Source organism: Aythya marila (genome assembly GCF_965140915.1).
Source record: "Aythya marila genome assembly, chromosome: 4".
In the NCBI taxonomy this organism is placed as follows: Eukaryota; Metazoa; Chordata; class Aves; order Anseriformes; family Anatidae; genus Aythya; species Aythya marila.
Window position 1 is genome coordinate 50,597,380 of NC_139045.1, and position 60,948 is coordinate 50,658,327.

At 35.4% G+C, this 60,948-nt stretch overlaps 1 protein-coding gene across 1 annotated transcript; it reads left to right on the plus strand.

The window, feature by feature from the left end:
• The first annotated feature begins 5,158 nt into the window (after positions 1 to 5,158).
• On the plus strand, positions 5,159 to 60,387 carry GABRA2 (gamma-aminobutyric acid type A receptor subunit alpha2). The gene is made up of 10 exons (XM_082758565.1): positions 5,159 to 5,263; positions 5,794 to 5,882; positions 8,473 to 8,588; positions 32,322 to 32,389; positions 42,666 to 42,886; positions 45,638 to 45,720; positions 48,535 to 48,678; positions 49,668 to 49,820; positions 59,160 to 59,362; positions 59,836 to 60,387. The coding sequence occupies exons 2-10, from the start codon at positions 5,812 to 5,814 to the stop codon at positions 60,142 to 60,144; spliced, it is 1,368 nt and encodes a 455-aa protein (XP_082614691.1). The 5' UTR covers positions 5,159 to 5,263; positions 5,794 to 5,811; the 3' UTR covers positions 60,145 to 60,387.
• The last annotated feature ends 561 nt before the right edge of the window (positions 60,388 to 60,948 follow it).

Consider the following 60,948-nt stretch of genomic DNA (forward strand, 5'->3'; position numbering starts at 1 on the left):
TCTTCTTTTAAGTGCATAAAAATACTATAATGGCAATTACTTAACCCAGATATGTTTATAAATAGCTCAATGTTTTTGCAAATTGTGAGCAAGCTGTCACAGGCTAGAGCTACATCCACAAGCAATTATGTGGTTTATATTTTTTTAACAAACATGGGACATAGCACAGCATTCATTTTTTCCTCTTGAATCTTACCATCTATACTCCATACGCTAAGAAGCTACATTTTTGTAGTATGGAGCAATGCTTTTGTTGTTGAATTTAGGCAAGACACTTCATGTTAGAACTGTCTTTGGATTGTTTGTGGTTAGTGATAGATGAAGACATTCACCTGTGTTTTAGCTAACACTAGTCAAAGATAGCAGGAAATTCTTTGAAGTTCCAGGAGGCAGAATCATTTTTAAAATGCAGATTTTTGCCACCCAAGATAAGATAATCTCAGTTCAAATGTTTTCCTGACTAGGAGCAGTTAGGAGCAATTATTGGGCTGTTAAATGGATTCTGGCCTTTCTTTTAAGCATTACTAAGCATTACTAAAATTAGGGTGAGGGCTGAATTTTTTATCAGGACTCCAGTGTAAAGACTCTTTACCCAGAGTAAAGGTTGTGTTTTTTGGCAAAATCACTTTCAGCCTTCTGTGATATGTGAGCTCCCCATAGATGTGAAAACAAGAATTTGTAGCTGAAGAAAGCTATCATTCTTTATAAAAGCAGATCTCCTCTTCCATTCACTCAGACCAAGAGTTATGAGCCAATTTTATTCATCTGAGCGTTCCTGTCCCAGTGGGTGCATGTGTTGCTTTGCCCTCCGCTGCTTGCCTTATGTTTGTCCTGTCAAGGAAGATCTACTCTAAAAAGATGATGCAGGTCTCGCTGCTCCTGATAGATGGCAAAGATTCTCTGGTCATTCCCTGTGTTGATCTCGGTGTATTTGGAGAAGACTGAAAATCCTGATATGTGTTTTAAGGTTCAAATATAGGGGATGTATAGTTCTGGAAAATAAAAAAAAGAAAAAAACATTCATCAACATGTAAAATGAGAATCTGGGAAAGCTCAGATTAGTTTCCTGATCTTCTGAACTTCCCAGTGTGCTTTGGCAAGTAACTTAAAGCCAGTTACAAATAGCTGAATTAAAGATGGCAATGGCCATTTACTTCTGCTCTTCATCCAGCACCCCTAGCTGAAGATTGTATGATAGTTAGGGCCTTTGAATAAGCACAGAAATTTTTCCCAGTCTTGGAGTTTCATAGATAAACAGAATATCCCAAAGATTAAAATTGGTTCAGGCACTTACAAGAGTGGGCACCACATAAAGCCGTAAGATTTGGCTTGCTGTCTTGCTTGTTATATGAGCATTTATTGCTGAATGGTGCATTTCAAAATGATATCACCTCTCTGAGGGGTTTGTGGAACTTTCTCGCAGAAAGTCAGTGACTGTAGGGGTGTTGGAGACCTGGGTCTTCTTTTCTTACAGATTTCTTATTTCATATTGTCAGTTCAATGTGGCATAACACAGAGATGATCCTGGAAGAAAGGGAAAGAAGCGACACCTTTCTGCTCCAATTAGCATTAATGTAGATATGTGACGAAGCAATCTAGGGACTGACTTGGTTGAAAACTAATTTCCCCCTTTGACTTTTTATTTTGTCATGATTCACACAAATAAAATTAATTAGCTTACATGTTTAAATTGCATAGCCAATTGTATCTTGATTACATATACAAATTTTAGATATGTAAAACAGTATTTCTAGTTATGAATACCATATTGATTGACAGATGTGTATTATGCCTTTTAACAGAGTAAAACATTTATAAAAAAGCATGCCTCATACTAAAATAAATAATAATAATAAAAATCTGCTGCTGTGTTACATCTAAATAATTCTGATATATTGCTTCAATTTACATTTATATGCATCACTTTTACTGAATCCCAATGATGATGATTATTTTTTTTTATCCTTACAGGTATGACTATACCTGACCCAGATATAAGGGTGAAGATTATTCTCAGGCAACACAAAGTATATGATGATTACCTTAATCTGCCAAAAATGTTGTCTGGAACTAGTGTACTCCTGAACATACCCCAGATCTTCATGCTGTGTAAATCACTTATTGGCCTTACTTGATTATGTCCACAACTGAAGATGTTTACTGCCAGCTCTCTAATGGCTAAAAGTGTGAGGTAGTGTTTTTCTGTAATTTATTCTGCCCAAAGGATGGAATAACTTTGTCATTTCATTTAAATGATCCTTACAAGCAAAGAAAGCAGTCAAGTTAGTGTTTTGCAATCCAGAAAATGACTAACCTGGGCTTCACCTCCCCTGTGCTTCTATTACCTCTAAGCTGGAAGAAGTACTTACAAAATGTCACACACCTGCACTGCTATTCAATTTGTCCTCACAGGGGAAGTCTTTCTAATCTCAGAGAGGTATTGTGAAACACCATTTATCAGTATGTGCAGAGCTTTGAGATCCTTGGTGAGTGGTTAATAGAATGTAAGGTCCTATTATAAGATACTTTATAAAATCAAAATAGGGATTGAATTCTAGTCATATGTACCAACAAATAAAGCAGAAAATATATAAAGCCATTTAAGTAAAATAGTTAACAATTTACAAGTAATTAAAATTTAAAATAAATGCTGGAAATAACTCTTTATGGGCCTACAGTTTCCAGCAGAGGCATTCAAATCTTCAGTTCAGTGGCATGACTCTTTACCTCCTAGGGTGCTTGCATCAGGGCTCAGGAGAGTCTCACCAACCCAGGTGATATGCTGGATGCTGCGTATGACTCATAGCTAACTAAAATTCAATAATGAGAAATAGCATTCAATACCACTCAGCAAATAATAAGGCAGAAAGGAAGAGAGAGTTCCCTGTTGACCGTGGATCTGAGAGGGCCCAAGTGCTCTGCTGCTAAGCAATGAGCCGTAACATATCTGGTGTTTGTGAAACCTGAGGCAGGCAAGCATGTTGCCCAACAAAACACTAAAAACACAGCAATATCACTCTTTTATCTTCCAATGCTTTCCAGTTCATCAACCTCGTGGGTTACAAGTGTGTGGGTCTATCATAAAGATCCTTCTCTCTGGTAGTAATGATATTGCCTCTGATATCTCATGTACTGCCTCAGTAACCTGCCCCCGCACTCAGCTTCACTGCAACTTGAGATGCCCCATAGCTCTGTCCAAATTGTCTGAGAATAGGAATAAGGAGCTATTTTCAAGTTTCTAATCCTTTTAAGGCAAGTGCTTTATCTGAAGTGTGACTTCAATTTATAAAACTATGGTTAAATCTCTAGGAATACCACCAGTAAATAAGTGTGATCAGAGCCTAAAACCCAGCACATATTTCTGGGGGAAGGCTTTGAGCACTAACTTGTTATAAATACATACCTTGCCCCATGTGGCTTCTGAAGAATGACAATATGCTATCATAGCAACAAGAAGCCACTGTGGCTGCTTTCCTTAATAAATATATTTTTCTATTTTTTGATGCAAATCACATACAAAAACCAGAATCCAATTTTGTATTATGGTTAATTGAAATGACTTTTGGGAAGGAATGCCATGAATATGTGTGGGGAAAAAAGATTCTGCTTTTATTATGTAACATATTTCAAATTAATCAGAAAGGGTCTTTACTTTTGATGATGTTTTCTTTCTGCCTATTGCTATTTGTGAAGTCACCCTGCCTTAGGATAAGTAATTCAAGCTACTTTTCTTTACTGCAAGGGTTGATGTTTCCTTCAGTATCAGCTCTTAATTCTGCAGAATCATTTACAGCCAGGTTTTTCTGTTCTTCCTCCTAAGATGTGAGGACTTACAGGCAGATCCAAAGAAAGCTTGAGATTGACTACAGAGGCGATCAGATACCTGATCAGATAATGAGGAACTGCAAGCAGAGGGCATTTTCACACCAGGGGAGAGGAGGCCGTGGGATCTTAGGCCCAGAGTGAGAAAGCTGCTGAATGAATGATCTTCAGATCACAGTTTTTGCATTTGTGTCCTTACCATTGTCATTTTACTGGTTATTTAATATCAAAGAAAAGCAGCGTGTTCCCTCTCTTGTCCCATTCTTGCTGCAGGTTATGAAAAAAGCTCAGAGCTGGAAGAAACAGAACAACCTGACAGCCCAAGCACTTTTCTTCCTTCTTTTGTCTCAGGCTCTGCTGTCGAGTCACTCAGCCAATAGAGGAGAAGGAAAACAGGAGGACCTCTGGTTGCAACCAGCAACAATTAGGAAGCAAGAAACTGAGGGAAAACAGCAGAGATAGGAGAAGGAATCCCCAGGTTTTTGCAGTTGATTCTACAGATAACTGAAAAAAGTAGCAATTCTTTCTTTTGCTCCTCCCCACACACACCATGTCTGTGCACGCAATTTCACATGTTCATTTGGGAACTGGTCATGATTCAGAAGCAAGCAAAAAGCCTTCACTCTAAGTGCAACAGACAGGTAGCCCAGCAATGTTAAGAAGATAAGTGAAAACTGTGTTTTCTGAAACTAATGGTTTGAAAGGAAAGGAGATAGACATTGGCTTAAAAGAAATAACACAATGTTATTGCTAGCGCTGCTTTCAAGTTAACAATGCAAAATGAGGGTACACTAAATATCTTTGTCAAGACTGTCCTCATCCACTTGCGCTAAAATTCACAGAAAGGGATCTTAATAGGGTCGGCTACTACTCTGAAGGAGGACCACACATTACCAAGGAGGCCAGCACGACTGAAAAGACAACACAACAGAAAGTAATGCAAAAAAAAAAAAAAAAAAAAAAAAAAAAAAAGGAAAGAAAAGAAAGAAAAAGCGAGGTTCGTTTCCTTTCGTTGTCTTGGCTGCCTGCACCCTCCGCTCACTTGCAATGACAGACTTTTCTTCTCTCCGCATCTCAATTAGGCTGTGCCAACGGGCGGGGAAGGGAATGGCGATGAGAGGGGGCCGGGGGGCGGCCACTTTCCCGCACCACACCGCAGGCCGTTCCCACGGCGCGCTCAACAAGCGGCGACCGAAAGGCCGAGGAGGGCCACCCAAAGCGCTGTTTGTCGTTTGTTTGTTTGTTTATTTATTTATTTATTTATTTAGGGGGGTGGCGTTCCGTTGCGGACGCGAGGCCACCGCAGCCCCCCTGTCAGGAGCGGCCGTTTCGGCAGGGTGACTTGCATCTTCCCTGCCCCCGCGCCAGCAACGGGGCCGGGGGGGCCCCGTTCCCTCTCTCTCCCCCGCCGAAGCCCACCCTCCCCGTCCCCTGCTCCCAGGTAGGGTTCCCGGGGATCGCCGCCGGCCGCGGGTAGCCCTATGGCCACTAACGGCCGCGGCGTGGCCACTAAACGGGGCTGCCCCCCCCGGCGGTGGGCGCTCGGCTGGGGGCGGCTCGACCGCGGTCCCCTCCATGAGCCCCGTGACACGCCGTGGCCCCCCTCCCTCGGCTGCGGTGTGCCATAGAGAGGCGAGGAATGGTTAAACCCCGGTCTTTTTATACATGCGTCTTTTTTTTTTTTTTTTTTCCTTCGTCTTGGGGCTTTCAGCTTACAGAAAAGGAAAGCATCTGATGCGTCTGCTCACATGCCACTTTTGGTCATACGTTGCTTCTTTGCACAGAGCAGGATCGCTGGGAAAGATGGAGATACAATAAGTTGCTAGTAGTGAAAAGTGCTGCAGAAATAACCTGGCGGTTTCCCTTCTCCACCGAAGTGACATATTTTTTTCCTCGGGTTAAGTTGAAACCGCTGCCTGGCGGAGCCTGACTGTAGCTGAGAGTGGGTTTGTGTTTTCCTTGCACCGTTAGGTTTTGCAAAGAGCGGCGATGAAGAGGAAGCTGGCACCCTCCAAGATGCAGTTGGTTCTTCTCGTTTTATTGGTGTGGCTACCAACAAGGTGAGGGGATGTTTAATTGTGTCATTCGGTGCAAACATATATGTTATGATCTTCTAAGGGTAAGCTTGTGTGAGACGTTATAGAAGCGGAGTGTATAGTAATGTAATAAAAATCTCTCTTAGCTGTTCGAATGCAGTATTACATAGTTTCCAGAGCAAATGCCGTGGGAGAAGGCAGTCCGGGGATCATAATAAACGCTAACGACTTGTCCTTAAACAGTTTGTGAATTAATGCTTTATTTCATTGTGTCAAAGAACTAAATTTTAAATGCCTTATTGTAAAATCTGATTCTCAAAGATATATTGGAGTTACCCTATCACAGTGATTCTGTACCATACAGAACAGTTAAGATGGAGAAATAGATTATTGTGCAATAGCAAATCATAGTCTAAAATAATGCTGGCTTTTTTTTCTTTTTTTTTTTTTTTTTGATACGGGCATGTCTTTTTTTTTGGTCTCTTTTTTGGTCAACATAACAGAATTCAGAATGATACTTAAGCTTTACACCTCTAGGTGGAGATAGCATACAACTTCACAATCTCATATAATAAAACAATAGCTTCATTTATTAATCAACTTTTTTATTTTGTTTGAAGTTCCTCATTTCTAATGTGACAACATAAGAGAAAGTAATTTTAATCATACAATTAGTTTTGTGTTTCCCATGGACCCTAAACATCCATAAATTGTAGTTTGTAACTTTGGTTTACTTGCTTTGGTTCTCACTGCAGTAGGTCTTGTCCTAATATGGTACTGGTCATAAGCTAAATAATGCAAGTTTCAGATGATTTAAAATGTCTATATTCATCTTTGTCTATTTCCTAGTGAACAAAATATTTCCTGAAACTATATTTCCTATTTCACTTTATACCTAACAGTGGTGCAGCATTAGTTGAGTCACAGTGGGCCAGATCCTGCAAACCCTACTCAAGTGAGTAATCGCACTGACGTCAAAGAGGCTACATGCGTAATTAAGGAGTTTATGCCTGAGTAAAGTTTGCAGGATTAAACCCTAATTTGATACAATTGTATGATCTAGTTTTTTTCATGGTATCCTGACTTCAAAAAAAACCAAAACTGTTATATCTGAAAAAGAAGCTTAAAAATGGCAGATACTTAGAGCACAGAAATACATTTAAAAAAAAAAAAAAAAAAAAAAAAAAAAGAAAGTGAATCATCTAGTAATTAAGAATAAACTTACATAACAGTAATATCACACATGATGTTTTGGTATTTGTTATAAGTTATCTGATTTGCGTTGATTATGTGGTTTGTGTAATGGAAAGCACAGATTGCAAAGATTTACATGTAAATACTTCCTCCATGCTGTTGAATTGGGGACCAACAAAAAGCCATGTCTTTAATCATTTTATATCTTGCTTGAAAGAAAATGTCACCTAAAGCCACTTCTGGTTTAGAGTAGGAAGAAAGCATGCTCATTTTTATGCTGTAATTAGTCATTCAGAATGGCTTGATCAGTAGCTTATTTAGGGACGATAACTACTCAAAATTTCAGATCAAACATGTAGATGGCTAAAAAAGCTATAAATTATAGTGCATGTAGCAAATGATGTTTTGCTTCCTTAATACTTAATGCTCTCCTATTAAGTAGGTACTTAATGAGCTTGTGCATTTCACATGCATGGTACCTAAAATTGTCGGTACAGCAACATTTGCATGTGTAAGGGTTTGTGCAAGGCAGAGTTTTCCTAGTATGCAAAACCTTTGGTTTGGGTGTCCAGGTCTGGGAGAACTGTTCCTAGCCACAGCTGTGGGCAGCAGGTTCGTGCTCCAGCCCCTGGTCTATTCCATAGTCTATGACCCATAAATACTGGAACATCTCTTTCTTTGTCGGGAAAGTTTGAAGCAATTGATGACCTATAGATTTTTCTTGACACTACATACATGTTTTTTTCTATCTAACTTTTATAAGGCTTGTCTGCATCTAGTGGAACCTCAGATAGTGCTTTTTATAACAAAACAGCATTTTAAAAACAGGAAAGCTATCTGCAGCTATCCTGCAGCTTACTAGTCAGCGTCGTTGTTCCCACCCACCAAGTACTGACATCAGAGGACTCCCAGAGCATGATTGCTGGAGTTTTCCCTCATGTTGGTTCTTCTGGTCATGTACTTAACATAACCATTGGGTGGAGGCATATCCACAGGATTTATCCAGAGAGAGAGAGTACACTTAGGTGCGGACTGATAGAGCAGGGCTGGAAGGAGACAGTTCTGTGTGTGGGAACTCAGGTTATCAGTCTGGAAGTGACATGCCACTGGGACCTGGGAAGCTCTTCCAGGCTTTTGTACCTGGACAGCCAAATGTGTTAGTGCAGCCTCACTGTGATGTAATATTGAATAGAAGTAGAGGCTACTGGAGAATCACTACCAGGAAATTTTAAGTGATATGCCATAGACTGTTATGTTTCTGACCATATTCTACATAAATTGTGTATTCATAGACTCTTAATTGCACTTTTTGTGTTAGAAGGCAAAAAGGTAAATATTCAAGGCCAGCCGGCAAAAACTGCATGTTGAGTGTATACTAAAACATATCTAGCATTTTCTAAAATGTAAAATATCCATTTAGATCAGTGCTGGCTGACTCCCTGGAAGACGAAGCTAAGAATAACATCACCATCTTTACAAGAATTCTAGACAGACTTCTGGATGGTTATGATAATCGTCTTAGACCTGGATTAGGAGGTAAAAAAAAAAATAAAAAAAAATTTAAAGATTGATTTTAAAAAGCCAGTTTTACTGTACAGATTTTATGTGGTGATATTCTTTTTTTTTTTTTTTTTTTTTTTCCCTAACAACTGATATGTATTTTTATAAATTATTTATAACTATATTCACACAGTTGAATCATTTGAAGTTTGAGGAAGATAACATCTATGAATGGAAAGGAGGCACTTTCACACATTTATCTTAAGTAAGAGAAAAAAATCTGAAGATTTAACATAGTAAAATGGAATGAGAACAAAAATAACATCTAAATTTGTTATTCCAGTCAGGATTTTTTTTTTTTTTTTGAGCTAGGAACACAGGCTTGATTCCCTGCAATATGACGAGTGCATGTTTTTAGAAATATGCACAAATGTTTTGTACGGTATGTAAAATTCACATTTTAGATTCATTCCTTGGCCTGGTAAATCCAATGGGAATGTTGTATTTTTTACTTCATTGAAAATTAGGGTTTGACTCATTAATAGAATTTGTTCCTGGGTACCTTTGGTCATTAAAAAAAAAAAGGGGGGGGGAGAGAGAATACTAGAGAACAGAAATCCCTGCATTTGTGCCACGGCTGTCATTTTTTTTTCCAAAATGTCAGTTCATATTATCATTTTCAAGCTCTATGCCAGTAAATGTAACTATGTAAGCAAGGAATTTAAATAATTCGGTATTGCAAGTATTGTGCAGAATAATCTGTATGGTATGGGGAGGGGCATGATGCCTTGTTTTTGACAATACTTTGCCTACTGTTATTATTTATGTGCTATTTATACTGAGTAACAAATATTTATGCATTGATAATAACACTATTATTATTACTATTCGTAACAGTTTTGGTAATGGTAGTTTTCAGCTTGGAGACTGTTTCAGCTTACTAAAGCTAATTCTAGTGCAAAATTCCTGGGAGCTGTTGCTACTCCTGTTGATTTCAGTAAGATCAGGATCAAAGCTAAAGATCTGCTCAGACCTCCATGGAATTTACCCCAAGAAACTCCATTTGATCAAATTAGGAGTTAGTTAAAGCTCACAGTTTTAACAAACACTCTTCCATCCTGACCTGTGGCTCTGCTGCTGTTCTAGTTCCGGAGAATCTTGACTTGCATCTGACGCAGCATAAAGTGGGAGCTAGCACTGGCTGGCAACAGCTTTCTCATTTTACGTTAGTTTTAATCTGAAATATCTTCATTTTTTTTTCAGTTCTGTCCTCTGATACACTTGAGATTTGTGAAATAGTTTATATGAAGGACTGTTGTATTTACATAATCCATAAAATGAGATTTTCAGCATTGTAGATGTGAGAATCCATATAATGATATTTTACATGGAGATTCAATTTTTCTGCAAAATACTTGATTTTAAGAACTTGGACATAATATGAACATACAGTGCTTTGCAAGAAACTTGCAGAAACATTTCATATCACAAACTTGAGTTTAATTTGCAGGGCTTGTAATCATGGTTTTTATTAGAAAAAAAAAAAAAAAAGTTCTTTTCCTGTTTACAAAAAAAGGATGTGCTATTTAATGAGAGCAGTCTGCAGTTCCTTTGCATATCATGTGCTCTTTTGAATATTAAATTTTATATTTTTTATAACATGAATTTTGAAAACAAATTTATATTTATTTTATATTTTCCATTAAATCTACTTCAAAATATCTTCCACTTTTTCTTTGCCAGGCCTTCTAGGTAATTAAAATATACTTTGGGAGCATAAAAATTAAAGAATTAACATCTGTTTGGTATTGGCATACATGGCAATCAACCCATGCAGAACATGTGTGAAATGAAACTATGTCATGCATATTAAACTGTGATGATTCATGATGCATTAATGGTAATCTGCAAGAGTCCTTCAGTTGTGGATGGACATATTCTGATAGTTTAAAACAATACTTGTAAAATTCAGTCATGATAATCTATGATACAAAATGCACCAAACAATGCTTTTTTATTTAATGCTTAATAATTATGGAGATTCCTATTTCAGAAATTTTGTAGCATTTTATTCCCTTTTCTTTGTTAACCTGTACTCTGAAAAGGAAAATGGATATTATTATTATTCTGTTTTCCTTTTTTAAAGACACTATGTGCTTAGTGAGTCCTGATAATTTCTAAAAGTGCTTTTGCATAAACTACAGTACTTTGACCATGCTGCATGTCATTAATTTAATATCCTTAGGTTCAATTCTGTTCCAGTTGCATTTCTATGATTCTGAAATAATTCAATTGAAACTAGTAGAGCATTTGCTTTGGTATAGCAGCTTGCATTATCCTCCTAGGCTGCTATGACTGCTATGACTGCTAGGCTGCTATGACTGCTGTCACAATCTGGCCTGACGTGTGGTACACCAGAACAGTCCAGGGTCTGAGATAGATTCTTTTAAAGTGTTTTCTGAAAGTAAGAGTTGTTCACCAGCTCACTTTCACCTGTTGTAAAAGACGTTTTTTAGAGATGTCTTATAGCAAAATTCAGTTCATTGTAAAGAATAACTCAGCTCACAAACGTTTTTAATAATGAAAAGTACTACCTTAACATTGGTTATTTTAGCTAATTATTGACCAGTAAAATGGAAATGTAAAGGCTTTTTCAGAGGCTGTATATAAATTCAACTAAGTAATTGCTTGAGAATTTGTCCTAGATTTTAGGGATAGATTTATAATGGATTTTACCGTGAGACTTTGTGTGAGTGTTTTCAGTGGGTAACTTGGTGCTTTACTGATAAAAAGATACACCGGAGAACTGAATTATTTTGTATGCACTGTTAGGGAAACTTTAATGTTTACTGTTGATGCAGTGCTCTCAGAAAACAGGTCTTGGCTATTGGAAAGTCTTCCTAGCATCTGGGATCTTTGAATGATGTATGATTACTATAGCAATGCAGAAGCTTGCAAAATGGATGTGACTAGGGAAAGGAAGACACTGTACTGTCCCCTGAAGTCAGAGACATCTCATAGCACTTAAATAATACTCAGACATACCACATTAAAATAGATATGCATAAGGATATTCAAGGGGATATAAAATTTTCTCTGCACTCATATTATGCTAAACACTGGATTGTAGTTGGAACTGTCTTGACTACCCTCACATTTTTGACATGAACTATTTTACCTGAACTTCACATGCAATTTCTGTTTAGTAATCAAAATAAATTCCAACTTCTGTTTCAAAACAGATTCCTATTCAAAACAAATATGACATTAGAACTATTTTGAAAGAAACACAGCCATGCAAATGACAAGCCATAAAGAGTTCCATTGTTTATGATATTCTTCAAAATCATGAAGGTATTTTCTTCTGTATTTGCTGCAATGTTTATAAGATGCTTAGATAGAACTTTTTCATGAATCCTTTGATTTTTATTATCATGTAGAAAAAGCAATCTACAAGCAATGGGCACTAAAAGTGAGCAAGGGAGCAAAAGAGACTTTAGATTTTTAAACAGTGAGACAACAAAATGTTGAAGCTAAGATACAGCTACATTCAAACCGGGAACTAATTAAATTATGTATGTTCTGTCTGCTTTCCTCTGCCCTATGGACAGCCATGATTAAAGGAAACTGAGCCATAGAATAAGGTAATCCCTTCTTGTAATATTTTGATACTTGTTTGTATTAGGTATCTTAGCAATAGCATACTTTTTTATTTAAATGGTAGCTTCTTTTTAAATACAGAAATGAGAAGTAAAGGAGAAGTGATGGAGATTGGGGCTGGGATTTTGATATTATGTTGGGTACTTCAATAGGCTTACTATCTCTATAAGCTAGTCAGCCTGCATTCCTTTCTCATGTTTGAAATTGCTTTTTTGCAGCATCTATAGAATTCCTGTTAATTTTACCCTCCAAAATTTATAAAATATGATTGAATACAAGAGTTAATTAGAAAATACAAAATTTAAATGTTGAAAATAAAGTAGTGGGAAGTAGGAAGAAAAGACAGAGGATTGGACTTCATAGCCTACATGCTAAATTTTCAATTAACGTGTTGACATTGAAAATAGCTACACAAATTTATACTGCTTGAGAATCTTTCTGCAAACTGCGATCAATCTCACCAACTTCAGGAATGGCATTGGATATAAATGTTGGTTATTCAAAAAACTGAAAAAGATCAGACAATAGGTAGGTGGAAACTACACACCATTGGAGGTCCCATTTAGAAAGATTCATCTCCACTGCAAGGTGACTTTCAGATGTTTTGATTGATTTAAACAAGAATCTCCATTGTGTTTAGTTAGAAACATATTTTTTTTCCACAACATTTTAGAAATAAATTGAACAGGAAAACTAAAGAGAACTGAGAATTATTGCTGATTATTGTTATCAGGGATATGGTGAACAGTGAGCACTTAAGGGCTTGATCATCCATCTTTGCAGTTGTGGATATATTGTTGCCTTGAATTGGTGTAGTAGTGTAGAGAATCAGACTGATTAAAAGTTGTTTGATGTGCTTGCTAATACGAGCTAAAAAGGAAGAATTTTTTTTTTTTTTCAGAGAACTTGATTTTCAATATCAGAAGAGTAATATGCATTCAGATATGTATGTATCAGAGATATGTATATCTTCGGTTGCCAGGAAGCAAGGCCATCATCATATGCTGATAATATGGAATATGCTAAGTTTAGGGCAGTGTATTTATATGTCACTGTGATTCAGAGAGTTTTTGATCAGCTTCAGAAACATCAGTAGCTGTTTTTGGTAGCCTCATTGTGCTTGATACACATACAGAGCACCTTAAAAGAAGGTCCTTGGACTCTTTTTGTTGCAGAACACTCCAGGGAAGCTGTCACTACTGATCTTAAAGGAAAGTTTCACTATTGTTTCTAAAGGAACATGTGCTCAGTCTGTTCCCTTGCTCAGTCTGGTTACTACTTTAGTGCTCCTTTGCTTCAGTTTCATCTTTTGGAGAAGGTAATGCCTCTGCCTGGATGTAGTGCACAGCAGTTCAGAGCAGCAGCTGCATTTTCTGAAAGCCCACTATGTATGTAGTTATTCTGGGTTGCAAAGGAATAAATACTGTATGCTTTTCCTTAAGGTTCACATGGAATCTGGTCATAGTGTTAGTTATTAACATAATGTTAATTAGGTCCTAATAGTTCATTCAGAGGAGTCAGTGAGACACTCAGATTAATTTACGTTAGACTTGCTAATAATAATAATAATAATAATAATAATAATAATAATAATAATAATAATAATAATCTAATAGTCTAGGGAATAAATCACTATGGGACTGGAAGGATAAAAAACCCTCAGAAACTCTTGTGCCACTGAAGAGCAAACCAGTGAAAATGTTACGGAATAGTATACTGGCTGAGGAGCTTTTTTTTTTCTCAAGGTGAAAGTCTGTGGATAAAACAACAGTGAAGATGTGAAAATAAAATCGTTACAACTGTGAAAAGTATTGCAATTATGGAAAGTGTTGCACAGCACAAAGTGACAAAATGTTATGCTTCACAACCTTTACCAAAAATCTGGCTACTTTGCTGTAAAGTTTATATGCCTATAAAAGAAACTTGTCTGAAAAGATCACCCAGTTCACTGAACATGTATATTCTATATCTTCTTTTTTTCACTTTTTCCTGGAAAAGTATCAGCATTTGCTTATAAATACTGCTGATGAAACCAAGACTTTATTAAGGATATTAATTTGTGGAAGAAGATACTGCATTATCTTCAAATTTCTGTGGGGTTCATTGTAGCTCATTGTAAATCAGATTGACAGGATTGTTTAGCTTTTCAGACAGTTTTGATGGGCTAAGACAAACGTTACATTTTTTTTTTTTCTTTCAATGATATTTAAGTAATACATACCTAGAATACTAGGTTATTGTGAAACTGTTGCAATCCAGTGGCCTTGCTGGTCTCTGAGGTGTTCTAGTGTTGGTTGCTTCCCTGTAAGACCTTTTACCATGTTATATAAATCTTGCAATCAGTTTGCTATCTGAAATACAGATTTATTTTTCACTCAGGTTGACTGGTTTTGATAGACAAGGACCAAAGGACTGCATTTCCTATTACTCTTATTACTCTTATGAAATGATACCACATATGTACTTATATTAGAAGTATAAGTATTGTGTAATTGACTCTCTCGGAAACATTTTCAGAAATACTTAAGTATATTAGAAATTCATCCAGGATATGTTTACTGGATTTTAATGAATTTCATGGATTTTATCAGTGGATTTTATCCAGGCATAGAGTGAATTTAAGATGTAGAAAGCAATGTGTATATTGCTCACAATTAAACAAACAAACAAACAAACAAAAAAACAAAACCCACATTAGTTATTCTGTAGCAATAAAGACCCATTTCATAATACAAAATTAATAGTATTCTGGCTTACACTAATGGGTGTACTTACAAACAGTATCAGGAAGTATCAGGAATGCTTATTGGTATGATGTAGCCTTGGAGTATTCCACTTTGTATATTCTTTGTATAGTAGGCATACCGAAAGTTACAGGTCAAATCTTTTCTTTAATAAGGTATACCAAAATAGAGTGCCAATTGAAGAATGTAAGAAGGAAGCTGTTGAGATCTCATATTCAACTATTCAACTGTATAAACACCTAAAGGTTTAAAAGTTTCGGTGAAGAACCAGCGGCTAATAAAAGCATTGATCTAAAATAAAAATTCACACAGCGTATGTAGGACACTGACAATATTTGGAGTAACTCTACCCTTCAGAGAGTTAGCAAAATGGACCTTATGAATATGCTGAATTTAAGAAAAAATGATAGTTACATCACGCAGTATGTGAGTCAACATCACTGTTTTGTTTATGTTTTTGGACATGCAACAGTGACCAATCTTTAAGCAAACAGTTGTGCGTAACTATTTATTTCAAGCCAGTTCATTAGCAAAAGTTGACATTTTATTTTCAATGGCAACTTAAATAGACATCAGAACTCTTTCAGCTTCTTTGCATATAAAAAGTTAATTTTTTTTTTTTTTAAAAACTTAGTTCTTGCAGCATCTAATGGCAAATATATATTTAATTATATTTCCTGTGTTTTAGCACCTCAGCTGCCATGAGCTTTTTACTACATGTTTATATTCTGCATAATGTAACAGGCTTCTTCTCCATACTAGGCCTGTTTGTGGTTGAAAACAAGGTAACAATATTATCTTTTTATGAGCCATAATAAAAGAGAGAAGAAATGTGATTTCTCTTTTGCTTTAGGTTATAACTATTAGGCCAATGATAGTGATTTTCTACATAGTCACAGAGAAGTGAGCAACACAGAGGTTGCTCAGAGAAGTGTTAGAATCTCCCATCTTTAGAGACACAGATTAAAAAAAAAAAAAAAAAAAGACAAAAAACGACCTGGACAACCTGATCTGTCTTCAGATTTGGGTCTGCCTTGGACCTTAGAGAGGTCCTTTCTAAACTGTATTATTCTAAGATTCAGTGACTTCAAGACAGCAAGACATTGAAATAATGTTTGAAGCTTTCCATCTTAATTGGCAACTGTGAAAAAATGAATTTTAGAACATCAGTTCTGGAAGACAGCTGAATAAAAGTATGTGTGTCGATCAAGCGCTGAAACTGCCTATGGACAGTAGGATGCACAGTGTTGTACGGCTTCTGCATTTATTATTCAGAGTAGAAGATTTGGATTAAACAGAAAAGGTCGGGAGAAATACAGAGGACATATCCTTCTTATGGTCTTTGTCTTGAATTACTCAACATTCAGCAGAAACTGAGACTTGACTAATAGTCTAAAAATGACTGTAGCCATCTTTTTCCCACCATCACCATAATCTAGATTCCTGAAGATTTTTAAATATGGGAAAAAGTATCTCTGAGGAGAGGTACTGTATTTCATCAGACATTCCCAGTATACTTTGTCATTATTAGATAGGCAGCGTATGGGGAACTGAAAAGTTTTACAGTGCTGTCTGTGCATTCTGAAGCCTGGCACTTCCTCACAGAACACCGAGGAACATGCTAAACTTTGCTCTTCTCAAATGTTTTCCTGGGGGAGATCTGCCTTTTTTCTTCCTTATCTCTCTCTCTCTATATATTTTTTCTTCATATTTGCCCCTCTATTCTTCTGAATATCAAACTGGGAATATATCTACCTCACAGTCCCAGGACTCCATTTCATGCATTCTTCTAGAAAATACCTCTCTTCTTTATCAAAATTCCATCAATTTATTTCAATCCATCTAAACACAGTTTTACCCAGATCCAGGCCTGATACGCTGTACAGAAGCAGTCGTCTAATTTTGGATTTTTTTGTGGTGTGAAACTCAGACTTGACTTAGCCTCCTCCCAGATATGGTTGCTTACATCCAGCTTCCTGAAAGATTTCATATCTAATGAAACCTGATTGAGGAGGTTGAGAATGAGGCAAAGGCAGCTTCCTTGCTAAATAGAAAATAAAGATCCTTCTCTACTCACAGATTGTGTGGCCCTCCTTTTGTGCTGGTACATTTTTGTTGGTGTTATTTAGTGGCCTGTGATAGATCTGTTGCTTCTGGCAATATTCCTATCCACCTATTATGCTTCTGTTTTCTTTTAGAGTCACAATTTCATGACCATTTTAAATAATCTTTTCAATGCACAAACTAGTGTATTCAATTTCTAGAATTAGTAGCATGTAAAAAGTTATGTCATCAACAAGGATCATGTAGGACATTTTAATTGCCTGTACATTAAGACTGCTTTGTTGTTGTTTTTTTTTTGTTTGTTTTGTTTTGTTTTGTTTTGTTTTTCAATATTTCTTGAATTAGAGAGATAAAATGGCAATTGGCTGCTTTTAAAAAAACTGGCAGATTAAGACAGCTGATTTTTTTTTTTTTTTTCCAAATACCCACTGTAAGCTTGGAAGTGGAATAAAAAAAATCAGTTTTACCATTAGAGGATGTGCATAATTTCCTATATAAATGTTTTTCAATTATGAGTCATCTATCTCAAAAACAGCTATAGAAGGTATATCAGACAAAGTTTTATGTTGCTGTATAATTAGACAGCTTGCTAAATTAAAATATTGGTAGAAGATTTTGAGTTAATATTGTCAAAAGTCTAATAAAGACTGATTATAAGAATTAAGGTACTTGAATATGTCAAGGGTAATCTTTAAACACATTTTAATGTCTGTTTTTTTTCAGGTTAATACATGAATTAAATTAATCACAAGCTGAAGGAATTTTTATTTACCACTGTCATCCTAATAGCAGTTTGCTTTTTAATTCAAAATACATGAGCACTATTTTTATGAAATTGTCTTTACTTTAGGATAGTATGATTCTGCTGGCCTTCTGAAAGTTTTTTTTTTTTCTATTTGGGAACCATTTATATGATTACTTTGTAGCAAATAATTATTGATTTAAATTCCTTGATTCCTTGCCATAGTTGAGAGCTATTTAATAATCAGAGCAGGTAACCCCATGAAAAAAAGTGTAAATCAATCTCTCTCTTGCTTGGGATTATTATGCACCTCAAAGGACACAAAACATTTTAGTAAAGTTGTGTAGCTGCCATCAGAGATTGAATTTACTTACATCTGACCAAATTACATTAATTTGCCTGTCAGTACATTCGTATGTGGTTCTGTGCATGCATTTCTTGTTGAACCAGTAGAAATCCTGCATCAAAAGTCATGATCTGCAACTTGTGCAGGAAAAGATGTGGATGCCCCATGTTCAGTCTGGTTACTCTATGTTTTGTCCAAACTTTGTTATGTATCTCATAATCTTGTAATGATAAGGCTATTAGAATTGATTGCAATACAAATTCAGTGCAGTGGACCACTGACTATAATTATGTTCTAAAATATAGTTCAATAATTATTGGTTAAAAACTGATGTATGCTATAAAATATACATGTCCATTATATGTTCATCATGGCTCTCAGAAATACAATGAAAGTGTGTTGGAGAACTTGTACTACTTTGCAAAAGAGGTAATCTTTCCATTTGAGTAAGTACTAAAGATACACTAGGGTGAAATAACTGGGAAGTATGATCCAACTTGATCATCCAGTGATGGAACAAATCCATGTCTTCAAGTCCAAATACTGTGCTGTTTTACAGGTCCTATAACTTCTAACACCGATTTGACTTGAATGGAGAGGTTTATGCAAAAAATGTATTTCAGCTGGATGAAAAGATGACTTCTAAATGCTCTTTTTATTTTTCTTTTTTTTTTTTTTTCTTTTTTTTTTTTTGACAAACTTTTTTATCGAAGTTTACAAAGGTTTCTTGCATTTGGGATCTTTCATGTGAATGTAGTTTTCTGGAGTTACTAATTTGTATTTATCATGGTTTTTGTTTTAATTTCAAAAATGACATCATCCTGATCCCTTAAATACCTGAATGGCAGAAAAACAATGAATGACTGAAAGATTGCTCTGTCATTAGGAATGCTTCATCTCTTTGTTGGTTTCCATTGCTCGGCACTAATTCTCTCATTCAGGAGAGGTAATTCTCTTCCTACACATTCCCTGATTTTTCTTTCTTGCATTCATTTTTAGTTGTCATGAAATAACAGATTCTTCAGACCACTTCTGTGAGATGATTGGGAGTGATTAGTGCCATCCCTTTCCATTCCCTCTAGTGTGCGAGACTTTCAGCACAACACCAGAGAGCAGGAGGAGAAAGGATTTTTGTCTTTGAGAATTTAGGTGTGGGCTGGAGGGACAATCCCTGCCCTGAATACATCTGCCTAATGTTATAGATTTCCTCACTGACGATCTAAGAGCTGCTGTGGATGCCTTTTCATTCTCATTATTTGAAGTCACTAATATTTTTCCGCAATGAATCGAAGAATAAGGAAAAAAAGTCCCTTTGCATGAGAAGTTGAGGAGCAACAGTAGTGTGGAGTATATAAATGAGAAAAAGCAGAAGTTTGAGCCTTACATTAAGTGCTGTGTTGATAAAAACCCTCTGTAGTCCTGAGGGTATGCCATGGTATTTCACTGGGTATCTTTGTCAGTGTCCCCAGTGTTACCTGAGTAACAAACCATTAACTTCTTTATACTCGATCTTTAAATGTGAACTTGGTACTGCATTGCCTCATGTAGTTTCTGAACAACAGTTTTCCTACTGGAAAATTTAATAATTAAATAAAGATGAGAGGGAGAAATATAAATGCCTGTTGTTTGAGATAAGGGAATGGTAATACCTTCCAGTCTGTGGGGTGTTAAAGAAGTTAGAGAATTCTATATTGTTGTTGCCAGGCATTTTGTCTTCAGTTAACCATAAGAAAAATGAACAGATAATCTTGTTTGCTACTCCATAACAGGCTAATTCTAAATTAAATAAATGTTTTAAGATAATATTCTGTGGAAAATGCTGTCTGCATTCTTAGAAAGCCAAAGTATCTGCTTAGGAGAATATGTACATTAAGAAATTGGGACTTCACTGATTCTAATTAAACTCATGTTGCCATCATTTAAAAAAAATAATTATGCTGTTTTATGTAGCCAATCATTTTGTATTTTCTGCCTGTACAAAACTGTTAATTTAATATTAAAGGAAAATCTTGTCCCGTATATATACACCTGTCCATATATAGAAGCTTGAACAGGTTCTGAAAGTCCCGTGGACAGCCAGACAGGAATTCTTTTGTCTGAGCAACCATAAAAGACAAATTGGAGCCTGCTTTATCCAAGTTCTGGGAGTACTCTGGGAGTATGCTTTAGAGGAGATTCTGGGAAACACTGCTATCTGTAAAGTACCTTGGAGACTCAGCCGTGGTACTTTTGAGTCCTTCAATACTCTTCTTGTAGGCACATTACACAGCCTTAATGTAAGACCATTTTTATTATTAACTGGATAACAGAATAGTAACTGACAAGTCTGTAACATGTTGAAGTGGGATTTAAAAAAAAAAAAAAAAGAAAGAAAAGATTGTCCCCATAACTGTCCATATTTTTAACTCATTTGGGGATTACTTGTTTGATTTAAGTATTAATATGAATCTCTGTTGGGTTAAACCAGGAACTCATTGTTTGTCCTGTTTAGCAAGAAGCTTATTATCTGTGGTCATCCCATGGGTTGTCCTGCTAAACAAAATATGTTAAGAATAAAAGAAGGCATCTCAGCAGCCAGTCTGATTAGTGTTGTGTCTCAAAGCCCATACCTCTGTTTCTCCTTTCCCTTCATATCAGCAATTGCAGGGATTAGGAAAGTGTAGAGAATGCTTGTCTGTTCTCATGCACTCTGGGTATTTTGGGGTATTAACATACAAGCTACATTCAGCTGATTTTAGTAAATCAACACTAACTTTTTTGATACATTAGAATAATGTAGGTAAACATGAATCTCCAGTACTTTATAGTTATTTCAGCTGGCTTAAAATAGGATCTGCTGACTGGTTGATAGATGGATCAGCATAGTGCCTATTTTTTTTAACTGTATCACAATCTTCTGGAACATGATTATAGTATTTTAGACAGTATTACCTATTAAAATATATATTTGAGGCTCCTGTTCCCAAAAAATAAAAATAAAAATAAAAAATCATTGAGTGCCTACTAATATACAGCTTTGTTAAATAAAGGCAGTACCTTTTACTATTATTGATTCCTCTCAAGCTTGGATGAAAAGTGCAGATCTAGCAAATGAAAAAAGAATTGTAGCTCCATTTTTAATGACTGTATAGTATATATGTTTAGTAACCCTGTAGTTACTGTAATTGGATGTGATAGAATCATAATTTTCAATTCTTCTTAACTCTTTTGATCCCCAGAGGAACTCCTTCAGCCTCTGGGACTTAAGAACATGTGAATTTCATACCTCGCTCTGATAGCAGCAAGCCTTGGGAAGATGCTGATAGCTGATGGCAATGAGTGTTTGCCACAGATTAGACAGGTTTTGTTTGCAGAGCTTCATCCCACTTTCTTTCAGCTTCAGGGTTCCAGCTCAGTGGAACTGAGTGGAACTGATCCAGATCAGTGATGTAGCTGATGACAGAGATACTCTCCAGAGGCTTCCTCTGAAGCCTGAAATCATCATGGAAGGCCTTTTTCACTGATGTTAGTGGCATGCCATTCAAATATTCATTATGTAATTAATAAGGATAATAAGCGCTTGGGGCAGTGTCTGTTTTAGTTTAGGAAAACGGTGTGTAGCCAAAGGGTGCAATTTTGTATGTATTATCAAAATTCTTTGGTCACTCCAGTGTGTCACTCGAGTTCTGTGGCTATCTCACATCTTGGTGCAGGGATCTCTCATGCTATTTCAGGAAATTATGAGAATTTGCTTTTGTTGAAAGGTTCTGAAGGAGAGCCACCTCTCAAAACTTGTACTTTCACTGTAAAATTGACATGCTGTTATCAGCATAAGACGAAGTGGTTCCTGAAATACAACCTTCAGAAAATCTAGGCTGAGTGATTTTGGTTAGAATAATGCCTGGGCCTGTATTACAGGAGATGAGAAACAGTAAAGGCATGTCTGAAAAATTTCAGACTCAGACACTTCATGACTGTAAAGAGAATGTAAAGATGCTGCTGTTTTAAAATTATATACTTTTATCGCGAGATGTGTTTTGGAGTACAGAGGGGGCTGGCAGTGCGAGTGCATCAAATGTGATGATTTGTAAATACTGTGACTTGGAATAAAGTACAGACATTAAACCTGAAATCAGCCTAGAAGAGTTTGACAGGATGTCCCATGACTGTAAATATAAAGCTCATCAAATTCAAACATTTTAAAAAAGAAAGAAAAGCTTTACAATGTTTCTAAAATCTAAGTTTCTAAAATGTTTTATTTTTCACTTAAATGCCACGTAGTTTTGATTTACTGTCAAATGTCTGGTGTGTCAGGCTGTTTCTTTTACTCCAGCTTTTCAAGTACCCATCTCAGTAAGACCACATTTATTCCAGCCAAGCTCCACTATATTTTCACTTTCATGTTTCTATTGAACTTTTATGTAACTCCAACTAAAAAAGTCTCTCTTTTTTTAAAAAATTATTATTATAATTTATTTTAGAGCTGGATTATTTTTCATTCTTTTTGCCTCCTTTAATTGTGGGTGAGGATGTAGTGAAAAGGAAACAAATTTAATTTTAGTGGATTTTGAAGTAGTCTGGATTTACAGGAACAGATTTCATATTATCCATGTGTTTAGATTGCCCTTTGCAATCTAAATTCTTTGTATTCCTGTTTTCAGCATTTTGTTTCTCACTTTCTCAATTGTTACATCGTCAAGACTACTGCTTATAAATGCTCATTGGCTGCAAATATTTATACAGCCAAAACATCCAGGTTATGATAATGTCTTTACATTGAACTTGGAAATTATAGGAATACTCTCTTTAAAGAATTGGGAAAAAATCCAGAAATATGTCTAGGTAATTAATTGCTATTTTAATCACTTGGCAGTTCATACCTCTGAGATTGTAAAAATGTTGCTTGAGGTGCCAAATGTCTGTGAAGTCCAACAATAGTGGCCAACAGTATCTAGTTTTTGCACTTCTGTTTTGCTTCAAGCCCTCTCTTGTGCTTAAGTAGCAGCAGGATTCAAGCTAGACACTTTCATTGGCTGGCCTGATGTGACATGGGTTGTGCCAGACAGTACAATAGCCTTCTCATTGGGAATGCAGTACATTCTCGCTTAAACATCTTATTTATTTTTTACCTGATTCGGAAAATTTATCTGAATCCACCTCTCCTACATTCCAACTGTGTTAACTAGACATAGGGCTTTTTGGTTGCTCTGGGAGAGTTGTCCCTTTCAGTGGGGACGTTTCATGTATCAGAGCACAGAGTGAGACCTATATTGTTTAGTGCTGGACTGTAAAGCCATTCACAGTCTTTGGCCAATTTGCCCCATATAGACTTAGATTTGGCAATGCCTAGCTTTTATGGACCACATGTACAGTGGAATTAATTACTTCATTCAGGTTTCCTTTGTGGAACATAGGTAAAGCTAGACATGTTGTCACACCTTGGAAATGATGTGGACATACCCTTAACTGTCTGTAAAAACAGCTTAAAAGCCAATAAACTCAGTGTGGATCTGTCAAGATAAGCAATTAAAAGTGCTGAAGAGAGGCATGCAGCCGAAGCTCTTTCTTGCCAACACAGGTGAAAAATCAAGGTTTGGGTTGGAAAATGCTACCAATCTCTACTTTTTTCTGTTCACATTGTTGTGCCTCCTCTAGAGCTCATGCTATTCCTCATCTCCTGAAAACAGAGCTGTGAGATGAGCTAATAGCTTGGGATGATGAAAACTGGGGAGAGAGAGCATCCTTTGTCATGTGCTTGTAGTGATGTAAAGCAGAGACATGAATTCAGTTACTGTCTATCAGGGTCTGTCTTGGCCATAAAGGTGAATTTTCTAACATAGGGCATGTTTCCTCAGTCTTTGAAAGGAATTGTTTTGCTTTGTATAGACAATTAGATATTGAGCAGACACTCAGTTTCTGTCTGCTACATCCCATGAGTACTGCTAGGCTGTGGAATCAGTCTCTTTCTTGTTTTCTTGCTTTCTTTCTAAGTGTCTTTCTGGCCCAGTAAATTTGTAATAATATATATGGTTTGAGGAACTCAATGGGACTTGGTTGAGAGCCAGTTCCTTAGGCTGCTTGGCAGCATCAGGATATTTTTGCCTCAAGGTGGAAATATAAACAGCCAGGGAATTTTAGATACTGACGATGTTGGACAGGAGTTTGGGACTATGGGGGTTTTGAACAAATATAAGTGCAAAATTTAGTCATTATGATCTGGACCACTGAGACATTCAGATTAACTTTTATTGATTTCAGTGGAAACTCAAAGTTTAAACAGCTTTGCGGAGCTTGTCCAATGTACTTAAAAGGATAATTGGGGACCAAGGTCTGTTGTTAGCCCTACCCTTCAGTGACTTTCTTAAACTTGAGTAGGAAGCCCACAATAAAGTTAAAGTTGTGTCTCAAATATCACTTGGATCTAAGCTTTTCATTTATAGATCCCTTTGGAAATATATTTAATTTTGCTTCTTGAAGCAATGAGATTTGTAAATTAAAGTTCTATTGGTAGAGACAGAAGAGAAATTAGTAAGGATAACATTTGTGTATGTGATCTATGTTCTTTTCTTCTTTTTGAGTGACAGTTAAAGCCCAAATCTCTCATATGCATGTGTGAGTTGTCTATGTAATGTGTAAATGTATCAGCTCAGAGAGAACTTCTAATTTTTATTTTTCTAGGTGGAAACAGTGCTTTTACAGTTTGCACCAGGAAACTTACATGCAGGACAAATCCCAGTAATTATCTGACTGTGGAGAAAATATCTCATTATGTGAATTGCAGATATGCCTACATTTCATTCTGTGCACATTTTGTGGGTAACCTACATGTATACCTAAAAAAGACGTCAGTTAAAAACATACCAGAAAAATGTTATACGAAGTCATACATTTTTCTTCAGAATAAAAGTATGCTGACATTTAAGTTAAATGGTTTTAGCCAGGGTAATGTATATATGTCTCTAAAGATACTCATCTCTAAAAATACACCTACTTTTAATTGAAGATCTGTATTACAGTAAGTCTCCCCTAGAGTTTATATTTTTCTTCTATGTCAGACCTGTTGTGTTCAATTTCAGAATCCTAAGTATTACTTTGTATAAGAAAAATTCCAAGTCAAAGATGGGCTCCCACTCAGGACCAGGAATTCAGTTAGTCTGAATGACACAATGGTATTTATTTCAAGGGTGCTGCATTGTTTTTATGGGTTGTCCAACTTTATGAGTTCTGTGTAGGCCATTGTAGGGTCTCTGAAAGTCTTTACATGTAGCTGTGTAGTTAGTGTATGATATAATGTCTGTTGATAAAAGCTCTTCAGTGGGAAGTCAGTGTCTGTTGGCTTACTGGCTGTCAGTTCCTGTCTCTTTCCAGTATGTCTTCAGTATATGTTTTTCTTTCTTCAGATTTCCCACTAATGTCCTACTAAGTGATTGAGAGGATGGAGTTCTTTAATCCATAACACAGGTGGATTATATATGAATAAAACTTCAACGATCTCTTGAAGAAAAGGCATCTCTTACTGGGTGTAGTAGATTTTTGCTCCCTCCCCACTGCCCAAAGCGTCTGTCTGGAGCATAAACCTCTGTCCTTTTCTAGGCTACCGTCAGATTATCCTTTATACTGTTAAACTGCTACAGATAGTGTTCAAACAAACCACTGTTTTGCCACAAAAGTAGCAGAGAGCATATTCTTGTTTTGGTTAACACCACAAGAAATAAAATACAGGGCCTGATTCTGTTTTCATTTATACCAAAGAGAACAAAGAGAGTAACTTAACAGTCACTCTTCCAGATATTGTTAAGTCGTACTGGTAAGCACTCTACATACACTTTGTTAAAGATGGAGATTTGAAAGAGGAGTTTCCATATATTAAGAAATTGTCTTGCCAGTAGATCAAGGATAGAGTAAAGCTATTGGAAGTGAAGTACTCATGTCAAGGAGAGAAGTGAAGTTGCTTCCTCTGCAAAGCCCACTTGAGTTTACAAATTGGAACTGTATTTGTATATGTCCATGAAGCTTTGAAACTGTTCTAAGTTAACAGTGGATAATGAATGGAGATGATAAGTAGTTGGCTAGATAAAACTGTCATATAAAGCGCCAGAACAAAATATAAACAAGAACTGGCAGAAGAGTATTCTGAAATATCTGCATTCCTATGGATTTTACTGCTCTCACGACTCCACATTGCTTGACCTTCTTTGACCCTTCATTCTATTCCAGCCAGAGAGTGACTTGAGCTGTCAACAGACACACTAAAGAGCTTGTCAGATAAGGGCGGCATGTTGAGTTCAAACAGTGTTTGATGGATTAAGACCCTGGCTGTTTCACCTGTGCAATTCCTGACTTGTATTACGAATGACAATTTCAAAGCCTTTGGGCAACACTGCCAAGCATGTCCTTGGAGACCATATAACAATGTCAGAACAATGTCAATTCCAGTTAAATAATTTTTAATAGCAAAATAATTAAACTAACATCAAGCTTTTGACAACATTTCCACAAAAACTCAGAAATCCTCCACTGAATCTCCCACAGCACTCCATCTCCTTTTTTTATTTTTTGTTGACATAATTAAAGAACAGTATTTCATTTTCACATTTTTATGCATGCTGTAGCAGCCCTTCAATTACAGTCTTGCAGTGTTCTCCTGGGTACTATTTACTCTACATTTAAAATAATGTTTTTAAGAGAAAGAGAAATTGTTTCATGCCATGCATTAGAACTGCATATATATATATATACTTTAAAAGCTCTGTCCCACCAAGAAGTATTTTTGATGTTTTTGTATTACTTCAAGCAGATTGGCTTTTATTTTAGCTGTCCAAACCCTGAACCTACAGTTTTAGTTCTATGACTAAAAGTTTGAATACATAAAAATTCCAACCCAATCCACTAGCCTGTTTTCATGTGAAGATAGTCCTTTCATACAAATGGATAATGTAGACATTTTTTTTTTTTTGCAACAGGACATCTAGAACTTTGCTGAAAGTTCACTCCAAACAATTCAAGATGAGCACACTTCTTTCTTCTTTGATTTTAGATGTACCTAGAACCAGCCATTCATGTTTTGGTTCTACTCTCTGTGAAGAAAGGCTTGTAGATTATCATGATGTAAGGAGAGAAGAATTGAGGAAAAAAAATATTCTCAAATTTGATAAACACTTAGAAAAATTGTTTTAAGAAAATTCTGCCTCAAAGTATGAGAAAGGACATTTGAAAGAAAGCAGAAAGGTTTTGAAAACTGCCTGGTAAGTGGTGTTCCAAAGGATCTCATTCAAAATTGAATTGACTGTGGAAATTTCTGCTTTTGACAACTAGTAAATGTTGATGAGGAACCTTTTCATATGACTTTTCTGACCATCTGCATTACTCAACTTGTGATTGATTTACATTTCAGACACTGCAAATACTCTACCAACTAGTTTACTTCAGCTGAGCCAGCTCTTCTGCTAAGGAACACATTGGTAGTATATCATACCACCAGAGAGGGCATCTCAAGAACAGGAGAGCTGGTGCAGTGAAGTGGACAAAGGTACTGATACCAACTCCAGCTAGGCTCTGAACTCCTTTTACAATTTATGACAAGTCAGTGCACATTTTTCAATGTGGATATTTAATGTTGGACAGCTAAATCCAGATTCGGCAAACACCTATATTTCGTGTTATTTATACTTTGCTTAATCCTTCTGCTTCAGCTTCCCTAGTATGGAAAAACGCAGATAGTAGAATTGTTGTCTTCAGAGAGAGGTTATTATAATCAATGTTTATAAAATCCTAAATGTCATTCAAACACACAATAAACCTTCCAGCTAAGGATACATATGATCTATAAGTCTTCTGCAGTTTGGTGTATTTAATGCTTTTTTAAATTTATTGATTATTTTTTTTCACTATTGATAGTATGACAGATCAAATAAGGAAAGGAAATCAGAAGAAACCAGTGTTTGAGAATCATCATCATCTGGAACATGATCTTAACAGTTCTTGCATTTACTGTGTGTGTTGGTTTTTTTTTTTTTTTTTTTGATTGTTTGTTTTTTTAGTATGGGTGTTTCTTCCTCTCTTTATTCTTAACTGTCCATTTCTTTTCAGCTACTTTTGGCTTCTGTCTTGAGAAATTAGCCTAAGCTAAGTCAGATAAGGCTGTGTATTATCTTCTAACAGCTATGACTGCTTTTATTAAAAAAAAATAAATAAAAAATAGTTATTTTAGCTGAGCTATATTTGCTGAATTTCAGGGCAGTCTATGTAATGGTGGCATCTATATATCATATTCGATACCTGAGATTTTTTTTCCCCTTAATGGGAGCATCAGAAGTGAAAACTACATTTTTACCCTTTCCCGTTCCTGGTTCATCATTCAACCTTCAAAGGAAATGATTCAGAACAACTTAAGAGATCATAAGTATAAATGTTAGCCACCACTCCTTCCAGTAAACAGTTCTTTAAAAACTGGACTTTTTCAAAAGCACTAGGCTTCCATTGATTTAAGCACTTTCAAAAATCAGGCCTTTCAGTGAGGTGTTGACATACCAATTTAAGAAACAAACTTTATAATGATACTGGAAAAACCTTGACCTTATTTTTTTCTCACAAAAATAAACTGTAGATATGTACACAAATGCATGTTGCATTGAACATTTATTAGCTGAGTACATTCCTTTGGCTTTTGCAGAAGTACTTATGATACAGAACTGTTTGAATCTCCAGTGATTTAAGAGGGACTGAGATAACTAGTGCTGTTCTTAACAGAATGTGAGTTATATAAAGCCTGTAGCTGTGGTGCCTGCTGGACGAATTCTCATCAGAAAGTCTGAAACTGTCCTTTTTTCTCTGAATTGTTTTCAGTAAGTTACTAGTGGGACAAAATGATATGCTCTAATTCAGATTTTATTTGAAAAACATGTAGTCTTTCAAAGTGAAAACTAGAATATTTGTTGCAAAAAAGGATCCTCTTTTCTTCTACATCGATAATGATTACGAAATACTGCATTCAAATTTGTAATTCAGATGAATCTTTGTTGTAACAGTAAGTAAACTAATAAATGAAGAGGCACAAGGCTCAGTCTGCTAATATTAACAGATTATAATGGGAATAATTCAAGATTTATTACATTTATGCTTCTTAAGGACCATTTTCTTTTTATGTAGGATATGAATTGAAATATAAAATATGCAGAATGTTGAGAGGAGACAGAAAAGAATCTGCCAGTTCCTCTTTTCTGTTCTTCAGTCTTTTTTTTTTTTTTGTATCTTCTTTTTCTCTGTTTTTGTTTATCCTTCCTTTTCCCTCAGTCTTCTCATATGTTGTAATTATCCAGGTTTTCTTGTTCTCTTCATACCCTGTTTCAAGATGTTCTGCTCACTCCCTTCATTCTCAGCTCCAATGTGACTTTCGCCTGAGGAGAAGCAGCCTTGTGGAGTGCCTGCAGTTAGGATGAGCCCTCACTTCAGGGAAAAGCAACTGGTTGCGTTAAAACTTATTGCCGTCGCCACTACCTAGAGCTATGATGGCTTACAGGCAGTTTTAGCAGACAGAAAATAATGGTTATGATTAATTTGTATTCATTCTCATTCCTGAGGCTATCAGGGATGAATTTGCCCCAGTACTTTTTATATGCATTGAAATACTTGTCTTAATTATGATGACCTAAAATGAAGCTCTTACAGCTGAGAATCTCTGGATAGCATGCCTCTTCTTTCCCCCATCCGTTCCTTCTCCTCTCCCTCAGTCTTGGTCCTTGACTCAAGGATAATTAGGATCCCTGATTTGAAGTGGTTAATGCACACCAACAGGAGGAATCTACAGACTGTTGTAATAACAATTCAACAATTTCAGTCAATTTGTCTTTAGCTCTTCTGCTCATTTCTGATGGCAGGATTGATCCAGAAGTATCCAGAAAGAGAAATAATGTGATTGGATATAGGATTTATTTTTTTTATTTATTTTAAATATAAAAACTTAAAATGCAAGGCAAACAGGAAGATTTTATGTCCTTCAAGTTTACTACATGTAAATTGTAAAGACAAATAGTATGTCAGATGCAAACAATGTTATCATTAGGGTAAAGAAACAAATGTTATCATTAGGGTAAAGTTACGAGAGAACCATGCTTCATCAATATTTTTTTATTTTTTTTTTTGGGGGGGGGAGGGAAGATGAGGGGAGGTTGAGGGAAAGGAAACAGATTCAGATTTGCCAAGTGATTTTCTTGCCTCAGACAGAGTTCACTCAGATTATACCTGTATAATTGAAATTAACCCTGGTTCTTTGTCATTGGGATACTTGATTGTCAGTCATATATTTGTAACAGCATGGGTTTTTGTAGAATTGTAATTAAGATTGTATGTTGTCATTACAGTACAGGCCAAATTTCACAGTTAGTCCCTGCAGCATTGTTTTACCCCCTGAAGAGTAGTCTGTCTTGTCACTTCTCCACCGCATCTCACCCTGTGCCAGGTAACCATTTGGAGAGAATAATTCTTTTTCTGGAGAGTCTCCCACAGGCACCGTGCAGTCACTAGTCTTCTGAACTGTACCTGTTGTTTCAGTGTTAAACTTCAGCCAGACACATACCTTATGTTTGTTGAATATTAATAATGGTGCAGACACAGCACTTTCTGTTGTCCATTGACTTAAAATTAGTTTGTAAACTCTTTGGAGCAGAAATCAACTCTGCTTTTTTTTTGTAGATGCTGCAGGATAAATTACTGAGATCTCTGTCACACAAATAAATGATTCTCAAGATGTGCAGGGAAAATGTGCTTACTGAACTTTCAGAGTGCCTGAACGACACATAGTAACAGTCAGCCTTTATTTATTTGCTTGAAAAGCAATCACAGTCCTGGAAAGAAGGTTCTCTTTTTGGAGGAAAGGCTTTACCAAGTCTTATATTGTAAAGAATATGTCTCTAGTGTTGGTCTAAGGAAGCAAATTCAAGTTTCTTTAAAAGTGAAAGTGGGGGAGTGTGCTCTCATCATGCTCCAGAAGTTCACTGAAAGCACTGTATCACCTCCATCTCTGCTTTGGGTGCGGCTACATCCCTTTGATAATACACTACTCTCTGTGCAGCCACACATAGAACAGCCTGGTGGCTGGTAGAGCTTCTCCAGTCGTGGGTGAGTACTGCTGATTTCTTCCAATAGAGGGCAGTGATTATTGGCCTCAGTACAATTACACATAAAATCTGTCTGTGCCACATATTTGTCAAAAGGTAGCTTTTAGCAATGTAAAAACTATTAACCATCCATTTTAAATGATGCTTAAATATAGAAATTATGATACAATACCAGGATCAGTCATGTCACAGGCATGTATTTTTTTTAGGAATGGAAAATTCTGGGTGCAGCTAGTTGTATTCAAATATTTCTTATCCAGCCAGCAACTGGCTTTAAGGCATTCCTCGTGTTGACTGTCTTGAGTACAGACAGCAGCTGGCAATGGCTGTGAGAAATTTCCTGCGTGTTCTATCCCTCTTAGCAAATATCATTCAGTTTTGAGTCTAATTGAAAACTGAAGACAGAAAACTCAGCAATTATTTTTCCCTGCAGTACAATATTTAATATTCTGACTTCGTGGCTGTCTGGCTCCAATGATTAGAAGCACTTTTTTTTTTTTTTTTTTTTTTTTAACAGTATTTATAGTATTGCAGCAGTATCTCAAGACCATCATGTATCAAGGGAAAGAACCATTATGTTAAAGCATGCCAGTTAAAAAATACCCAATTAAAATACAGAACACAGTCAAGTGTTACGTTTGGTGTAGTCTGTAATTGTTTTGTAACCTCTTTCTTGTCTTTGGCTTTGAAAAAAACTGTTCAGGATGAAGAAAACAGCCTTGAACTAGAAAAGCTTTAATAGGAATTATCTGCAAAAACAGAGATAATACCTCTGCAAAAAAGGCATTACATGTTTAGAACTGTACTACCTCATTCAGTCCAATACAGTGTGATTATATTTGCTGGTAGAGATATGGGAAATATGTATGTAGTTTCTGATAGCTGTATAGTCGTCTGATTGAAATGAACTACACAGTGGGACAAACTCTTGCCTGATCACCTCTTTGTAATCACAGCATAATTAAGTGGGGTAGAGACCCCAAGTATTTACAACAGGATTCTGGTTCAGTGGAATAAATAAGGGCATAAACTTGCTCAAAATGTTGCATAATTTTGTATAGAGAGCTTGAAATACTATAGATTTAAAGTGATTACTTTATTTATTTATTTTTTTATCAGATAGTATTACTGAAGTCTTCACTAACATCTATGTGACCAGTTTTGGACCTGTTTCAGACACAGATATGGTGAGTTTCTGAGTCCTTTGCATGTATGGTAAAAAATGTAAAGAGATATGCTATAAACTTGCTTTTAAACTTGCATTCTGCTTTCATTTGTTGTGGGAAGATTAAGAGCAATTTTCCTGAAGTCGGGAAGTACCAAATCTCAGAAGTTCCAAAGATGGAAATTGGTTTATAGACCCTAGATGACAAGTACATCTGTATTAACTGTTCAGTTTGTACCACTGAATCTCCTGTTTATAGTCCCCCTTGACTGTACGTATGGTTTATATTCTGGAGCAGTCTTGAGGTGGGTGAACTGGATTCATTTTGGACGAAACTAAACTGGAAAGTAAGAGCACTGTGGGACTTGACAGGAGTTAGTTTGCAAAAATACTCTTGAAATTTAGCTTGGAAGTTGGCTCATCAGCACCAATTGTGTGGTTTTACTAATCTGTCCTGCATCATTTGCACTGTTTAGTAAACTGACATTATGGAAAAAGGTTTATCAAAATTTCCACTATTTTGGTAAGTTTTTTTTTTTTTTTATGGATTTTTTTTTTTTAATGAAATTCATATAAATGTAGTCATCACCTTGTGAAATGAATTTTAGCAAAAATTTCTGCAATGATAATACATGAAAAAATATTTCAGGGAAGCAAGAGTTTCTGGCCTGATATTCTTATGAGCCCCAAACCAAGAGTTTATAATTTTTATTGAGTGCTTAGAATTTTTGCAGTCCCTGGGTCTACTAGTGTTAACAGGGACCATCTAAAGTCAGTGACATTACAAAGAAAGAAAATATCAAAATATTGCTCTGGATCACAATTTTTCATAAAAACACCAATGAAAAAAAACAACTCTGAGACAAGGGGTCCTTTGTAGGCTCACTGCAAATCAGATGCAGATTAGAGAGGAAAATCTTCATGGATAAAACACCTCTGATAGGAAAGAAGGGAAGGACGACATAATCAGAAAATTCATCTAGCTGCCCTTACCACTCCTTTACAATATGAGAGCCCTATGAGTATCTGGGTTATTATGTTTTTAAGACACATATACCAAATGAATGGACATAGGACTATGTGAGATACAGAAAGCAGGGTATGTGTAATTGTGGTGAAAAAGTAATAAAATTATTTATGAAGAATTTTAAACATAATTGATAATATATGAAATATAACACATTGTATTTGTATATGCATAAAAATAATATTTTTAAAACCAGTCTATATTTATTTATTTTTTCCTGTAAAAACTTTCACACTATGCATCATACAAAACAGGAAGCATTTTGATTCTACATGCTAGGTTGCAATGAAACTAAATATTATTTATAATACAGTATGTGTTTTTAAAGGTATTTGTTCACTGACTAGCAATCATAGCTTTTGAGATATATATATATATATTTTTTTTTTTTGTGGTTGTTTCATTTTTTTGAGCTTTGTTTCCACTGTGAAGAATAAATTACTGGTGCTTCACGTGAAAAGTTGTTTTCATAGAAAAAAGGTATATTTATTTTCTTTTGACACTGCATGTGCTACTGATTCTCTTGAGGTGTTTTTCCTAATGATGTTAAGTTTCTGAATTGATTCTTGTTTATTATGAATTATAAAAAATGGGTACCCACACTATATGCAAAGTGACTGTATGAACATCACTTGACCTTGTTGACCTTGTTACTCTAGTTTAGCGTGACTTCACTGTCCTCACATTTACAGCATTCCTGAAGAATTGGGAGATAAAGTTAAAACAATTTTAAATTGTGATATTTGTGGTACAGGGAGATTTATCAACGGCTGTGCAGGTCACTTGTGGTGAAATGGGGTGTTAATGAAAAGCTCCTTGACCAAGTTCCTGGAACACTTTTGACATCAGTGTGTAAATGTATGGAGAACTCTGGATATCTATTTACACAGGCAGATATGACAACACAGTAAGCTCTCAGGTCATTTGATATCACTACTGTAACTACTGTATTGAGGTATTATCGAAACAGACTGTGGTACATTAGAATGGCAGCTGTTACTGTAATGGGGAGGTTTATTTGCAAAAAAGTAGATAGATAAGAGCAGTTTAATACCTACTGCTACAAGTTTCAGGGTTAATTTAACTTAAGTAGCTAATTATTAAGTCATTTTGAAATGTATGAGCAGTAGATCAGAAAATTTCAACATATAAATTTTGAAATAATAACTTCCAAATTATCTCATATTCTGTCAGATGCAAAGGTAACATTAGAGTTTATACGAGTACTGTTTCATTTAGGTATTGCATTACTGAATTGATAATGTAAACTACTATACAGAGAGTTCAAGGATATTTTCTTCTGTAAATGTTGTCACCACTGGAATATTTTATTTTTTTTTAAACTTTTCTCCTGACAACTTTCACTTGGAAAATAAGTTTGGTCTCTGTCCATGTCATCCTAAGTCTTCAGGGGAGCCCAAACTGAATTGCAGGGCTTTTTAGTAATGTTGGGTTCCAGTGCCTGAGGAACTCTCTGTTTTCACAGTGTGAGTGAAGCCTTCAGTCCCATTAGGGTTTCAGACTGGGCACTGCTGTTGTCCAAAACTTTCAGAGTCGCTGCTGCCAGCAGAATTCCTTCCCCTGGGATTTTTCTTAACAAAGAAGGTCAGCAGACATATGACTGTACACCTTTGCATTATCTATTTGCCTGTTTTATTTATTCATTTACCTATCTATCTATCTATCTATCTATCTATCTATCTATCTTTCTATCTATTTATTTATTTATTTATTTTTGGCAGTTAGCATATTGTGAAAAGCAACAGTACTTAGGAAGAAAGCTTATCGAAAACAGGAAGGGAACTCACTATTGTTGGAGATGGTTGATATGTGATTATAGCATGGAACAGAGAGGTGACACAATAAAAATTACAGGTTGATTGGGTCTAAGGACGCTGTTGTTGCATATCCATGTTGATTCAAAAAGTTGATAAAATATCATCCTAACCTTAACTGGTTTGGGGTTTGTAGGAATTTGTGAGGTTTCTGTATTCCTCACTAGGTACAGTAGTTCACATTAATGATGATATGTTATTGTGTACAACTTGTGACTCAGTATGGTTGCTGGAGTGTAGGATTTCATACAAATTCTCTATATTTTTCCAGTAGCATGAAGTGATTGACATAAAGTATTTAAGTCCAGGCAAATTTGATCTCTGACCATTTTTAGACTAGCTGAAATAGTGGTTGATAAATTCAGGAGGTAAAATCTGAAGCTCAGATTATTCTGCAAACATGATTCGAGTCAAAGTTTTTAATCTTAATTCTGGATTAACATTTTGACTAAATAAATAATAATTAAAAAATGCTACTCTGTGTTCTGCCCCAAATAGTCATCTGCCAAATCTGTTTAATCTTTGCTAGAACTCTTTTGCAAACTGCAATTCAAGTGAACTGCTGTGAGTAAAATATGGCTGCACCCATATTAGCTGTGTGATAAAAATGCTGTTGTATACTACCCACAGTATGTAATGTCAAAGAAAATGCCAATATACAACAGTATTTATTTATTTTTTTGCAAATTAATGAGCATCAAAGAAGGCAAACAAAAATGGGATTAAACAGGTTTTGTTTTCACTGTTCTGTTTTTTTGAGATGCTATTTCTCCAAAATGTTTAAGTTCAGTATTATGATGCTATGCCTTATGGGCTTGCAGCCAGATCAGTGATACAAATTTACTTTGACAGTAGCCTGAGAGAAGAAAACCTGCATTACTTAAACCAAAACAAAACAGAACCCCCCCCCCCCCAAATTAACAGAACAATAGAAAAACAATGCATCTCTTAATTGTCTAAGGATAATTATAAGGTTAATTTATGATCAGAGTGGTTAATTAAAACATTTTTAATTAAATTATTTCATTCCTGAAAATTCTAAAGTGAAGGATAATTTTGGTTGGAATATGGTTCCCAGGATAACAAAATGGAAATGATTTAACTTAATAAATTAAAATTGATATATATATATTTTTTTTCAAAATTAGTAAATAATATTAATCCCAGTCTGATGATTGGCATAGCCATATAGATATGCCAATAGCTCTGGTTTTAGTACTGCAAACAAATTACTCTTACAGATTTTTCTCAGAATTATTTTCCTTCCAGGCTCACCTACCACTCTGGCTTCTAAAATTTCCCAGATAGCTATATAAGTGCTGATCTTCTTGAGAGGAAAAAATACATAAAAAAAATTGAAAGCTTATTTGCTCCTCCAACAGTTATTGTATATAAGACAGAGCATATAGCCACTGAGAACCTTTATATGAGGTCTGCTGAGAAGAAAACTCCAACAAGCTTTTGCAAAGTATTGCCTCACAGCAGCCTGTCTAATTATCACTGGGAACTGTCTTTCCTACTTCCCTACAATACAATAGTAGGTGGTAGGACCTAAATCAGTTTTCCTTAATATTAAAATTAACAGGCTTTCTTATAGTTTTATATTTGAACCTCTAATTTCTTATTGTATTTGGAGAGTTTTGTTTACTGTGGTTATGTCTTTATTTTCTCTTTATGTTTCTACATAACATTGTTCCTAATCTCTTGCCGATAGGCTTGTTTTTCACACTAGCATCGAGAAACATGAACATTTCTCTAGGTTATACATAGATCATATGAGTTCAATGCAACACAGCCTTTCATATCGTCAATTTGCAATTAAACTTTCAAGACACATTTCTGATTTTTCAAATGTAGTAAGTACAGAATTTTTAATGAAGACTGAATGTCAAACCAGAAATGACCACAAGGAGTATTATAACATCTCTTGCTGTAATTGAGGATTTTTCCTCACAGAAGAGGCTGAACACCAGATCACATTCATTTTTCTGTATCTGCTTTTCAGAATTCATAATTCCATTCTGTATTTCAGATTATTTTTTTTTCCTATAAAACTTAATGTTTTAGCTGTTTCAAGATCTGATTATTAGGTATGGTTTCATAACTGGGAAGAGGATCTAGAGGGGTTATGTTGTCCAGCTGGAATAAGGGGTTACTTGATAATGATTTTCTTTTCCCAAAGACTAAAAAGAAAAGTAAAGCAATTATTTTACTGTAGATTTTATTTTAGTTCAGTTACAGAAGTGTAGATTAAGACTAAAAGGCAAACAGAAATGGTAAATACAATTAGTTCTCTAGGGCATTGGGAAGCATCTAGGTCGTCTTTTTATCATGGATATATTTCTGAAAAGTCAGTGAATTGGTAGCTCTATTCCCTTTTATTATAGGCCAAGATCATTGCCTTTGCAAGGAAATCCATAGGCAGTTTTTAAGGAGGATACCGCATATGATGGTCTGCACAATTTCTGTCCTTTTATCCTCTTGGAAAGCATTGTTTTCCTGTGCAGTATCCTGTCAAGTGGATAAATATCAGAGTTTCATTTGTCAGAGACTGTGCCCAAGCACTGATATTAGCTCCCAATGTACTTTCTATTTGGATTCCTGTCCCTGGCACCAGGTATCCATTGTGTTTCAGGGTTGCTCTTTCTCCATGTCTGAACAAAAAAGGGTAATGAGAAATGTTTGTATTTTCAGTGACAGTACTGTGAATAATATTGTTTTATCTCTAAGTAAGCTCAATTTATATCTTTCCCGTTCCTCTCTTATCTCTCCTCAGTGCTTATTTTAGACTCAGAGTTCATTCTCCATCAGATCTATGGAAAGAGAGAGAGCCATTCAAAGAATCACCTTTTCATAAATGGATATGAATAAGACATTTTCTTCCCTTAGATGCTATCATTCAAACTGGTTAAACACATTTTTTCCAGACTTTTTTCAAATACTTAATTTAGATTAAATGCTTAGACAAAAATGACTGAAGTTGACAGAAGAAGCAGAAATAAAAGACTTGAAATAAATTCTTCAAATAGAGGAAAATTATGCTACAGTTCCCTAGAAATATACCACATTTTTTTTATAGTACTAAAAGTTGAAAATATCTAGCAGATGTTGATATATTTAAAAATGAATGAAAGTTTGTTTGAAATGTAGTGATTATTAAGAGAATATTTAAGATTTTAATAGGGCTGTTAAGTATTTTGTTAAAAAATAACCAACATTGCAGTTTAAATCTCAGCACTGCTCCATGAGGGTGTTTATTTGTAATACTTTCAAGATTTCTATTCACCAGTGTATAAGACCCGCCTCTCTCAAAAACCTGAAATGAGTATCTGTCTGTCTGCTATTTTCTTCTACGTTCTGTGTTTTTTACACATCAGAAGATAAATTTTGGAAAAGGCCAAATGGACTCCATTTATACATCCACGCAGCGAGTTTTACTCTTACACAGTTAATGTATTAATAGTACTTCTATAGAGCCCGAGTGTTTGTGCCTAGAGTGTTGAGGGATTTTGTGAGAGTGAATTGCATCCAGAAATCTTTCAGTCCCAATACTGTTAGGTGAGTGTGGAGGAGGTGATTTAATAAAATGTTCAGTCTGCTTCACAACAATGCAGCTTGCTAATGGACACTTGCAATCTCAAGATGTTTGGAACACTTCCATTTTTACTCCAGATGCAAACACTGCCAAAATCCCAAAACCGTTATCTGAGAGGGTGGGAATAGATTCTGTTTTTGTTTGATCTTTTCCCATACAAATTTAGCCTTAGGGGAAAAAAAAAAAAAAAAAAAAAAAAGATGACTGTCATACAAGGTGAAGAGATTGCTTATACTCAGTTAAAGCTTCTCTCAGAGATACTAATATTTATATATTTACTGTGCATACTGTTGCTCAAAACTACTATGCATTACAAGAAGAGGAGTGCCGCTCCTTCACCATTTTATTCTTTTGATCAGTGAACTAGCAGAGCCTCAGTGCTTCTTAGTACTATTACAGTACTATTACAGAATTTTATCCTCTCCTTAAAATTATGTGTAAGCTGGCATAATACATATTTGAATTGTTATGTTTAACTGTACTGTGTTAGAGTCCAGCTACATGTATAAAAGCACCATTTCAGACATAAATCAGTAGGAAGCATTTGCTTGTCTAGAAGAGATCACAGAACCCCTTTGTACTTCTGGAAGTATGCTGCTGTGATTTTGTAGAGATAGTGTACTGAGCACTGGACAAGAGTTTGGTACTGTCCAGAGACATAGTGGTCTTTTTGTCATATAGGAGAATATCTGCAGATTGTATTAAATGAATATCAGGTATTAATTTGAGTATTTTTTTTTTTCTATAATGCAGATTTGCATTTCTAAAAGAATGTTAGTTTTGATCGGAAAATAAACACCACACAGCATTTACCACAAAATATATATGTAGATGGAATAGGAAATCGTTACATAACATTTATGTAAAATCTCTTGGTAAATGTTGACTTTGTATCATACTGACTAGATTCAAAATATTTTATTAGCTTCCTGTTTTCGTTACATGGTAATCATCATAAGTAATCATCATGTGATCATAAGTAGAACAGATTTGGTTCAGGAGGGAACATGGATGAGTGAATACAGCACTGGGATTCAAGAGGCATGGATTGTACTTTGCTTTTTGTAACCATTCTGTAAATGGACTGAAACAACTTAAGGTCATCTCAATGCTTTAGTTTCCCTTTGTGTAAAACTGAGATCCTAATACTTCCTTTGCAAATGCATTGATGTCTAGAAGAAGAAAAGTTAAGAGCTATGTGGGATTTTATTACTTTGTGGTGAATGGAAGGAGGTGATATTCATGATCATTCACACCAGACCTCGGGTAAATCCCTCTTTCCATTTTCTAAATCAGATGTTCTGTCAAACAAAGTTTTCTGGCATGATTTGTTTGGAAATATGCCAATAGAGAGAACAGAATTACTTGTAGATAAAGGGGTATTTATCAGTGTAAACTTTCAAGTCCACAGATCAGGTTTTCTTCTATTTGTTTTGTGTCCTAAGCTGTGTCCAGACATCAGATGTGCTTTTTTTAAAGTGTTGCTGTTTTGATTTAGTGGCATTTCATGTCTGCTTTTTTATTTTATCTTTCATATCTCCAGTAATTCTTTTTATATGTGATGGACGACAGTGAAGAAGTGGGACCTTTGAAATTCTTTTTTGATGGACACATTACAAAAACTTTATATTCTAATCACTTGCGTCCAGGAGATATTTTTCAAAGGAACTTGTAGAACTTATCACTCATTTCTCTTGAATTTTAGAGGGATTTCAAAGACTTACTCCCTCAGGCTCTTCTTTTCACTTCTGTATACCTCAAACATCAATCTTCTCATGCATAGCAATGATGTATTGGCAAAGTCCCTCAGACAGATATTAAAAGAAAGCTTCTAGGGCAGTTGTTTTCCTTGAACTACCTGCTATTTCCAGACAAATGTCATATATTCCCCCTGTTGCTTCAAGCATGTAGTTTTTGCTGCTCTTGGTCATCCATTATTTTATGGTTTTGTGACTTTCCCTGATCCATAAGTGAACTGTTAGATAACTTGGAATTTGAAAATGGGATTTTAAGTTAGAGGATAGTTAGCAAACAACATATAAATTAGAAAATAAAGCAGAACTATTCAATGTAATCTGTTACAGAGAAATGGGCATATTATTTGTCATGAAACAGTGTCTATTTACAGATATGTTTACTAAAATATTATTATAGGTAGTAACAACTGATGTTAAAGAAATCCAAACAAATTAATTTTCAATGTATGGCAGTATTAGTTTTGTTTAATATTTGTGTGAGTAACTATAGTTTGAATTTAAAAAATTGCAAAATTGTGTTATGAAATGTAAAGTCTCTTGATATAGCTAAAAACTGTGCTTGTGTGTTTTGTCAGGTTAGTTTACAAGTACCTCATTATATCATTCCTAAAGGATTTTCCCAAGCACCTGTCACAGCTCTTAATTACAACTGCTTTCTCCCCTACGCCTGTCATGATCTTTCAGATAACAGAATTTTCTTTCCTTTATTCCACATAAAGATCTTATCTTCTGTCTCTATCTTGGAAATGACTCACTCAGCTCCTGGGCATGCAGAGTCATAGAGTCATAGAATCATAGAATATATCAAGTTGGATGGGAGCCACAAGGATCATCGAGTCCAACTCCCGGGTCCCAAAATGACCACCCAAAAAAATCAGACCAATAGGAAAAGGAGCTGAGAAGGGCTATCACTTCTTGCTGTCTGCTTAGCACACAAGGGAGACAGCAAGAAGTGGTGAGGACTGTTAAGTTCTTTCCAATCACTTCTGTCTGGAAATAACTGGAATATTTTATATTGGTAGAATTTTATTAGGATTTTTCCATTCAAAGATAGTATACTCAAATATGGTTTGCTGAAGTTGTATCATTTGCAGATTAATCGTAATAGTACAAGCTGTTGTAATATAGTCATGTTTTGAAATCATAGGCCCATTTTGCACCTGTCTGACAAAACTGAAGTTGCTCCAAGGTAACATTTGCTGCTGCACAGAATGCAGTTTATGTCCAACAAAGTTTTTATGGTCTTTGATTTCCAATTTATGTGTTGTGCTGACAATAACAAATCACTAATCCATTTACAGTTTCAATTTAAAGTTAGTTAATGAACTTATTATCAATGTTTAATCAGCTTTTTTTTTTTTTTTTTTTTTTTTTTTTTTTAGAAAAGCAACAAAAAATAGCAGATGGAATATCTAGCACTGTGTGACACAGGCATCTGGTCTAGGTCATCAGTTTGTTTTGCTTGCATCCTTTTCTCCTTCCTTCCCAATATTAGGTATCAAACCAGACAGTTCAGCATACAGTGTGTCACCTGTTATTCGTCAGCTTTGCTCCTTATCTAAGTATTTTTGCTAATAAAATCTATACTTCTATAGGTCCTTACTTTGCCTTTTCCAAAAATCTTCCTTATACCCATCGGCCTGCATATATTGTACAATTTATGGATAGGCTTGTTTTCTTCCTCTCAGCCATTCTCCATGCTATTGAAATGCTGGATTATTCTCCTACAGGTGCATCTGCTACATGAGTAATACTATATCTTTCTGTGTTTTTTTCTTACTTCTTAATGTAAAAAACTAAGTTTATTGAAATTACCTTTGTCACAGATACTATATGTATGAGGTACAGAAATCTAAATACTGGAAGGGTTTGACATACAAACATCATTTAGCAGTTGTGAAGGAGAATGTCATAGCAATAGTACTTTGAATTCCTGTTTATTATTCTCAGTATTATACAATTTCACATGATAGTTGAAACAATCTTGCCAAAGGAATATTGCAACCACACCTTTTCTGTTTTGGTCCTCAAAAAGCAGATACATTTTTCATTGTGTCAAAAAGCATATTTTTATTCCATTACAGGAGTACACAATAGATGTTTTCTTCCGTCAGAGATGGAAGGATGAGAGATTAAAGTTTAAGGGCCCAATGAACATTCTTAGATTGAACAACTTAATGGCCAGCAAAATCTGGACCCCAGATACATTTTTTCACAATGGGAAGAAGTCAGTGGCTCATAATATGACAATGCCAAACAAGCTTCTACGAATCCAAGATGATGGAACTCTCTTGTACACCATGAGGTATGTCTTTTCTTCTGTTCTTTACTCATACTATTTCTTGATATGACTTTTGCAGGTAACAATTAAATAAGATTCCAGGAAGACTCCCCTTTGTTCCATTTGTAGCCCAGCAGAAAAACACTAGGAAGATGTATGTTTCATTTCCAGTTCTGTTACAAGTCTGTTGGTTGACTTTGAGTAGATCGTTTTTCCTATGTGTTCCTCAATTTTTATACCTGTATAGCATGTTGAAAGATACCGACAACCTGCATTAAGTGCTTTGAGGCCCTCAGATGGGAATTACTATGCAAGAGTTTACAAGCTCCATCTTAGAAGGATTAAACAAGCATATGATTTCTGCCTGTTACTACACACATTGTATGTAATGGCCATGTGAGCCATTAGACAACTTTATTACTGAGATCAGTGTCAACAAGAATGTTAAGAAGAAGTGAAAGGGGTTAATACAGCCTCAAATTCTTTCTATCAAGAACTGTATGGAAAATATACCCTACTCGCTAATAACTATGTATTTTTATATAATTACAGTATTTTACTTACAGTTTTCATTTTTGCTTCCTGGCATGACTAGAAGTTAAGATGAACATTTAGCTGGTAAAATATATTAAATTTGGTTGGAAAATCATTTATTTAAAAAATATAAACATCATGTATGCGTAGGCATAAGCAGCATTTTTATAAAAATTGATTCTGAATCAGAAAACTGATTTCTTCTTTGATTGCTCTTTTTCTAATAATGCTATCTATATGGGATTTTTTGAAATATTTTATCCAAATTTCCAGAAACTCCTGACTTCATTTATTTCTTGTCCTTTTATTTAACAAATTGAATTGGTTGTGAAATGAGACTTAAAATCCCTGGCCTAAGTAAGATATAAAACGTGAGCTGTAAAAAAAATGTGTACTGTGCAATCTTTTCCATGCAGCCATACTGACATCACTTAAGCCTGATTTACTGTACAGCTCCCAAGCCCTTGTAGTACTGAGTGTGTACGTAGGTAGGCTGCTAATCATATTGAATTATGTGGTAGCTGGAGAGGTTCAGAAAAGTGTGCTGGAAATAGAGAACCCTACTTATGGTATTGGGCTCAAGTCAATATTTCTAATTGTTTCCCTATAAACTAAATGAAATTCTCTCCCTCCAAAAAGTTTTCTAATTATATACTATAAACAATAAAAAATACTGTTTGAAACTGTTTTTCAGCATGAAGAAGAAGAAGAGAAGGCTTCAGGGAGACCTCTTTGCAGCCTTTCAATACTTAAAGGGGGCTTATAAAAATGATGGAGAGCGACTTTTTACTTGGGCAGATAATGATAGGACAAGGGAGAATGGTTTTAAACTAAAAGAGGGAATATATAGATTAGATGTTAGGAGGACATTCTTCACTTAAGAGTGTGGTGACACATAGGAACAGGTTTCCCAGAGAAGTTGTGGTTGCCTCATCCCTGGAGGTGTTCAAGGCCAGGTTGGATGGGGCTTAGTCTAGTGGGTGGCAGGTGGGGGTGGAGTTAAGATGATCTTTATGATCCTTTCCAACACAAGACATTCTGTAATTCTATGATCTATGATTCTATGAAACTATTATGGTTTTTTTTTTTTGTTTGTTTGTTTTTTGTTTTTAGTAAAGTGGGTCGAGTCTATTAGGATTAACTAATTAGTTCATGACTTGTAAGTATGTTGTTTCTGAGGCTGTGAGATTCATGTGTAAACAGCCTTCATTGCATGGATTTTAAGCAACCATTTTTATCTCTTTCTATTTAACACAATATTGTGACTTCTTTCCTGTGCCTTCAGCTGTTTACTGACTTTTTTTCTGTCTTTCCCCCCTTGATTTCAGAAACTCTTTCTTGGGGAATGGGGAAATAGAAACATAGAATATTTTTGTGGATGGCAAAATATAGTGGGGTTCACAATGACTGTGAACCACTGGAAGTACAGGAAAATGAGCTGATATGTGAGGATGGATGAAGAGGAATGAAAAAGTCCAGAGAAAATCTTCACCCAAAGGGGACTTACAGAATAGAAAGGAGAAAAAGAACTTTAATTAATTAATTAATTGCGTTACAAATAGCGGGAAAGAAAAGTATGTCAAAACTCATTCAAACTTTTAAAAATTAGTTTTCATTGTACATGTACATGTATTATTCCACATATTTTATACTGTGATACTGCTGTGAATTTTTCACCAAATGCACAAAAGTGAATGCATTGATAACATATTGTCATGCTGATAAATAAACAAAAAAAGTAATCAAAAGTAACAGAGACAATGAATGGCAACAGTGTTTTTTTTAAAAAAAAAAAAAAGAAAAAACATTTTTTTTTCTACACCTTCCATTCAAACTCTACAAAATATCAGAATTCTATGGAGCATGGTCCTTTGACAAATTAACTGCATTTTATGTGCCTTTGTAATGAGCTTTTGAAAGCCATATAATCACACATGTACCTCAGAATATTATGAGAAGAAAATGACTGTTCTTAACAACCTGCAGTTACATAATTTATATTTTCATTTAAATGGCCGTTCCTTGTAGTTTTGAGGTCAGCTGTTTTAGTCTTCTGATGTGATAAGTCAATGCCTTCCAAAGGAATACATAAAAAGGAGGAAGCAAGAGCTGATTTAAATTTTAATTACTTTAATATAACATTTCGGTTTCATCTCCTAAATCAGCATTAACTGTTCATTTCTGTGGAATTGATTTTCTTGTCCTGCTGATTTAAATGCATAGTGCTCTTTTGCCTTTTAGGCTTACAGTCCAAGCTGAATGTCCAATGCACTTGGAGGACTTCCCTATGGATGCTCATTCATGCCCACTGAAATTTGGCAGCTGTGAGTATATCACCAGAAATATAGTTGTTGGCTTCTAACATTGCTCAAGCATCACTTTATTTCAAAAAGTAGTTACAAGAGAGGTTTAAAACAAAAAATTTTTTTTTGAATTGTAACCTCACATATGGAAATCAGTTTTCTCAATTCAATGTTTTGCCTTTTATTGTATTTTAAAGGTACCTGGGCGCCGTTTAACAATAAGTACTATGCATCTGTTTTATCACTATGGTGATCTGCTTTTATTCCAGAATGCAAACCATACTGATGAGTACAGACCTGGGTGCACACAGCCTGTGTATAATGTACATATTGTATTAATGATGAGCGCAGTAAAGGCTTTGAAGAAAGTTTGTTTTCATTTTATTGAAACCTTTTTTCTAATTATTTTTAATGATATTTATCTTTACATTTTTAGTCAGTGAAGGCAACAAATGGCTTTGTGTGATAAAAAATTGTACTCAGCACATCATCATGTTAGATAAGTGGACTTTGATCTCACTGGTATTATTTTAACAGCAGTATAACTTCATTCACCTATATAGCAGTCTCTTTTTCTTCTTTGTGAATTAGAATTTCATTGTATATGTATTTCCTGGATTTCATACACCAAAGAGTTTTTTGTTTTGTTTTGTTTTGTTTTGTTTTGTTTTCCTCTGGCTGTAGCCTACATTCTCTGCTATGTTGAACATATATATTTTTTTTAAACTAGATAATACCAACAAATTCTGTCTGTTTAATTCTAATACCAATAAATTCTGTCTGTTCTATTAACTGTAGCCACCACAGGTTGCAAAACAGGTGATCGGCTGCCAGTAACATAATTCACCCTATGAACACTGTCAGAGAACTGTGCACAGTCTTTCCATAACCCAAATGTAACCTCTTTCCCTGGAGGTTGGTGGGGTTGGCAGTAAAAACAGGAGCAAATTAAACCAAGTCTGTGTTTCTGATTATGCGATCACACTAAAGGGAATTCTTAGCTGTAGAGATAAAATATGGTTAGAATTAATGATATTTTTTTCATGAAACCTTTTTTTCCCCTAAATATTACATTATGTTACATAATGAAACATAACTAGATAACACCAGAGATCTTAGTTCAAACCAGCTACTGTCTAATAATGTTTATATATATACATATATATGTATGCACAGCAAGATACACTTGATTTATAAGATATGGGGGAGAAAAAGACTTATATGTAGCCTCAAAAAAAAAAAAAAAAAAAAAAAAAAGGAAAAAGAAAACAAACCCACAAATATAATCATGAAACTGATACTCAGGCCAAGCAGAGATTTCATGGCATGACTTGATTTTCATTTCTACATGTATGTTGGAAACCCTTCTGATGAGGTATACTGGACTTCTTGTGACTGTTTGTTTCCCCCCCCCCCCCCTTTTTTTTTTTGGTTAGTAATGTGTTCTTTGTTTTCTGCCCATGGTTTCTGCATTTCTATCAAACAGTAGAATTCAAACTGTGAGCAATGTGATGTTAGAAAAGCTGTCTTTCTTTTCTCAATGAAGTCACCTGTGCTACAGCCAGTTGGCACACAAAAAAAGACTTATTTCCGTTCATTTTGAATAGCTTCTCACTCATTTCTGTTTCTTTATCTAGAATTTATTTAGGCTACTATACATTTTTCAGCTTTTATTCTGGGGTAGAATTTGAATGATAGTTTTGAAAATAAGCCAGAATCCTGAGGATTTTGGTTTAGCTGAGGCAAGTCTGCCAGTGGCACAGCTCTCCATATTCTGCTAATCTTACTTTGCTAGGAGAATCATCAGCCTGCAAGATTGTCTCAGTTTCTTTGTCATACTCAAGAGCCAAGCTGAATGCACTGGAGAAGCTGTAGTTTAATAAATTGCCTTTCTTCATCCTCATAAAAAGTCTAGCTAACAGTGGAGAGGATAAGGGGTAAATTGGCAATTGGCAAAAGTATTGATTTTCATTAAAGTAGAGGTCTTCTTGTGGAAATCTGAGTAGTTTGAAGCAAAGTGTTAAAAATTTCTGCATGCTACCAGCCTGCTATATTTTTTTAGTCATACAATTTATGGCTAGTTGCATGAAGAAGCTTCTTTCAGGGCCTCCAGAGATTTCTCGAGTGAAAATGTTTGCAGCCCAGCAGAAACGATGTTTTTCTTTTTCAGTTCAGTACAGATATGGATAAGATTTAAAATGTTCTTGTCTCAGTTAATCGAAATGATCACATAATTTCTTCCATCAGTGGTTTACCCTTTTCCTTCATTCTGCATTTAGTTAGTAGGGTATTAGACTGGAAAAACTTGCAGGACATATACTTTTTTTTTTTCCTTTTTTACTTTCTGGAGAGGCATTAGTGCTTTCTAAAATTTGGTGTTGATTTGCTTCCATTTTAGTTTATTTTGATATACCCTAAACTAAATATATGTTTGAGTATGTCCCAAATACTCCTCCTTGAGTATTACATCACAAATAGATGTAATGATAGGGAGTGAAATTAAAGAGGATACACAGACCGATGCACAGAGCTCCTAAAATCTTTTAAGGGCATTGTCAGAGAACCCATCTTGCCACATTTAGGTATGAATTTCAGTTAGCAGTAAAATGTGTGTGTATATATATATCTACAAATTATATATTTTACCATGTTATATTATATTATTTACTACATTTACAATATAATATAATATAATATTTTTTTTAGCTTTTTTTTTTTTTTGGTTTGGGAGTTTATTTTTGAAAGGTAACTAAGTAGTTTTTCTAATGTGATGAGTTTTGATGGAAGCTGTTTGGTTTAAATTACTGACAAAATATTTTATCTTATTTCCCACAGATGCATACACAACTTCAGAAGTGACATATATTTGGACTTACAATGCTTCAGATTCAGTACAGGTGGCACCAGATGGTTCAAGATTGAATCAGTATGATCTTTTAGGCCAAACAATTGGAAAAGAGACAGTTAAATCGAGTACAGGTTAGTAAAAAAATATTTGAGGAAAAAAGCACTCACTTGGCTAAATAGAACACAGGCATTGCTGATGATGGTAGAAGGCTACTCAAAAAACACTAAATGTGAGATATCAGCCAGATCTTATTAAAGTATGGTACATAGAGCTCATAGCAGCACATCGTTTCTGCTGATTCTCTGTAAGTTAATAAGTAGCAAATGATATTGGAAGCAAGCTCCCCAGTGATTTTTTTATACAAAATGGAGCTCAGTCTTGAATCCGAATGTTTTTAATGCAAGCTTTGGATAATGGTAAATGACAATTTTAGTCTACTAGATGGTAAAATATGCTGGTTTCAACCATTTTTTTTTCCTTTCATCATTCTTTTAATATTAAACACTGGATTATTCTGCCTGGTTCTAAACTATGTTCCTACACATGCCAGGTTGTGATGGACCACCATGACTGTCTTCTGATTGTAGACTTTGTGTGTTCTTAGCTTGCCTACCATCCTCAGAGGGTGGTGAGGCACTGGAACAGGTTGCCCAGAGAATCTGTGGATGCCACGTCCCTGAAGATGGCCAGGTTGGATGGGGCCCTGAACAATTTAATCTAGCAGGTGGCATCCCTGCCCATGGCAAAAAGATTGGAACTAGATGATCTTTAAGGTCCCTTCCAATATAAACTATTCTATGGCTCTATGAGTCTTTCTGTGAATACAGAGGGTTGCTTTTGTGCAGAAGACTGCAGGACTGAAATTCTCCTCAGGGCATACAACAGTTCCCGTTAAGTCCCTGAACACTGATCTTTCCTGGATATCAGTGGGAGTAAGATGTAGTTGTACCCAAAGTTAAAAACATTTTTATATATCGTACTACAAAGTAAATTTTGTGCAATTTAAGTCCAGTGCACTTAGTTCACATAAATATAACAAACTTTCTTTTACCAGTGATGTGGACTTTCTTAGGATGATAACCCTTTTTTTCATTGTATTTGTTTGTTTGTGGCACCTTAGGTGAATATACAGTAATGACGGCTCATTTTCACTTGAAGAGAAAAATTGGTTATTTTGTCATTCAGACTTACCTCCCCTGTATCATGACTGTCATTCTCTCCCAAGTGTCATTCTGGCTGAACAGAGAATCTGTACCTGCCAGGACAGTCTTTGGTGAGTATACCAAGTAGCATGTGTTGTTTGCAACAGCTAAAGCTATTAGAAACCATTTCAGAAGTCTGCTTGGTAAAGGTCTTTTTTGTTCAAGTTCATTTGTAGAATGTGATACTATTTCTAGTTCAAACAGGTTTCAACAACAGCTTCCAGAACTACAGAGAATCCCAAAGCTTTTTGAAATCAGAACATGTGAAAACTGTCCTTATATCCTTGACTCCTAAACAGAAAAAAAATCTCGCAGGATGGAAGATGATGATAATGTTTCCATTGCAAAATTAAATTCCAGTGTTTTCTGAAATGTCTTTCTTATACTGTTACCACATTACCCAAGTATTTTGGTTAAGAATATAATATATAGTTAATAATAATTAAGAAAATTTCTAAATAAGTTTGTAAATTAAACAAATTAAAGACTTGAATTATTTGAACGTGTTAAACTTTGCAAACTGCAATGCTTTAAAATAAACTGTTTTCTGGGGTTCTGGGCAAATCTTTCTCACTTATTGGAATGAACGGTAAGGTAGTGAACAGCTTCAGAAGTGCAGGATGATGGTGTTTGTCTTACATGAACATTTTGTTCTCTTTTTAATTAAAGAAAACAATATCTTTCATATATGTATACAACTTACAGCTATTTTAATGTGTTTGCTTTTAAAGAAAAAGAGACTAGCAGAACAAAAATAAATTAATGTCTGTATGGAATCAGCCATCAAAAATGCTGCATAAGATCATACTGTTAGTCATCAGTAAACACCATGCACTCTTCAAAAATAGGGCAAACTTAAATGCGTATTAAGTGATGCACAGCAAAGCACTCAAAGTCTCTCCTGGTGGTGAAAATGCCACACAAAGTATCATCAAAATTGCAGGTTTGAATGTGAGCCTTATTGAAGTCAGATGAAATGGATCAGTGGTTTTAGTGGGACCAGAATTCTACTGTTTTTCTAGACAGTTAAAAGGCAGATACAATATTTTTTCTTTCTTCAAATTCTTCCATCAGTTTGTCCATTTCTGTGTATCAAAATGCATCTGTTAATGCATTTTTCCTTCACCTTCTTGTTTACTAGGTTTGCAAGTACATTGTCAAATCCTACTATTAAGGTCCTTGCTCTTTTCTTTACCCCCTCCTATATGCTTAGGACACTGTAGCTGGTTTCTCCAAAAATGCTGCCATCTTCTCTTCCTACAATTAACTGTTACTTTATCACCAATAACAAGGCACTAGGATAATTTTCCTGTAATGTTATGTCCCTTCCTGCATACCTCTTTCTTGTTCTTCATTTATTTTTATTTAATTTATGTTATGGGGAAAGAAGTAATATTTGCATAGCAGCCTGCTGCTTTACTCTGCTGGGGCTTTAGCATAATCTAGATAATGAACAGTATGTATTAGTGAATAATGTGATATGTGATCATTTTGCTTGTGTCTTGAAGAAACTGGGTAAGGTGGCTGCAAGAACAGAACCACACCGTCCAGTAACATAAATTCTGAATTACATTTACTAAGCACAATGGGTATAGGGAGCAAATAGCAATTAATATTCTAGTATTTTCTTACTGCCACACACACACACACCTCAGGCACCAGTCAGGGCTACATCCCCTCCAGGCTAGCTTGGCCCGGCGCCATGAACCCAGGACGCTTGCTGTGAGTTTTTGATGTGTCTGGGCTCTGCCTGATGGAGCAATCTAGACCCTTCATGCAGAACTTGCACCACATGCTTAGCCTTCTGCACAGGGTTGGATGCTGCCGCAGGAGCTGTTTTCTAAAAAAAATTTTTTTACACTCTAGATGAGATTGTCAGCATAAGCTGCCGATGGTTGCTCTAATCGTGTAGCCCAAGGCAAATCTCCCAATCTTTCTCCATAGATACTGGCAGCAGTTGTCATTGGGATTTCTATTACCCTCTTGTCTCCTGCCTAAATATGTTATAAAAATGTGAGGTTATCCACATTTTTATTACAAAGTTCATCTATTGCTTCTTAGAGTGTTCTGGCTTGTACTGAATTAATCTTGACAGCGCTGCACAGGTGTACTCACTGTCTCCTTTGTTTGGGTGGTGCTTTCAGGTAGACTCAACCTAGTGATACAGGAAACCCATACCATAGCTAAGGTAATAAAATAAACTACTTTCAGCATGACGTATAAACACTTGCAAGAAAGACAGCTTGTATTGATCATACCGTAGTGGTTTTACTCTGCTGGGCAGATGAACTCCACCATAGCCAATCACTCCCCTTCCTCAAAGGAAAAGGGGGAAAAAATATGATGGAAAGGGCTCAAGGGTTGAGATAAGGACAGGAAGATCACTCACCAATTATCACGGGCAGAACAAACACAGCATATGGAGATTAATATAATTTATTGCCTATCGTGAGCAGACTAGCACAAAGAGAAAGTAAAAGCAAACTAAAAACATCTTCCTCCCTATCAACCCTCTTCTATCTCCTCCCCTGAAATCACACAGAATCACAGAATTTTCTAGGTTGGAAGAGACCTCAAGATCATCGAGTCCAACCTCTGAAATGGCACAGGGGAATGGGGAATGAGGAAGAGGGACTGTGGGTAGTCCCTAACGCTTTGTCTCTGCTGCTACTTCACAGTCACGCTCTTCCCCTGCTCCACGTGGGGTCCCTCCCATGGAATACTGTCCTTCCTGAACTGATCCTGTGTGTGCTTCCCACAGACAGCAGCTCTTCAACAACTGCTGCCACATGCGTCCATTCCATGGGGCCCATCCGTCAGGAGCAAATTGCTCCAGCAAGCGGCAGCTCCCCCCAGACCCTCTGCTCCTGCATGGGCTCCTCTCCATGGGATCCAGCCTGGGTCCTGCTCCAGCCTCCTCCAGAGCACATCCACCTGCTCCACTGGGTGCTCCTCCACGGGCTGCAGCATGGAGATCTGCTCCATGTGGTACCCATGGGCTGCAGGGGGACAGCCTGCTCCACCAGGGGCCTCTCCACAGGCCACAGGTGAACTTGCTGCTCCATGCCTGGTGCACCTCCTTCTGTGCTGACCTTAGTGTCTGCAGGGCTGTTTCTCTGACATTTTCTCATTCCTTGCTCTCCCAGCTGCTGTTGCACAACAGGTTTTGTTTGTTTGTTTGTTTTTCCTTTTCTTCAATCTGTTCTCCCAGAGGCCCAAACAGTGTCATTCCTGGCTCAGCTCTGACCAGCAGCTGGTCCCTTTTGGAGCTGGCTGGAGCTGGCTCTGATCTGACCCAGAGGCAGCTGCTGGGCTCTGCTCAGAAAGGCTATCCCTGCAGGCCCCCTGCTCCTAAACCCTTGTAACGTAAACTGAATCTACATACTTATTTTTTATATGGAGTAGTCACTTTGCTAGATACCCATCTCTGCATTGTATAGTAAATATAACAATATTAAAAATAGGATTAAGTATAAAGCATTAGTTTTGATGAAGTGTTTTTCAGAATTGGTGAGATTTATTTCAAGTATCTTCTTAAGAGTTACCAAGTCCTGGAAAGGATTAACTGCTTGAGTACTGTTCTTTCAAAGAAACATAACTCCCAGTTATTCAAAGCACCACTTAGCATTTAGTATTTCATGTTTGCAAGAAGTTACTTTTTCTTTCTCTTTTCTATTCTCTTGCAATGTACTTTCAAGTCGTAGGTTAACATTAAGGGCTTGGTATAATGAGGCTTCTTTTATTGTTGAGCTCCTTAATCCCTTTCCTTTATGGCATCTATTTAATATTGTTGACCTAAACTATCCCAAATGAATTATATCCTAATGTTATATTGTTTCAACTTTGCTTTAAATTATTTTAAGAAAATTTTATCACTGTTAATTAAATAAGCGTTGAATGTGTTTTCTGTAGCAGATAAATTTGAAAAGTATTTGACTGCCTTTATAACAGAAGGGAATAAGCCCAGTTCATAATACCTTAATTAGTGCAAGATTATGATCCGTTTCATTTAGTAATATTTTTACTGTTACGCATTTAGTATCAACAATATTAGCAAACCTAATCTTATGCAGGTTATTGAATTCTCACTTCCTTTTTAATGAGTCATTACATTTAGAAGCATCACATGTATTTGAATAGCAACATTAGATGCAGGTAACAAAAATCAGAAATTAGTTTTCTTAGTTCCACATTTATCTATGTGTTTTAAATCACACACAGCCAGAATGAGAATGTTAGAACAGATGCAATTAGATTTATATTTCTTGATCTCTGAAGTAGGCAAGAACAAATATAATAGTTGTATTATTTTTTAGTACATTGTCCAAGATACAGAATTTTAAATTCAGAACTCTGTGATCATTTTATTCTTATGTTCCATTCATTTCCCTGTGCTTTTTTTGTTCTTGGTTTATCTTTTCTGAACCTTAATGTATATTTTGAGACAAAAAGTAATTTAGACCTTAAATAGGCAGATTTTTATCTATTTTTAATTCTGCACACACAGAAATGGGATCCTAAGATGAATTCAGAGTTCTTCTCTGGTTGTTTATATATGGGAATTAAATGAGGTAGACACTAAGTTTTGAACAAGTCTGTATCTAAAAAGTTTCCTTTTCCTATTTTGTTGGAAAAAATAAATCTAATCTGTCTTTATTTATTTCTTTCATAGGCTGCACTTCCTTTTGAGCCCTTAGAGTTATCCCACAACTCTGAACCTGCATGCTATAATTTCTTAATTAGGGATTTTTGTTAACTGTAAGCATAACATTCTAGTGGTATACAGTGGGCAAGCACACCTGCTAAACTGTACCACTTGGTTAGAGGCTGAGCGGGCTGCCAACAAACTGATGTCTTCCCAGCTCATTTCTGTGCCTAAGTTCTAGCTCATGTGTCAATGACAGTCACATGAGAGCAGTGTGGAAGCTGGGGTACCATGGTACACTTGCCATTCAGCCTTGGGAATTGGCTTGGCTTGTTGGAGATCTCCGTTCCATTGCTTGGTTATGATACAGTGAAGCAACATGGGCACCAGCTTTAATGGTGTATGTATATGTAGCTTAACCCACTGACTGAATGCAACCTCTCTGGAAATAGATAATGCTATGGTTCTTGTCCTTTCATGCTATTTAAAAAGGCTTCTGGCCTTTCGAGTTGTTCCTTTAGTAGACAGGGTAGACAGGGCACTTGAGCTATTTTCTGCAATCTTTCTCTTGATGGTCATTCATATTTGTCAGCCTGTGTCTAGGCAGAATCAACATACACTCTGTTTGTATTGTATTTTGAAGTAGTATATATAAATATATATATATAAATATATAATAATATATATATATAATATATATAAATATTTAAACAGTAGCCAAATGACATAATACTTTAAAATTACACTACCTCCAGAGGTTATCTGCTTTTGTTTAGGCCTTCAGCCTGTTACACTTGGAGTAGTAATCTGTGTTTCTGTAAAAGGACAAGTCTTTACTTTTTTCTATATTCTTGTTTATTAATCTATTCAGTTTTTGTACCAGGTTGAGTGATTTAATTACCTATCAACATTTACAATTACTGTTAAAAAAATGGAATAGTAAAACAATGAAATTAGCTTCTTAATAAAAATAATTCGTTTCTTAATCCTTCTGTGATATGTTCTTCAACAGTTGTGTGTATCTTTGCAAAGTGTTGTGATAAAAATATAAAAGTTGTGGAAAGCGCAGCATATTAAAGGGCTATGAATAGGACTATAGGATTATAGCTTTCATACAAATTATTTGGGAAGCTGAAGTACTTTTGTTACAGAAATGTCCTTTGGTAATTTGTTAGTGAGGCCTATTGCTTGCATTTTCAAAGGAGATGTCCACATTCAAACACAGTAAGGTTAGGAAGTGTTTAGACTACTAAATCTGTTCAAATTAGAAAAATCAGTTGATACACAAGATATAACATGAGGATATAAAATAACTTGTCCCTCTGAAGGATTAGGCTGATTTTTGCGCACAAACATGGGCATAAACCTAATCACGACAGACTAACTTCAGTATGCATGTGTCAGCTCCCATAATGCCATTATATGTTTTCAATCTCATATTTTTAGTTTTTCAGTTTCACTCTTCAGCTGTTGTGTGGCTGTGCTTTGTATTGTTGAGTAAGAGACACTGCTGAAAGGCAGCTGCCTACCTTTAAACACATCTTGAATGGTATCCACGTATCCTGGCATCAAAATATGGTAGAGTTGGTATTTTTCACGTATGTAAATTTAGTGACAGTGAAAGGTGTTGAATTTTACAGCCCAGTAGATGGATATCATCTCTTCAATGAGCAGATGAAGTTTCAAAAGCTGCACCATAAATCCTAGGCAATCAAATAATTCAAATCTCATCCTGAATGGATAAACCCATAGTGCTAGAAGATATTAAGCTTTTACAAGCATACATACATACAAGCATTGAGAAGAAAAGTTGTAATCATGTTGTGGTATATTTACTGTCAAGTATAAAATGCTTGGTCCTCTTCAGAGAAAGGAAATATTATCAAAAGGATCTACTAATGGTTTATTTTCTGGACACTTTTTAAAGACAAACTTGTTGCTGCTTACAACATAATGTTGTCCTTTTCTTTCTGACACCCATTCAGTGCCTCATCTGCTGGATACTGAGTTGTACATACAAGTTCTTGACTTGTATATAAACTGTGGTGTTTCTTCACCATAATGAGATAACATGCAGTCTTTACATAGACTGTGAAATTATTTAGGCTGTTCAGAGTAGTATATGATTTAGGGTAGAAGACTGTTTTCCTCTAATATTCTGACTGCCTCTTATTGTAAGAGGATAGTTTATTTACTGCTTTTTATTATGATTTTAGTTCACTGGTGTTATGAATTACATAATGCAGTGGGGATTTTTTTTTTTCTTTTTAATCTGGTCAGTGTATGGGTTTTGTGGGGTTTTAAATTAATCTCTGTGAAATAAATGGATTTTATTTTACAACAAGTTGACTATATTCCTCTATATTAACAATTTTTCAGTCTTCTCAGGTTAAGCAGTCACAATGAGGCAAGTTTTTTCCATTTCCAATTCTTTTTCTTAAAGATGACTTGACAATATTGCTTTTTGAAATTAACTATAGTATGCAAAATAATCAGTCTTTTGAAAAAAGAACAGGAAGTGCAAAAAGTCCATTTTTTTTTCCACTCAGTTCAGGTTAAATGAATGTGATAGCTTGACTATCATTAAATTTATAGAATAAAGGAATACATGAAAATATATTGGCAACTGTCTGACAATTTGCTTTTTGATTAGCATTTGAGTGACAAAGTAGCTTGGCTGAAATTTTTAGAGAAATTGTCAAATGGTAGCAAGACACAAGATGTAAATTCATGGTGTTTTAATTGAGACTAGAAAAAGTGAGCATTTAATCTTAAATTAGGTTTCTAAATAAGCCAATGGAACATCAAGAAACTTAGTTTATTCTAAAAGGCAGGACTTAAACAGAACACTACCTTAGCAACTGTATATATATATGGATAAGGTCACCTTATCTCTGAGAAACAATCACTTCACTGATACTTCCGTGTAATTAAAATGAGTTATGAGCTGTGATGATTTAATGATTTAAAAATCATTGAAATCAAATAATTGAAATGATTTAAGACCTATGTTAAAATTTGCATGGGATATTTTAAAATGTATGATAGACTGCATTTTTCTCTGAGGTATGGGAAATAATTAATCCACATATTATGTAGTGTAAGAAGATGATAAGTTTTTCAGAAATACTTTACATGTTTTCATAGAATACGGTGTTATAGTGCTTCCTTGTCATTGTATAGGTTTTTAGATCATAACAGTGTAACAACTGATTCCAGACCAAATCTACTTGTTTCACATATGGCGGCTGAAAAATAGCAATTAGTGAATTATGTTTGCTTAGGTGTGTGGACACTGCATAAATCAGTAGGATGCTTCTGTGCCTTGTTTTCCATTTGGAAGCATGGCCTTTGGAAACATTTCAACATTTCAGCACTGAAGCTGAGTCCACTTAGGTTTGCTCTGTCATCCTGTGTACCACAGGATGATTCTTTACAGAAGAAATGGAAATTGCCAAGTCTGAAGAGGACTGAGTAGGTGTAATTGCCAGTTCTTTTCCATTTTCCACAATCGTTAAAAATGTAACAAACAAACAAAACTAGCTAGGTTGATTCTGCAGAACCTAGTTAATAGATTGCTAAACTGCTAACGGTGGAGGATCTGATTTAGAGAGAGCAACTTTTATCTGTCTTGGGAATCCTATTACAACAATTTTATGAGTTTGTACTCACTGAAGCTATGATCTGCTGTTACTAATATTTCTGCCATAGAAGCTCCTTTGCTTGTCAATGGAATGTAGGTTTGCTGATCTATGATAAGTATATCACTTTGTGTTGCTTTTCATTCTGGAGACATTTCACGGGTGCCACAAAAGGAATAATTTAGTTTGTTTAAGTGTGATTGAGCCTGGGCTGTAAGAACCGATTTGCTTAAGGAATGGAGATTGCATGTCTAGCTGTGGGTTTCTACTTGCTAAAACTGATTCAGAAAAATATTCTTTCTTCCTTTCTTCCTTCCTTTTTTTTTTTTTTTTTTTTTTTGTATTATAATTTCTGGTTTCTTACTCAGTTTTCATTAACCACTGTAAAATGCTTTAATAACTGCCACTTGGATTATCAAGTCTTATTTTCTGACATGTCATATAAATTTGATGCATATATTACATAATATGACCATTTCAAATCAATATAATGATCTAGAGAAAAATCCATGTTACCTGAATGAAAAGTAAACCTGTTTACGTTTTCAATTATGTTGCTAGATGGTTAGTGAGAAAACTACTGGCAGAAGAAAAAAAAAAAAAAAAAAAAGAAAAGAGAGAAAAAGAAATCATTATTTCTAATAAAAAATGGTCAAGTTGGGTGATACTGTCAGGAAAAATGTAAGACCTGTAGCCACTGCATTGAAGCCAGAAGCCAACCACCAAAGATGTGTGTTAAGCAGCTGTCTTCAACCTTTCTTAAGTAAGATTCTGTATGGTTAGGATGCAACAGAAAGACATTTCATTAAAGAATTGTTAATTTTGTCCCTTACCTATCCTGATAGTCAATAAATAAATAAAGAGTAAAAGAGTGTTTATCTCTAAATAAAAAGATCTGTAAATAAAATCTTCAGATGGTTAAACAAGTGACTTTTAGACAATGAAGTTGAATTAAAATACTTGAAAGGAAACTCCAGATGCAGCTTTTAATATGTCACCACCTTAGACAGGCAATTTTTTCCATTTTGTTTCAAAAACATACCATCATAATTTCTGCTTTATATTTTGTTAACATTCAAAATCCAAGTAAAATTGTTGATGTTCTGTTTTTTATCCCCCTACAGGAGTAACAACTGTGTTGACAATGACAACACTGAGCATCAGTGCTCGGAATTCACTCCCCAAAGTAGCATATGCAACAGCTATGGATTGGTTTATCGCTGTTTGCTATGCATTTGTATTCTCTGCATTAATTGAATTTGCAACTGTAAATTATTTCACAAAACGAGGATGGGCGTGGGATGGAAAAAGTGTAGTGAATGATAAGGTAAGTCCTAAAGAAACATCCTGATTTCCAATCAGCTCTAATACACTGTTTTGATATAATTGGCTATTACTAGAAAATACGTGATGTTTTAAATCAGAAGAATGATCATTCTAGTCCTCTTAACTGAGAACACTTTAAAGATCTTGTAATTCTGTTGTAAGAAGTTAGATACAAAACAGAGTAAGACTGATAGTTTTCCATTTATTCCTACAATCACAGTAACAGGCCTTTACTCATATAACTTCAGCAGGGTTTTTGATGGACAGTGTCCATGTTTTTAGAGCATTCTTATGTTACCTATACCTTCTTTTTGGATAAACTGCAAGTGTGTTTCTTCATATTTGAATTGATCATTATGGTATTCCTGGCACTTATTTTAACATACTCATTTATTTTACATTTGAAATGTTGTTTTATTAAGTCTGATACAACAAATACACATTAAATACTTAACTTCATGCTGTCTCCAATAGAAAAAAGAAAAAGCATCTGTCATTAAGAAAAACAATGCCTATGCAGTGGCTGTTGCCAACTATGCTCCAAATATTACCAAGGACTCAGTGCTACCGACCATCTCCAAGAGTGCTACAACTGCAGAACCCAACAAGGCAAAACCAGAAGCGAAGCCACAGGAAGCGAAGAAGACATTCAACAGTGTTAGCAAAATTGACAGAATGTCTAGAATAGTGTTTCCTGTCTTATTTGGTACTTTTAATTTAGTGTATTGGGCTACATATTTAAACAGGGAGCCTGTCTTACTTGGCTTTGCACCATCAACCTAAAAGCTGACTTGCACTGAGGACTTAAAACATCATTCTAATCAGATAGGTTGTTCGCTATGTACAGTACGACTAATAACTGCTAATCTGTGAACCATTATGTACAGAGTGTATATAGATGTCTTATCTGTGTATCTCCAAAGGAGGGACACAGTGTTAATTCATGGGTCTGTAAACAGATACCACCCATGGCAAATATAGCAAGCTCTTTAAAAGTTATACCCAGGGGAGTTCTGTTAAACTAGGATTCAAATATACAGAATTATATTCTCTCCATACAATGAAATGAAGATATGATCCTACTTAATTATTTAGGAACAGTATTTTTTTAATTTAAAGTTAAGATATTTTTCTATAAAGTAACTAATTCTACTTTAATGAAAGAAACTGTCATTTAAAAAAAGTGATTTTTTTTAAAAAGGGTGTAATTGTTTCATACAATAGCAGTACCCATGTACATAAGAGTACGGAGGTCGTACAGTTCTATTGTTCACAACCATTCTGGACACTAGTTAGGCTGAAGAGGTAGTAAAGGCTACTATATGTCAAAAGCCACAAGTTTCTTACTTCTGTCCTCTTTGAAGTTGTTAATAAACTATTCCAATTGATTTCAGGGAAAAGTAGGTGTTAATCAAATTTCTAATATCAGGCAACTTCCACTCATATTCTTTTCACTGCTTTCTTTATGTGGTGTTGCTAAACCAGGTTGTCTGGTTCAGCAAAGTTGGATTTTTCTGCTTCTTTATTTTGTTCTTAATTATATTATTGTCCGGTTTATAAAAGCGCTCAGTTTTGGGGGGATTAAGT

Coding starts and splice junctions, on each gene's coding strand:
- GABRA2 (XM_082758565.1), top strand. CDS start 5,812: ATGAAGAGGAAGCTGGCACCCTCCAAGATGCAGTTGGTTCTTCTCGTT. Junction 42,887..45,637: donor ACTCTCTTGTACACCATGAG/GTATGTCTTTTC, acceptor TTTGCCTTTTAG/GCTTACAGTCCAAGCTGAAT. Junction 49,821..59,159: donor ACCTGCCAGGACAGTCTTTG/GTGAGTATACCA, acceptor ATCCCCCTACAG/GAGTAACAACTGTGTTGACA.